A 72,089-nucleotide genomic window follows, 5' to 3' on the forward strand; every position below is an offset into this window, starting at 1 on the left:
ATTTGGCTGATGGGCACCACCTTGCAAAATGTGAGTCTGCCTTTTGTCCTCATAGTTGTGGAATAAAATTAATTACATTACCTCTGAGGGGGAGAACTAATAGGAAATCAAATGTAGAAGTCAAAAATTAGTGATCATAGTATTAAGTACTGGCAGATTTCCACATAACAGAGACTTGAGATCGGAGGGCTGTTTCTTTATTCAGCTGTGAAGACAAAGACTTATGGTCATCTTCCTGCCAATGCAATGATAGAAGTTGTGTTTGATCATAGCTGTCCTTTATTCGGTTGAATAACATGACGGTGTATTCCTGTACCAACTCTTATGTGATGTTTGTAATCCTTTACACTTGGAAATACTTGGATATCTTTGATGTAACAGACTCTAACTCAGGGTGTTCAGCTATGCCAGGGCAAATACAGCAAAGCACATCTCGGCTGTGGATGATAAAGTGAGTGGGAAACTGGCTGGAACATTGAGCTTAAAGGGCAATGAGCAGTGGAACGAATAATTATAGAAATGGAAAAATAAGTTTGATTTTGCTGGCCCAAAAATAATGGCATGTTTCACTTCAAGTGGAAGAAAATCACTGTTATCAGAACATGGCAAAGGACAGATGAACAGTCCTGGATCTAACCAGCCCACGGTTGGGTGCATATTTTGCAGAGCAGTCGTCTTGAGTCTCATGGTGCACACTTGCATTTTATGGATTCTGTAGAAATAAGGGGAAAAGATTAATTTAAAAAAGGGAAAGCTCCATTTTATATCTCATCTTGAAGGTCAATGTTGTCATATAAACATTATGATGACAAAAATGCAGCTTCTGAAACTCACAGATAAACTACGTCCAACTGAGTTGGGGCAAAAAAGGTGATATGAGAATTTTGGGTTCTCCCTGCACAACGCACCTCTGTCAGAGTGTGTTTTTGGTGGAATGACAGCTTATTTCTGTGGCTCATGGGATCATAAATATGTTGTCCTTATTGACCAAAGACAGCTAGCCTTAGTGGCTTCCAAATCTGTGAACAGGCTTTGTAAAGCAGAAGCCCATTGATCCAGATACGTGCCTTGTATGACCAGGTCCCTCAGCTCAACTCATCTTCAATATGATGTTTATTACATTTACTTTAATGGTTTGCTTAAAAAAAAAAAATATGTAAGTGTACTGGTGCCTTGCAGGGCTTTTATGTTTCTGATTTATTTTTTTTTTTATTATTATTATTTGGTGCATGTGTATGCCATGTAGGCAAACTGTGTTGTTTGGTATACGTCAACTAAATGGAGAGGAAAATCACCTGGGGAAACCTTGACAGATTCTGGCTATCGGCCAATTTCAAACATTTTATGACTGCAAATTTGTTGCAGAGAATCAAAGAAACAGTAGGCAGAGCATCCAGAGGCAGAATAAATTAACCTCTGTTAAATTCCATCAAGGGAGCCCATACAGCAAGGGAAAAGAAAAACCAGGAAAGTTTGCTTTTCCCTTGAAGCTTTTCTAGAGCATATCTTTAATGATGGGCAGCCACAACTTCTTTCCAGATGATAATGAATGTACAGACTCAAGGTTTTTAGGGTGGAGAAGATGGAGCTAAACAAAAATAAGCTCAGGGTACCACTTGCACTGACAGTTATCTGTAAATATTCCCCTGAGACATGAATTAAAGCACTGCTCCAGGTGAGTAACGATACAGCTAACATTTGAAAATAGAGGATTTGGGGGTGAGTGAGATGATGTTTTTCCTCCAGGTACTTTAATCTGGAGTGACTCTGGCAGTGGGAAATGCGGAATCCTCCCTTGCACATTGAGCTGGGAGGATTGAACTGCACAACAAAACCGGGCTCCAAATGTTTGCATGGATTCAGAGAGACAGGCACTTAGGTAAAAATATGCAAAAAAAATGAATAGCTTAGTAAAAGCTTCATTTTTGTCCCCCCTGTAGCAAATGTGCTTAGTAATAGGTTCATTTTGACTTCCAAAAGAATTTCTGTCAAATACAATTATCAGGGAAGACTACAACTGCGGAGGTATCAAAGCTGTGTTGGCAGAAATCAGGTTTCAGAGCACTTGTAGATGGAAGATTTTTGTCAAGTTTCTTTACATTTCATTTTATGTTTCTTTTCTTTATGAATCTTCCAGCTGTGGTACACGCTGTCAGTTTAAAGGCACAAATACTCCATCAGTTTTCTTTTTTAAAAAGTCTCTGGCAGCTGCACTGTACTTATTATTTATTTTGTTTTTTCTCTCTGTCTTGGGTTGAAAAGAAAGGCAGGAAAGTGAAACAAAGCACAGAAATGAAGCAGTCTGTCACACTGAAAACCTCCTAAACATAAAAAATAATCTTTATTGACTAAGTAATTCTCTTTGTTACTCTTGCTTTTCATATTTTTAACGGTTCTCACTTAAGACAATGTTGCCTCAATACAAGGAAATTGTTTGTCTTTATATTGTTAAACTGAAAGCAGCATTAGTTTCCCATCAACAGACAATCAGGTTTGAAAGCATGTCAAAAATATTTTGAATGCAGTTAGAGAAGAAAACGCATTTCTTCCAAGTGTCTGAAGATTAATTCATATTCAGGATGAGACCTGGATGGTATCAAGAAATGCATATTAATTGCTGCTTTTACTTTTTGCATGACATGTATATTATGTGTTGAAGGTATCATTTCTGTTCATGAACCTTTAAGGACTTTGGTGTAATAAGTAGATCAAATGTTGGTACCTACTCTATACATGAATTTATTCTTATCTCTGTGTACCCTATCACAACAATGACTCTTGGCTGATGAACTGAGCATTATTTTAGAGCACAGGGAGAAAAAAAGAGATGAAATTGATTTATTTCCCATTTTTGGACTGCTCAGTAACCCACAATTCAAACATGCACAGCATAATTTAGTGAGAATTAAATGTCGTTGTTTGAATGTAAGAGGAATGATCCACTGAATTCAAATTATGAGAAACCCTGAATTGCTTTCAGCTGTCCCTGCAGGTGGTTGCCATTCCTAACGAGGAGCCAAGTGCCCAGGTATGTTGGCAGAGTGTTAGCAGAGAAGGCGGATGGAAGGAAATCAGGTGTTGATTAACAGGGGTACTTGGTGTCTTCTGTCTTGGAGTCACAGCCAGAGTGTCTCTGTCACTGCTGTCCCAGGGAAAGGGCTGTTCAGATTGCTTCAGAGAAACCATGTCGTGTTTGCTTTAAGTGCTGGAATCAGGAGCTTTGAGCTTTTACCGTTATGTTTTAATGTAAATTTTCCTAGTGGAAATAGCAAGTGACGCTGCTATTGTATCCTAACCCAGTCCTGCTGTGCTGCTGGGGTGCTATCAGCCCCCCAGGTCCTTGTGTAGACACCAGCGGAATCTAGCCAGAGCTATGGACGTGCAGAAGAGGGGGATGGACCTCCCCAGCACAGGGTGATTCTCCATAACCAAAGAAGAGAGCACAAGATTTTTTCACAGGTAATTTCATACTGAATTAATTTAAGACTTGAACAGAACAGCTAAAAACCTGCTGCTCTATTCAATAGTTTATGAATTATATTCTTTTTCTTTGGGGAAAAAAAAAAAATGTCTAATATGGTCTCAAAATGCCTGCATGCATCACCTTGCACAGGCATCAAATCCTGTTCTCCTGTAGAATTCAAGCATGATTTGCTGAGGTTCAAAGCTGCGGCGGGATGACTCATTCCTCCACCGGGCAAAACCACCACCAGGTATTTTGTAGTGTCAGTACAGTGATGTAGGTGAAGAGGATACATGACAGAGCAAGAGGCAGGATCTATTGCTCATACTTCACGATGTAAATCAGTCAAAGATAACTTCAGGTAAGAAAGAAACCTCTTCTCTGTGTATTTAATGTCTAGCTATAAATTTATGAGGACTCTAACTCCCTCTCACGCAGCAATATTGACTAATGTGTTTTTCCCCATATACAAGTGTGCATTTATCAGTTTGTTCTGCCCACAGCACACACATTCACAATCTTGATCACAGATGAGGACTTCTCTTTCCTAAGACTTCTTTTTTTTTTTTTTCCCTCCCAAGTACAGATTGATTTTGAAAGTCTGCAGAGGATGCTGTGGTTGTTCAAACGGCTCTATCAAATGGCACACGTTCTTCACCATATTTTGAAAATTTATGAATATTTTGAAAAATTATTTAATTAGAAAAACATATTCAGATTGTGGAGTTTTCTATCTTCTTACAGGCTGTTAACACAGTAAGTGTGATGAGAAGGGCTGTTTATAGTTAGAGCTTAGTCCAGGTCACTTCATTTCCTAGGCAGTGCAACCACAAGCTTACAAACAGATCTCTCCTGCTTATGTTTTAGGCTTTGAAAGAACAGTGTTCTGGAGGATGTATGAGCTGCATGCAAAGCTTGCATGCCTCATGAAAGGAACTGCTGTTTTAAGAGGGTGAGAAACATTAGAAGGCTCTAATTACAGCAGTGCAAATTGTCAGTGATTTTATAGTAGGCTATATTAAAATGTAGTTTGTGTCGGTTCGCTTTCAAGCCAAGATAACAACCTCACAGGAAACTGAGCTTTTACATCAATTAATTTAAATTTGATACAGCTCCAGTGCAGCCCAGATAAGGAGGCACTTGGTGAAACCTGCCCTGGAAAGCTGAGCAAAGGCCAAGTATCAGTCATTGCTAATTCCCTGCTGTTGCTCCTGCAGGTAGCTTGTAAAGACGATACAAAGGCTGTTTAATTCCTGTGTCCCGTAACAGCTTTATAATAAGCTCTCTGCTTCTGTAATAATTTACTGTTTTAATTCTATTATGTTGTTCAGACTAAACAGATAAGAAATAAAAATCTGATAGGCACATTTCCCTGTAGTACTCAGCTCTTTTAAGGGTGAGGTGACAGGATAGGAGGGGCAGGCAAAAAAAAAATTGAACTAAATCTCATCGGCTTGAACCATAGCTGGGGAAGGAGGTGAACCCATGCACCCACTCAACATTCTGACACCATGCATAGCAGTAAAAATAACTTCCTTCCATGTGTGAAATTCCTACAGTACAAAGCGAAACAGTGGCGTGAATAATGGGTGGCAGGCTCTGGAAAGGGTCTTTACAGTTTTGTAGCTCTAGCCTGGTAAGCTGCAGCCTGCTCCTTCAGGTTCCTCAGACTGCAATGGGAGCAGGATGGCACTGTGCTAGGGATAAAGAGGGTTTTTTTTTCATGGAGATCTTGTGCCCACTTGTTTCCCCAGTTTGGTAATGGGTAGAGCTACCAACTGTACAGCCTGAGGTGATGCATTTTCTGCTGAAAGGCTCTGGCCCTTCTGGGATGCGGTGGCATTTCTGAAAGCTGCCATAACTGTTGTGCTGTGTATTGACAAGCCATAAACTGTGACTTCGTGATGGGCTGTTTATTCACAGTGCTGTGTAGCTGCAAGGAGAAAGTTTACAACGGAAGAAACTGCTACTTAGTTCATTAATACTGTAGATTTATTAAAAAAAATAAAAATAGTTGGCACACACTGCAGGATTTACTTATCAACATGTCAGTTCAATCCCAAATGTCTCGTACATCTCAAGAGTTATTTTTGTCCAGCTGCTTCCTGCATATCCAAATTGAACAGTTAGAAATAAAAGCAGTGTTCAGTGCATTAGCAGTGTGACGCTGGGACTTGCCTCTGACTTACTTATTCATGTAGGGAGCTTCTAAAGGCATGCAAACAGGGGTGGGGAGAACAATCAAAGTAGATATGGGGAGATACTCAATGTCTCGACTAAAGCTGAGAACACGCCTGCTTTATAAAAATAGAAAGATTATGTTAAAGATCCTTTATTTGTAACTGTGCAGTAAAATCTGTGTCTGGTTATGATATTCAAAAACTGCTTAACTCTACATTTAAGAACAGATAGGGCTTTTGCATATAAATATTTGACATCCTCATGTGCTCAAATGATTTCCCTGTGCTGGAGCCCCTCCAGGTGTATTTGAGCACAGGAATTGTTCCCTGTGTGAGATGCAACCACTCACAAAGAGGACAAACCCATCAGATGGAACTGAGTTTTGTTTGATGGTTGAATTAGGAAAGACAAAGGTGTGTGTTATTAAGTCATAGAAGTGTTCAGTACCACAATAAGAATCTTAAAGAAGAATGGAGAATTAAGGAAAGAGAGAGACTAGGATATTGAAAACTTTCAACCAACCAGGCCTTGTCTCTGAGGCTTTGCATTATTTACCTGTGATGTTGTCAGGTGAAGGAGAAGAGAGCCATTGGAGCTCGATCTTGTTCAGGAAATTTGGGGTTGACAGCTTCTTCTTGTGTCCTTTTCTTGGCTTATGCTGCTACCGCCCGTGCCAGCTGGGCTGGGGAGGTGTCAGGCGCAGGGTCCCTGTCCTCCTCGGCTCTGTCACGTGTACCTCCTTTCTTTCACTCAGTCCTCCCAAGTGCACTTGCTGGAGTGTCAAAGACTGAAATCCAAGCAAGAATCCAGCAAAATCACTCAAAAGATACCTGCTATCAGCAGGGAGTGCTTGATTACACTGTTAATGAGCATACTGCTCAGGGGGTTTTATCCATTCTGCTTTTGTTTTGCTCTTTCCTTGCTTAGAGCCCATCCACCATGGGCGTTATTAGGAGCTGGAGCACAAATACAGGAGTCTGTAATAAACCTAAGGCTCTGGCTCTGTTTCTGCTAGAGAGGAAACAACAAATGCTTATTTTCTTTTGAAGTAGCTCATCTGAGCTTTGAGCGACCGGAGAGAGATTTCTCTTGGCGAGCACAAAAAGGACTCTTGCTTTAAATCACAGCAGAGAGCTGGTCGTGCAGAGGCGGCCGCTGGTCAGCGGAGCCCCAGCTGCTGCTCGCCCGCAGACCCGCTTGATGAGCGAGGTGAGCACTGCTGGGCTGCTGCCTCCCCTCCCCACCCCGCCTCTTCCCAAAATCATTTCCCATCCCTCCCCTCCCGCTCAGGTACGCCAGCCGCTTTCTCCTCTCTGTTGGAAAACCCTTGTTTTGCAAGTTTCTGGAGCTTTTTTTCAAATTGGTTACCAGTCATGCCCTGAGTGGAGATATTTAAAAAGGAGTTTGCTGCCTCGAGAGCAGATTTCCATTACGGCAGCCTCGTCTGGGGCGAAGCTCATAGCAGCAGAAAGCCAAGGGTCAGTATATTAAAGCAGAATGCAATAATACATTCAGGCAGTAGGCTATCTTGATTTCCATATAAATGCAGAAAATTACATTCGACCATGCACCTTTCAGGCATGTGAAACACTAATGGTAAAGTAATTTTTATGTCTCCTACTTTATATTTTGCTTTAGTTATTTAATAAATGGAATTCTCTCTGGCATTCTTGCTGTTTTGTTTTGCTACCCCAATGTCTGAGCACGGATAATTTTAATTGGAATTAATAACTACCGACGGCACTTACACAGGTCCTTGGGTTTAAGTGTTAGCAAGCTGAATCCTGGAAACCTGAATTCCTAAAATCATCAGAGATGCAAATGCATCTAATTATCTCTGATGCAAACTAATATTAACACACAGGTCTTTGGTTTGAACTATGAAGGATGTATAAATTCTTTTCCGTATATTCTTAGCCTGGCCCACAGTTTTACCTTGTGCCACTAAACCTACTTTTACAAAAGCAATTTTTTTGGCAATAACGTGCTACCAGAGCCTGCTTTTTTTGTTTGGTTGGTTTTTTTAGCTGCTTTCTAGCCCTAGAAATGGCATGGTTTGTCCTAAACTCCAGTGGTACTTAGGGGTTGCTGGCAATCACAGGTGCCATCCTGGCTTTATTTCTGGCAAGCTTTATGATAAAGGTAATGATAAATTTCTCATTTTCCTTTAAATAATTCTTACATGTATTATTAATGAGTATGGAGTGACATCCTAGAAGATGGTATATTTACCATCTTACTGTATTCTTATTTCTTATAAACGAGAAAGAAGTGTAGATCACAGGTTACTATGCACAGAGAAATGAGCCACAACTTGGAAGGAAAAATCACAAATTCTTGCAACCTTGTCCTTTGCCAGAGCACTGCTGGGGTGTGGGGGTTGGAATGCTGCCCCACGGCAATGGGGCATGTGCCCATGGGGTACTTGTGCCTGGGTTGGTCTGCAGGCATAGCCCTTCTGGAGCTTGTCTGACCAGAAGGCTGCGATGGTAGCCAGGTCAGGACTGGTAGTAGTCGAACACTCTTAATTTCTTGTATGCAGTGTCTGCTGTGGTCTGTTTGTGAACCGTGGTGACAGGAGGCATCAGTGAGTGTACAGCTAGAACTTGTACTTGGAAAACAGCGGGTGATAACTTGCAGGACATGGGGCAGAAAGATCTATCTGTCAGGATGGGCGTTGTCTGCTATGTAAAGCAGTACCTCTCCCCGGCGACCAGGCTGGCAGGACAGGACTGCCAAGGTGGTTCTCAGCCTCAACAAATGATTTCCCCCTAACGGTTCTTATCTTGTATTAGTGGCTTTTTTTTATCCTGTAAGTGTTTCTCCTCCGTAACAGAAGCAAGCTGACTTTCCATAGATAACGCTGATGTGGGTAATGCATCTGCGGGTGGGAGGTGCCCGTTCTCTGAATGCTGAGCAGTGATTCCTGCTCTGGCAGAATGCAAGAGGATGTTTAATTGGGATGCTGCCTTGTACATTTTTCACTATGCAGAAGAGCAGTTAAAAAAGCAAGATTTCTAGCTAGTGGGGAGTTCTCAAAAAAAGAAGCAAACCTTGCCCTGCCCCCTGTTGCCAGAGCATCAAGGCTTCCAGGAGGTGTTTGCTTTGGGAGTTTCCAAAATGAAACATGCTCCCAAGGCTTCCGAGCCACAAAGCTTAGCTTGTTGCCAGCTTCTCTTCTTCTACTTTTCAAACGTGCTCTTAATTTCACCAGTCCGGGTTCAGTTTCTAGCATATAATCCAAAATAGTCTCATCAACAGTATAATAGAATCACTAAAATTCTTTTCCTACTGCTTCGTTCCCAGAAGATACTGCTGCTGTTGTGACAACTAAATACATAGAATCACCTTAGAGTTCAGATATTACTCATGGTTTGTTAACTTACTGGTATAATAAACCTAAAAGTGATAAAAGGAAAAGATATAGTTTGCTTTTTCAATATGACTTTTTCAGATTGTTTGAAGTTAAATAATGCAAATGGTGCATAATTATGATTTGGCTTATCAGAAAACTGCCTGTATAAAGGGATTCTAAAGTTTTTAACAAAACCAATCTATTTATTTTTTTTTTGTGAAGAGGGTCTTGCCATCAGCTTTTCTGTTTCCTTCTCCCCTAATATTTATTATTTATGAGTTTTGTATAATTGGGGAATTTTTAAGAGTCTAACAACTTTGATAGTTTCTAATTTACACAGAAATTCAGCTTGTGTTTTGGGAAAATGTTTTTATTTTATGAGATTAAAAAACATATAAAAGAGAATATGAAGTGTTTCTTTTTCTTGTAAAGAATACAAAGGGAGATATGGAGTGGCAAAAAGGACATGCTGAATTTGCAGAGAAAGTGATGGTAGTGTGCGCACCTGCCTTTACTGCTGTATCACCATCACAATGAAACCCTGACTCTAAGCAATGAAGGGAGTTTTCTTTAGTTTCTGGACTGTGGACTATTTTATAAAATGTTACTACACATGTGAAAATATCATATAGTGTGCCTCCTCCTGTGCTCATTACTTGCATAGATTTTTGTCACTGCTGGTCACTTGTCTGCTGGATGACTTTTTTTTTCCTAGGGATGTTTTCAATGCCTTTTCTTTTCTTTTTGCCATGTATCATTGTACAGAGCTTACAGTCAGTGCCTTCGCTTTCATCATTTCCAGCTCCAGAAGGCCCACTAGAAATGTATGAGAATCATTAGAAAGATCACTGAGGACTATTCAGACAGAAGGATAAATCACACTAGGTCTTCCAGTTCTCAACTCTCCTATCAAGCATCAGCATCCCTCCTTTAGTGCTCTTGTTAAGAGATACAGGCAGACTTGGCCTACTTGGCTCTGTTCTGCTCCTCTGGCTCATCTTTCCTGATATTTTCTTGAATCATGACTTGAATTGCAAGTAATAGGATTGCTTATATGAAAGGATACCTTTTTAAATGAGTAGTAGCCATGTGTTGGACTCCTTGAAAATGGCTCTGTGGCATTTAATATACTTTGTTCTCTGGCCAGGAGTTCAGGATGTTCCATTTCTAAATTTGATTTCCAGCTAAAATATAAATGTGTCTCACTGACTGATCACCCTTGGAAGTTTATATGCTTTTAGAGTTAAAGATGTGAATGATTAATGCTTCTGCTATGCTTGGCTATGAATCATTATATGATGCCCTGATTTTTCTTTCTAAATCTCTGTGGCTGTAGCAAATAAGGTGTTTAAGGGAGAGGGGGGAGGAAAAAGGGTAGAATATGACCTTGCTATTAGTTGCACTTCAGATGAAATAATATTCAAGCAAGGATGTGTTTCTGAGTTTCTACGTAGCTTTTGGACTGTGGCAAAGTACAGACCTATCAACTGTAGGCTTCTGTAAGTAAATCCAAACATAGAAATCTTTAAAGTTAAAGCAACAGACCAAGTTGTCAAGATTTAAGTTCTAATACAATCCTAATTAATTCTGTTATTATTTCTTCTCAAGTTAGATGTTTTGGGGATGTTGAAAATCAGATATTCCCCTGGGAAGCACATCTGTCCCATTCTGGTGGGCAATATTGTTTAAAGAACCCCTGAACCTCTATGTCTCCCTCAGGCTCTTGCTATTAGATCGTGCTTCCTGATCTTCTTTGGCTGTTGTTGAGGGATGAGGTCCCTGAGACAATGATCAAAAAAGTCATAAAATTAATAGCAGGTGCCACACTTGGTTCAGAGTTTTGTCTAGACCTTGAGAGCCGATGTTGTCTATCTTGCTTGCAAGTAACTAGTTGAAATTATTGATTTGAAAACAACGGGGTGTGACTCATCTAAGTGCAGGTATCTACACTTAAGATGAAATGCATTTTCCCAAACAGCCACCCACATTTCACTGATTCATCTGCTCCAGTGCTATTTCACCATCCCAGCAGTAGAAAGCACTACTTCTCCTTTGCCTGTTGACAGAGTATTTTTGCTCACTGATGAGCAAACTCAGGTATCCGATAGGGCAGATGCAGTCTGGGAGGGATAAGGTACCATGGGGGAGATGCTTCATCTCTGTTGTGATTCAAATCGGAGACCTAAAACCTCCCACAGGGCTTCCACGGTGGCAGGTTTGAGAAGGAATGAGGGATTAAAAGGGCTCTTCTGGGTCTGCTCTCATGAGGGCAGATGCCGTGCATTTCCCTGGCAGGCAGTACCCTGAACAGAGCGTTCTGTCCTAGAAGGCATGGAGCTAGTGGCCCTCGTGACACTCGTAAATTCCTTTTGCCATATTTCTTCAGTGATGGGGTGAGGAAGATTGACCATTTGTCATCTTCATCTGTTAAGGAAAAAGTGCGGTGTCTGATGCTGTTTTGGTCATAAATACTGAGAGCAAGCAGGACAGCACATTTTAATTAAGAAAAAACAAGCATAATTTTGGACAGTCTCTGCCATGATGAATCCTTTCTTTGCTGAGATGTTTGCAATGAAGCTTTCACATGGAAAAACTTTTAAAATAATCTGTAAGCTGGTGGCTGCCCACTGAAGAGGAGATAGCAGTAGTATTCAGGGGCATGAAAACATTCTATTCTGCTTCAATAATGTCTAACTTTATCATATTCTGTGCTATTATTCATCTGTTACTGTAGCAAAAGCGTCACCTTATGGCAGATGTCCACTTCTAGAGGAGACAGAAGACTCAAAGATGGGGAAGTAATTTCAAATTCCCTCAAATTGCCTTTCAGCTCCAGTCCTTTGGTTTTTCCCCCTCCCCAAAGTGATCGTTTGCCCTGTTCAACCTCTTTTAGACAGAACGATTTTCTTTCAGATGCAAGTCATGTTTCTGTAGCTTGGATCACCCGGGAACGCAGTCTCATGCTACTTTGGGGACTAATTGCACTGAGTAATTACTGAATCCTCAGACCTCACAATGATTGTTTTATAAATAATTCCCTGCTTTAAAAGTTGATCACACACATGCGTCCTGAAACAACTGTGCAGAGCAAATAATTCTCTGGAAATGTCACTATTTGTGTCACATGGCACAAGAAGAAAAAGTCATGGGGCTGTGGGAAGTGGTGGGTGGCAGGAAAGGTGGGCTGGCTCCATGACCCTGCCAAGGCAGCAGGTGCTGAAGGCAACTGGTTTAGGTGCAGTTGATTAACTCATTCTGTTTTAAAGCAGGAATGGTGGAGTGCCACTCTGTTACAGAGCTCTGATGCTCAGCAAAACCTACATCTAAAGGCTCGCTGTAGGTGGAGGGATGGAGCTGGGTTTCCAACAAAAGGCAAAGGAACTAATGTTGTGTGTGTGTGGCTCCATTAAAATCCTTGCCTTAGGCTTTTTCTTCCTGCTTCAGAAATTCAAATGGATACAGCAATTCGTGTGCTGTAAGGGGGACTATGTAGGTAACAGTATAAATGTGATGGAATGAGAATTTAAAATAGCGAATGTGCAGTGGTTGTGTAAATGACAGACTGCAGATTGGGCTTTGCTAAATATATTAGCATGATAGGTGAAGCAGGCTGACAGTGTTGTTAAAACCAACACTGGAGCATTTGTACAGGGCAATCAATATCCCTTCTGGCCGCAGTTCCCAGTGTCAGGTGAAGAAAATGTTTTAATAGAAATTCAGCTTATAAGTCTGAAGTAGAGGAGGTTATTTGTATTTCTTATGGTAACAAATGTGCTTTTCTCTTTGAAAGTATGTGTCAGGTGAATTTTTTCTTCTTCGTGGGCAATGGAAAGCCTCTTGTAAGAACTGAAACAACAGAAGTGGTGGAAGGGCACTGGCAAGGGGATCAAGCGTCAAGCATAGCTGACTAGCTAGGGCAGAGGAGTGTCTCAGGATGATTGCTTGCAAGCTGCAAACGAACGTGTGTATGTGTGCAGCCTGAATTAGGAGCAAATTGTTCTGAATAAGAGAAAGACAATATTTAGAACCCTATCCCAACAATTTATAACGTATCTGCCTTTTACTCCTTCAGTTAACGGGACCTGTTTGAATTCTGTAGCAGATGTACAGGTGAAAAGAGTACACAGTTAGAAAAAAGAAGCATTATTTCTCTCTCTTTCTTGCACTTTTCAGGAATGTGTCTCTGACAACGCAGTACAGGAATGTGGTGATAGCTTACCATTGCATTGCTGGAGACTTGAGGTGGCCATAAATAGCCTATATCTGTGTGTTGTCATCAATGAGGTATTTGATAGCTTGAGGGCTGTTCGTCACTCAGCCATTTCTGAAAGCTGTCAACTTCATTTCATGGTATTTGCATGACTTGGTTTTTGAGTGATGTGGCTCCCTGAATCTACTGTGGCATTGCTGATCTATGAAGGGCTTCCTGGTACTATTTCTTCTGGTTAGAAGTGGGATGGGAGAAGAGTTAATGGGTTTCCTTTAGATTTTGACAGTTATCAGCAGTTATAATTTATTTTGTATCCATCAGAAGTGGGTTAGGCTTCAAGTTTAATAGTGACAGTGATCTAACCACAAAGAAACAGATCTTTTCCCCATCCTAAAAATTAACGCAGTTTTATTTAGCCTCTTTTGTGTTTGCTTTACTTTTACCTTCTGAAGTGTTTTTAGGTAATCTAAAAAGGCTAGGAATCTGAAAGGCCAGATTAATTATGGAAAGCTCAAATCTGCTCATATTGTTTGTGTCTGTGAAGAAATAGAATGCCTCTGCTTGCAGACCAAGCTTTGTTTTACCAGCTTTGCCCATCAGCCCCTGGCATCAGGGGCACGGCCCTTCTCCAGAGAGCTCTGCAGGAAAAAGTCCAGAGTCAAGGCTCTTGCCTGAAGCTGCATCGATCCAATTCCACCAAGCACACGAGAGAAATTATGGCAAATTCCTTCCCCAGACAGAGCAATGCCATTTACTACAAGATGTGATCTTCAGAAATCAATCAATTTTGTACTTTTCAGTAAATTCAGGCTGCTCCAAATTAAATTGGAAAAGCTGACTGGCATGGAAGTAATTCTCCTAAGTAAATTTCTGCCTAGATGTTTGCAATAATATCAATGCAGATTTCATGAATATGTTTCATTAAAAGGATTTTCATTAGGAATGAGTTTCAAAATTTGCTAATATGTCAGACTCTGAGGACACCCATAATTATATCCACAGCCTTTCTAGATCTATCCTTTTGTTCCTTCTGTCTCTGTGCCTGTATTAACAAGCATTTCTAAACTGCCTGTTAGTGTACTAGTCTGGTACACTTTATAAATTACAAAAACAATTTTGTTTTCTTTTTATTTGTTCAGTCCCTTAATCTTCTCTTTCATTACTTTTAAGCATATTACTCTGCTGTTTTCTTAATAAAGAAGTTGTGAAGATGAAAGTCCAATCACAAATGATACCTGGATATTGGACCCTGGCCATGCCATCTCTTATATTTTTGAACACACCTTCAAATAAAAGCATGTGCCACGAGAAGAGAAGATGTCCAGATCTGCACATTGAAAGGACTCCCAAATTTCTGAAAGGCAATTTTCCAGCAAGGTATGGGGACCTTTAATGTGGTTGGTGGACAAATCTATTTAAGAGCAGGTTCCTGTTATTTAAGGATCCATCTATTTAAGAGAAGGATCCCACTTGTGGTGAGTTACTGCTGGAGACATCACTGTTCAGTGTCCAAGAAATTAAGGCCTCATGCTGCCTGGTGTTTCTCTTCCTGAACTCTGCTAACTTTGTGTGCTGCTGGGTTGCAAGCGCTCTCTTGACCACAAAATGAAGGGGCTGAGAAACAGAAAGAGAAATGAAGATGTGAAAGTTGTGGATGTTTGAACATTATTCTCCTGGTGAGTTATTCTCTCTGAAATTCATAGAGAACCTAACCTAAGGTTAATGAGTGTAACTTTTTTGCCTTTAGGGTACTGCTTATTTATTATTGGTCTTTGGCTCAAAACTGTGCACTAATGAACTAGAAAACATTCCAAGAAAAATCTTGTGTTTTGATAAAATGTTCCTTATTCTCTTTACTGTCTAATGCAATCGTTCTGTGGTTGGTTTTCCTGAACTTTATCAACTTATTTGCTTGAGATGATCTTGATTAAGCTGTTGCCACTGAAAATATCATCTTTGAAGTGACAGTAAATACGGTTCCCATTCTGAAAATGTATCTACTTAGCTTGAAACATTTGATTAACTTCCTGAAGTTATGTGCTCAAATTAGGCAAATATTTAACACTCTATTGGATTGAAGATTTTAGTATTTTCTATTGGTAGTTTCAGTACCTGCCCACAATTATTCAATAACAATAATGTTAGTGACATAAGTATATAGACAATCGGAACCTTCTAAACATGATGAGAAGTTTCCCAAACCATCACTGTCTTCTTTAGAAATGAACAGGTTAACCAATTGATTTTCCTCCTTAGTGTGGAAATGCCCTGGTTTTATCAACACATTTTAAGATAGATGCGCTGGTTAATTGGTTTATTTTTCCTTTCTGCTTTTTATTGAACTAATATTGATTCACTAATAATTTGGTAATAAAAACAGTAATAAAGGCAAACTGAGGCAATAAAATCTAGGTGAAAATACCATTAAATGATTGCATGCAAATAGTTTGCTTGTGAATGTGGGACCCACAGTTAGGCTCTCTAGTTTTCTGAATAAAGTCTTTCTAAGAGCCCTTTAAAATTAAGTGCAGAGTAGGTTTCAACATTGATAAATGCTAATTTTGGAGTTTACAAATGATATAACAGTGAGGACGCTGCTCCAGTGCTGAATATCTTTAGTTTAAGTTCTAAGGGGCAAAATACCACTGCAGGTTTTTATCTCCTGCTTAATAGCTATGGGCTAGAGAAGATGGACAGGGGATTATTTAGGCAAAATTATTACTTACAGAGGGTTTATTTTCTTTAATAGAAAGTATTTGTAAAGTAAAATATTTTTTATAAGTGTATGTTTAGAATTATTTTTGCAGATATAACAGTTTTCCCTTTGTAGTGAAAAGATGAGTACAAGATATAACAAGGGGTGGTTCAGGTTTTGTGACCTGGATAATCCAAGCATTCAAATGTTACCTCTAGGAGTGCTTGAACATCTTCACCCTTCCTAGAGGGGCTTGGTGCTCTTCCATTGAGATGACATCTCTATCTGCACGTTTTTACAATTAAGTACTTTCAAGCTCACTGAAAGCACAGGTTATTCTAATCAACAAAATTAAGCTTTCGCAGGTTGCATAGCTAAAACACAATTGCAATTCATGATATGTTCTTCTTCATGTCAAAATACTTTCTCTCAACATTCAGTTCAGCTCTTTGTAACAACCGAAGATCACAGTAAATTAGGATTTAAAAAAAAAATAGATATTTTCCTTGGTAGAAACAATGCGTTAACACTTGAGGCTGAGAGGAACTAAAATGAACAGCATGTTTCAGAATTAAGCATGCTAGTACGCTAGCAGTGGAAGTTTGCTATCCAGATGGTAGGACAAAATCTGCTTTATTTGCCATACCCCAAAGGAAAACAAATACCTGGTATCAGATGTGGAGGCAAAACTTCCCCTACTTGAAGTCAAGGCAGGCTGTTGGCTTTTCGCATAAAAACATGCCTTTGGTGAAGCCTGATTTCTGAGGTCCAGCATCACAAAAGCCAGTCAAAATCTTACACGCTCAGTACAACAAAACCACTCTCAGGACACAGCTTCAGCAGTACGCTTTCCTCCTCCTCATTTCATTTCCCTACTAAATTGCTGCAAATTCTTTCTGTCAGTCTTAGAAACAGAAAAAGGACCATTAATCATTGCCATTTGTAATGGCAGAGACCTACAAAGAAATGTTTAGGGAAGTCTCACATCATCTGAATCTCTGTCACACCCCTCAGTCACAGGGACCCTGCTTTCCTCCTCTCCCTTTGTACACCGCTGTGCCAAATCTGCAGAGGAGGAAGAGAAGGACTTAGTGCTACTTACAAATTTAATTTGCTGTCGGTGGGGAACACAGTGATGAGGGCTTTTGACTTTCACATGAATAGACTGGGATCTAAATATTTCTCATCAGGACATGTCACATCATTAAATTTTAAAACATCTTTAAAGAACACTAGGTCGCTGATTCTTGAATGCCAATCTCCAGCTTTGCAGAGGACGAGAGGCTAAACGTTGGGCTCAAGTGTCTAACAACTGGACATAACTGAAGTATTTTAGGAGTTGGGAGAGCAAGACAGTGTGTGTTATAGACATAACCATTGATGCAGGTTAGCTAGAAGGTAGTATAGGAAGAATCAGGGCAGCACAGTGGGAATTGAGACATTCATCAAAGCCTGCTGTGTGACATGATAGCGCAGAATTTTCTTTTCATTTAAAAAATAACAAGAAAAATCATGTTGTTATAATTCTACTGACTTTAACAGACCTGGCATCAGGCACCTGCTTTGTCAGCTCCTTTGCAAGCACCGTAGTGAAGCGGTGTGGCTTTCCAGGAAAGATTGAGGATTGATGTCCCAAACCTAAAGGAGAGTGGAGATCAAAGCGTGACTCTCCTGGAAATTCATGGTAATCTCCACTAATAGAGCAGAAAGAGAATAACTTGCTGAGATACTGAGAAAGAACTTGCCCCCCAGACAGTTGCCATTTAAGATACCCAGTGTTCAGGTTTCAAAGCTAGGTTTATTTGGAATTTATTTTTTCCTTAATCATAGTTTATTAAGTCTAAGTAAACTGCAAAGGACAACAGGCTTTGCCAGGCCTATACAGAAATTTGGGAAACAAAGTTAACATGCAACAAATTTCTCTGGCATCATGAACGGGATTACTTTTCAATTTAGGTCTTCTCTACTGTTCTAAGAATTATTTTTTCAAGATTATAACTTTCCAAGGTTAAAGTTTATAGAAAAGTTATATTAAAAATGAGAACTAAAGAAAAGTCTGTAAGGAGCAACTGAGAAACATTACTTCTGCTTAGTATTAGTTGTTTAAAAATGACCCCTGTTTCACTTGTGTTATGCCTTTCTTTGGATCAGACTTAGCAACAATAACGAATTTCAGTGCTACAATAAGGCAAATTTACCCACACTTTAATTACACAAAACCATTATAATTAAATGCATTTCAAATGGTATCTAAACAATGAAATAAATTCCTCTGTATAGTAACATTAAATAAATAGGCAATATTCTTCTCTCTTCTTAGGACCAGACAACAATGAACCAATTGTTCTTTACTGCTTTCCAAGAGGGCTTCTCATTGTACAGAGAGGCTTAACATCTGGATCAATGCTTGCATGTTTTTTAATGAAGTCCTTTAGCTCTTAGAAATTACTGAAAAAGCATCTCCTGTGGAAAACAAAGATTAGTTTAGCTGGATGTCGTGCTGAGCAACGGATGTTTTTCTTGGCTGGCTCGCCACAAAACTGCTTCCATTCTCTGTATCAAGTAAGGATCTCCAGGCTTTAGTCCAGTAAACAAAGATTATTTTCTTGTAATTCAGTACACAGTGTAGCTTCTTGGTTTTCTTTAATTGGGCCAAATTCTGGCTGTTATTGTTGCTTCTTTGTGTTGCACTATTTCAATAAGGAGACTCAAAGGGACTCCTGAAGAATTCTATACATATGACACAGCCCTAACTAAGGAATCCTACATCTCTTTCCTGTAAATCCCTATGCATTAAGATTTGCCAGGATAAGGATTAAGCTGTGTGAAAGGGCTGCCGGCAAAGCACTGAAAGTATGTGCAGAAGTGCAAAGAACAGCAGTGAGAGACTGCCCAAAGGTACTAGCCTTCAGTATTTTTCCAAAATTACTGCTAGGTATGCATTCAGCCCAGATTTAAAAGGAAGAAAACAGTTTAAAATGTTTGCAACGTTTTCATGTGTTTTTTACCCTGTTCCTCTTAGGCTGCCCTCCTGGTTGAGGGTACTCTGTGAAGAGCATTGGTGCTTGCCCTCTGAGGGAAAGGCTGGGCTCAGGCCCCTGGCACATAGCCCCAGGAGTGTCATGTGCGGGAGGGTCCCCACAGCCTCTGCTGGCAGAATCAGCTGCCTTGTGTTTGCTCTTACTCAAAAAAATGTACCATACAGGGCTTCGAATAACCCTGTCGTAGCAGTCACGCATACACCTGGAAGAGCAATATTTTGCTCCTCAGTGTAAGGCACACGAGCAGCCCAATGGGACTGTGAGCCAATCCTTTCCTTGGATCCCAGTTTTTATTCCTAAATCACTTAAGCAGTTTTCTTAAACTCTTTGGCAAGTCATTTCAGTTCTCTGTGCCTTCATCTATCCAGTGGCTTTACCACGGGGGCCTCTATCTATACGAAGGCTTTCTGTAATATTGCTAGCTGGCTCCAGGAGTGGTCAGGCTTGATAAATCTCAGTTGGTGAATAACTTTGATTTTTAGTTAAAGGGATAAACGACATGAGAAAAGCAATCATGGCAAAGTATTGTTCTGGAAAAGTGAATCAATGCACACTTAAAAATGTCCCATTCTGGGACCTGTGTTTAATGGGATGACCAGAGTATGCTGCAAGAGCTACGCAATGAAATCCTTGCTTTCCTTCTGAATATGAGGAAGAGTTCTACATCTGAATGATTATTTTTTTAATACTCTCTTTTTAAATTAAAACACACAAGGAGAGATACACTGAAAAAGGGACTTTGGCTAAAGGCTTTCAAGCAGCTATACTCTCACTGATGAACAGCATGGCTCTGTGCTTTCCAGCGGAGAAACTGGAGAAGTGAAATTACATCTGACAGGTTCATTTCTACATTACCACAATTTTTGGCTAAGGGCAAAATTGATTAAAAAGAGAAAAGACTTAGGATGTTAGGAGTCGTAGCTGTGTTTCTATGCTGGAGTCCTTGCATTAATCTAGACTTGGTGGCACTGGTTACAGCAAAAGACAATTCTGTACCAATTTCAATCTGTGTTTGTAAATAAAAGCACTGATGTAATAGAATTTTTTTTAATGCATGGGGTTTATGAATTCGTATGTCGAGACAAGTGCAGCTGGGAAATGATGGAAGAAACACATTTAGTAAGAAGCACCTCAGAACAGTATGCTTAAGGTAAAGCGTTGGAATAAATACAGGCACTACAGAGAAAAATTACTGTGCTAGTGAAATATTAAAGTGTGATTATTATCTATAGAACCATAAACACTTTTTACAGGTCAGTGTACATATAGAGAGACAGATGTGCATACAAGGATATAAGCATCCACCTTGTACAAATGAGCAACTTTAGAAGTGTTGTGGAAAAATACTGCAAGCGATAAAGGACAGATTCTGCTTTACTTCTTGTGTCAATCCTGTTAGTCTGGTTTTGTTCAGTTCTTTCCATAAATAGTACTGAGGTTATGACATGGCTCTGTTTTTTGTTAATTAGCTGAATTGACAAAGGAAGGATATTGATCAATTAAGACACTGGTTAGAACTTGCAGTGTGAATACAGTTTCTATTACTTTTAGTATAATATTAAAAGGCAGGGGATTCTGTCTTTTCCTGTTTGGGGCATAAATGAACTCAATACAAACCTCTTCACGCACAGAATTCTAATAACAAGTTAAAAGATTCTGTAAAAAGATAAATTATTAAAATTTGGAAAAAGGATGAAGCCGCAGAAACAACAAGATGAAGGATTCACCAGAACTAATAATCCAAATGTTTTTGCATCTCTCAACCTGAGGCCAGTCAACCTTTCAAATTACCTTTTTGTGATTTTTTTGAAGTTGAGGTCCTATAACAAGTACCTAAATGAAACATTTTAATATTTCATGGATTGCACATCTTTTCATCTGTTCTTTATTTCATTTTTATGAAAATTACCCTTCAAATTAGTTTTCTTTATCCCAGGAAGACCCATATCTTAGGCATTATAATTTTTTAATTATCTTGATTTGTGTACAGCTATAACTAGAGAAAATTCCAGCTTAAATTTCCAAAATAACTAGTGTAACATACATGGCATCTAAATGATGTTCCACTTCCCTCTCAGAAGAGCATTTTGGATGGTCTTTTGAAATGTTTTCACTGACTGACATGAAGATGATTATTTCGGTTTTGCATTGCTTTCCTCAAATTTGCTTAATTCTGTAGTAATTCTGGTTTCAAACAGTTGAGATATTAATTGCCATGAGTGTCCCTGCCTCCAGCCTTTCCTAGCATCTTCCTTAAGAGGTGGTGTTCTGCCTGGGGAAACTGTAAGTGAGAAACAAGGTGCACGGCAGTGACGTGTGGTGGGAAGTGGTGGAGATTAAAATTCCTTTACTAAACATATTTAACTAGTTCTAATTGCTGAAAGTTTTATCCCTACAAAGTTTTGACACCCAGTGATGTGTTTGGGCTTGGAGGGCCAGCACAAGGCACTCCAGACCTGGCAGTATTTTCTTACTGTTTGTGTTAACTCCAACTGCTTTTTAATGTTAGGGGTTGGGAAAGGAGATAAAGCTTCTCTGATGTTATACTCTCATGACTCTTATTCTCAGGGAACTGGAGGATACCCGTGATAGCTGAGATACTCTGATAGAGTGAGAAACCAGGCAAACCTCCAAACTTCAAGCAGGTGCTTGTTTGGCAAGGAGTTTGTGATAATCTAAATTATAACAGCTGAAAAAGAAAGCACTAATCAAACAGGTTAGTCGGGTGACAGTATCAAGACTCTGATGCTGTACTTCTGTCTCCAATGGCTTCATTTTTCATGTTCTTTCATCTCCAAGGTCAAGACAGCCACTGTCAAGATGTCTTTGATGAGAAAAGCCAGGAGCAAAATGTGGGTCTTCACTCTTCCCCAATCTATGCTGTCATGGTTCTTATATACCCTTTTCTGTCAGAGAAAACCAATCTGGTCTGAGGGCTTAAACCCTCTTTTCTCACAGGTCAGGACCAGTCTGCTCCAGCTCATCTAGACAGGTATTACCTCTTACACAGGTCTCCTCTGGCGTGTTCAGGCAAGCATGACCTGCTGGGTGCTGGTCATCTGATGCCTTCTAATAGCTGCAGTCTGGAACAGCCAGCAGAATTAAATACCTACATTTTTTAAATGCAACTGTGCTAAACAAGTACATGTAACAAAGCATTTCACTTTCTATCTTGAATTGAGCAGGTTGGTGGTTATGCCTGCGGGGCAAGGCAAGCAGGCTGCACTTCACAGGGAGCTACAGTGGTCATCCAGCCACTCTCCTGCCTGGGACTTTAAAGAGGTCTCCTGATTAAGTCTATCAAATAGAAAAGATTGTATGCAAAGAGTTTTAAAATTCAATTACCCAGAGGGATGAAATCTGAAGCAAGCGTGAACCCTCGTACAGACCTGAGGACATCTAAGGTAAGGGGTAGGGGTCTGGTCCCCAAAGGATGGAAAGCAAAAGCACGAGACAGCTGAAGGTGGGCACCCGAGGGATGCAGGCTGAGACGCGTGCTCACTAACAGCACCCACTGTAGCTGTTTTCAGCAGCTTTTGTCATGCTTTGTACTGTAGCTTTTGTCCAAACATTTTTGGGCAACGGTTTGTTTTGGGGCAAGGGTTTTTATACCTCCTCTAGCATAATGTGGTATGTGTTTTATTAGTCATATCTCTAGTTGATTTAGACAATACTTTCCCCTGACTGCTCTTGCTTCTGCTGGTTCACTTAGATGCTTCATCTCCCACACAGTGGCTCTAAATTATTTGAATTTTTTGAGTCTGCCCTAGAAACCTTGCTAAATCAGAATCTTTCAGATCAGGCATTCAGTTCCACCCAGAAGCTGGAAATACTTGACAACTTTCAGTGGTTTTTTTTTTCCCCTTCTATCAGCAACTCAGAAATACAGAACCCCGTGAAAATGAATGAAAAGCCCTGCTTATGTAAAGCTGGTAGAGCTTTGCTGCACATTCAGATCGTATTTGAACCAAAGATTAACATGAAGATGAGGTTTTATTATTCTTCATCCCTCCTGCTCTTCCTTGTTTCCCCGTAATGGATTTTGATTTATTTGATGATGGGATCAGACTTCTCTTTATCATCAGGAACATGTTTTCCACTAAGGAATGGGAGGGGATGGTAAGATTTGCATTATGTTTAATTGTGATTTTCTTTCCAGTGCAACTGAGATTTGAGAATTCCTGATAAGGAGAAACTTCTGTGGTTTTTTTCCTAGATCAAGGCCTATAAACAATGAGAATATATAAATATGTATATATTTACAGATATAAGAATTTTTTAAGACATTATGTTAGTAGCTGTATCAAAAGTAGTTCAAGGTATAGCAAATTATTTTCTCTGTAAGAATATAAATACATTAGGCGAAATTTTCCTAGCTGAGAAAGTTTCTATTGTGGTTTTTTTTGTCACTGTGTCATTCTTGTCAGAGAAAAAACTGCCAAGAATCTTAATGTTCCCAGAATTCATTAGTAGTCAGTAATGAATCTATGATTCTACAAAATGCCTGCTGAACAACCATAATCACTGTATACATTTGTCTATTTTAATAGTCTTTCTATAGCTATCCTTGGTCAAATATGTATTCATCACACACCTGTCTTTACTTGCTGACAAACTAAGCTAATAATATATGTATCAGTCTGTGCTGAAGTTTAGATGTCTGCAAATTTGTGCATGTGTTTCCTATTAAAAAGGGAAAAACACTTAAGCTTACAATAGGTGTCTCTCTATTTAGCTTACTTATTTTTATTTTGCACATATATCATTATTATTTAGAAGCTTTTATCAATGTTACCATAGAAATGGAGAATGCTAATTCTCATTTTCTATCCTGCTTGCTTAGTTGCTCCGATGCAAACACTGTTTGCGGTCTGTCGGAGCAGCTACATTATTTGGCCAGGGTTTTTTTGGGTGCAGTATCCTTGCATTTGAGTCCTACACTTCACATATTTTTTTGGAAATTACTCCTGTGAAAACATGCTGAATTTTAAAGGCAAAAGCTTCAATGAATTTTCGGAGTGGGAAAAAACCCAAATCCATAAACTAGAAGAAAAGGAAAGACAGAGGCCTAAACTTACCTTCACACAGTGATTAGTTCTTTTCTTTTTAAAAGCCTTTTTGTACTAATTCATATGCTGTGTTTCTTCAAACTGGTACATATATGTTTTAATAGAACTCAGTGACCGTTAGGCATAAAGCATGTGCTGAGACACTTTTTAATGTTTCTCCTGAGAGCTCAGACTGTCAGTAGAACTCAAAGGTGCTGCAGCTGTAGCAGCTACAGCCCTCTAGAACCTAGCTGAGTCATCTTACCATAACACTACAATTTATTTCATTTTGAAATACTAATTAAATCAGGAGGGGAGGGAGATTCTAGAACCATCTAATAACTACATTTGCAATGCAGCGATTAGTTAGAAAATTAACTCTCCTAAAATAACATCTCAGTATTCCATAATTAATATAGTTAGAGGACTCCAGTATGAATCTTAAGAGTTTGGAAAAAAATAATTTAAAAATATTCCCCTATTGTAACAATTGAAAAAATTAACATGTTCTTTCTGCTTTATTCAGCAGCAGCTACTCCAAATTGCAAATGTCCTAGAATCAGAACTTACCAGCCAATTCTGTCAACGTAGCAGAAGGTGGAAAAGAGTACAATTTAGTCTTCCATAGAAATATTGACTCTGTTGTGCTCACAACACTGCTCATGCTTTATGGTACTGTATAATCGGAAAGAGACAGACAAATCAAAGATGTACAGCAGAAAAAGGTATGTATTTTTTTATATAGCTACCCTCTTGATTATTCTCCCCCCAACACATACATTATAGCCAGGAATAAAAAGAGAGAAGGGGAAGAAAGGAAGAAATCGTTACTTAAGTGCAGGATTCTAAATCTTTCTGGTATTGTGACTAAGAGGATTGAATGTACGTAGCACTTGGTGATCCCTCGAGTCTGTGTTTACAGATTTGTTTGCCTATTTTATATCATTTGCATATTTCCTTAAAGACCGTTGAATTCAGAAGTGATACTCTAGTCTTTTGGCATTGGATAGTCCTTTTGCTTCCTTGTATGGTCCATGCTGTAAACAGCAGCAGCACCTGAGTGTTTAGGTAGTAAATAACTTCTTCAGCTCTTACAATGAACTTCACAACTGACAAGTTTCTCCAAGAGATAACTAAATCCTGCCTTTTCACATAAACAGAATGCAAAATTCAATTTGTAACAGCACCATCTGGAGACACAGAAATGTTACAGCCTCTAAATCTGCACCCACACATTTAAGCATTCAACTGGTGTATTTCATTATCCAACTATGGATCTGGAGTGGTTCTCTATGGCTGTGTCCAGGTATTTGCACAGAGATGGCATACGCAAAACTATCCCTAATGTCTTTAATCACTTCTACTTCAGAACCCCATATGCACCTCTCATTGTATTAACCTTTTTAAAAAACTATCCACCCTACAAAAAATTATTGCAGTGACCATTAATCTTTAGACAGTAAGATTTGGACTTTTCACATACTTCTAGTTTGTCAAATCATTTTTGCATTGCAACCTGTGGGTTTCTGTCTGTCTCTGTCTCTACGCAAGCAAACTAGCAATGACTGCTTCAATCAGCCCTGGTACGAGTGCTGCTGACCCTTCTCCTGCTGCAAGCAGGAAGATCTTGCATAAGTACAGAGTGCCTGAGCCAGCAATCTGCACGGTAACCAACCTTCAGCTCCAGTGAACAGGTACTGCTTTTATACTCGAGATTTTTCAACTGTGGTTTCTCTCTCCACTTGAAATTATTTTGATCAAGAATGCCTGTTTAAAAAAAAACACAAACATTCCCACTATTCAGCACATGTATTATTATTAAATCTATTAAATCTTCATCTCTATTCATGTTGTCTTTTCATTATGTCCTCCTTTAAATTAGAAAATGGACAACTCAACCCAAAGCTTCCAATTAAAGCAAAATTTTCGATGCTTGTAAAACTGCAGTAAGATTATTTTAATGTATAATACTAATATTTTTCATGTCCTAGCTATGTTTGCACCATTCAAAAAAATGTTTAGAAAAATGAGTATCAGCGCATATCAGTTATCAAAGATTTATGATGTTTCCCATAGATTTGAGTGTCTTTATAGCGTTGCTTGTAAAATTCTCACTCACCTGAACAACGTGTGCTGTAGTAACAGCACTGTTTAGTAAGAGCACGTTTGCACACTGTGCAGCATTAAGCAGAAATCTGCTTTCCCCTGGCATGTTCTGTAACACCTGTGAAAGATAACAGCAGAAAGGTGGAAGATTTAGCACTCTTTGCCATGTTTGTCCGTGCGATGATAGCTGGTGTCCGGTGCTTGTCTTTGAACTCTCTTTCTAAGAAGAATGGGGTGGGCTAAAGATCTCTGTGTCACTGACTCTTCTTGATTAATCTCACTTCACTGTGCCCGGTCTATATGTCAATGCCAGATAGCTGTTTCCTGCTGAAGGCAGCCCCATCCTCAGGTTTTTCACTCCTGTGCCATTGGTAGCAAGTAACCCTGGCTCTCCTCCCTCCCTCAGTGTATGTTTATTGTTGCTTTTTCTCTCCTGCCTATCTGCAGAACAGCATATTCTCTTACTTAACTGACCTCCCACCAGACTCTGAGAAGCACAAGTCTGACTGGTCCCTGCAGCTCTGTTCTTGCAGAATAAAATATGAAATGGGTTCTGCTGGGAAAACCTACCCGTGCTCCTGCAGGACGCGTAGGAAGGCAAGCTGGGGGCTCTATAAAGGGATGATAAATTTTGGTACACCTAGGGAGGGGGAAAGTGTTAATTGCTTTCTCTGCAGAAATGGACCATGTGGATCAGGAGACCTTCAAGTTTTATTTTTTTTTCCACACTAATGCCAATTTTTAATCTCTATCTTTAGTGCTGTCTATGAAGTATTACCCTCTTTCAAGAGTGTGCATTTACTGGAATAATCACACTTTCTCTTCCCCTCTGTCAGCTATTAATAGTGATAAATTTTAATTGCATATGTAAATAAAAACACTGTGTACTCATTAGTTTAAATATGTTTTTCATTAGGCAAATGAAATGCTTGTTGCATATGATGCAAAGCTAAAAGGAGAATGTTAACAGCACTGAGCAGTTTGGGAAGTATATTGACTTGATTTTTAAAAATTATTAATAGGATAAAAATAAACATTGTTTTAAGGGATTATCATGGGCAGATTTTCCAGTACAGGCATCTTGGTTTTGGAAATGGAAAACTCAAAGTTAAGTGACAGAAACATGGGTATGGTGTCAAGGCTAATGCATTTAAAACTTCTACTAAAAGGGAGATAGCTCATAAACTTGTATTACTATTTATAACACTGGCTATTTTGGAGATGGTGACTGCAAGGTGGGTAGCATTTTTCAGTTTCTATTTAGAAAAATCCTGACATGTCTCACATCTTGATAACTTGAAACATGTTGGTACCAAATTACATCACTTCATCATTAATTTTCAAACTTTTGGAACCCAACACTCCAAATACACTTTTTGCTATTTTTAAGGGCTATGCAATTATAGTCAGGAAGATATAATTTTTCAGTTCAGTAATCCATACTTTCAAGCTTGGAATATATTTATCTACCTACTAGGTAATAATTTTTTTCCTTTCTGCTAACAAAATACCCAGAAATTCATAACCAATTTACTTGTAAACTGTCTTTACCATTTCCATCCACTGTTCTGCTCACTGGGAAATGATAAAAATCTTATCATAGAGACATTTAGTAAATCAGTATAATTTTATACAAAAGCTTGGCCTCTTAACACATCAGTCTTCATGAAAAGATGCTCTGTGGGTGTGACTTTTTAAAGTTGTTATCGCCCAGAACAGATTTACAATCTCTCTTTTGGCATTGGAAAAGATTCCATTGCTTGTGTGGTTATTCACTGAGGTCAGTCACTTGTCATGTTTGGCTATTACGGTATATACCTGCTTTCTAATATGTTTCCTGATTAATATGAGAATATAAAATATCTTTTCCTTCAAAACTTAGAGCTACAAATACACTTTCTTCTCAATTGCTTTAGTAAGAGAGCAAAGAAACAAATAATTTTTATTTTATAAAGATAAGCTTGAATATCCTTGTCTCATCTATGCTTCCGCAGTTCAACTTCTATCAAATTTTTATACTGGAGCACAGTAAAATATTTATATGCAAGATGGAATGAAAAAATGCAAAGCCTGGCTAGAGGGCAGTCTCTTGGAATTAACACAGAGCCTCAGCAGGCAGTCCAAAAAAAAAAAAAAGAAAAAAGTACTATGTCAGTCAGAGATTCTTCATTTGCCAAACTTAATTTTAGGTGGCTGGATCCATTGCCAAGAGAATAAAGGCAAAGAGAGATTCCATTTTGTATGAAGAGCACTTGACGTGGTTGAGAACAGATTTATAGATTTTAAGAACAAAAGGGACTACTATGATATCAAATCAGACTTTCTACATAGAGAAACCAGAGAGTTTCAGCTGTCAGTGTCCTGATCAAGTTCACGAATTCTGGCTGAGCTGGAGCAAAGTTCTGGGGATGATATTCAATCTGGTCTTGGTTGAAAGAGTTCCAGAACCGAAGATTCTGTTTTGTATCTTATTGCAGCAAATGGTTAACTGCTGTCATGTTTAAAAAGTGGTGCTCTGTGTTTGTTTTTTCACTTGTCTGGACCAATCTTCCAGTTGTTGCACCGTGTTTTATCCTGCCAGTGGGTCATCTGAGGAGAATGGAGACTATAGACTTGAGGGAGAAAAGATACAGGATTTGTCAAACAAGACAGTTTACTTTGGGTTCTTCATTTTAAGAGATTAAAGGAGGCTGTGATTTAATACATGATGAGATCCTTTAATACATAATAGGTCATGATCTCACTTATGACCTTGATGCCCTTAAAATTCTGTTTTTCTAGTCTGCTGTATTAAAAACAATAAGCAGTGTAATGTATAAGTAATGTTCCCTGGATGTGCGTGCTTACATATATACATACGTGTTTTGGCAGAGCAATGTGCTGAAACATTAGCTCTGGAACCATGTTCTAATGAATCCATGGACTCATTTTCAAAGAATTTGTGCATACCAGCCCCATATACCAATTGTTTCCAGGCTAAGGTGAAACAGAAACAAGCATGTCCTGACCTTCATTATTGCTCTAGATATTGTCTTTGCTATTCAGAACAGAAGTTCTTGTTCATCTATAATCCAGGCAGCATTTCTCCAAAGTTGTCAGTATTCACAGAAAGTGGGTAGCTTTTAGAAATGATTGCACTGAGCTCCAGACTGACTCCTTTGATTCTCATCCATCATCAGATCCTCTTTAATGATTTCTCATGAGGTTCCCCTCCCTCTTGCCACAGAATTTCTCTAGGCGGGAGAAGATGTACTTCAAAGATGCATTAAATCTTGTACACAGATATCTGCACGTACTGATACAACTCACTGTACCATTGACATCTCCTTCAGGTTCCTCAAGAAGCTTCCGGCAGAGGTGAGACATTTGAGGCTATATAACACTTTAATCCATAGTAAGCTCTCAAATATTTAAATTGCAGATACACTCAGACTGGGTGTGTTTAATGGTAAGATGGTACTTTTATGCAAGTAGATGAGGAAACATGATTTCTGTATATCTCATCTAAAACTAACTTATCACATTTTATCCGCCTTGAAATTTCTTGTCTGAAACTTGGCTCAGTAGAAAATGGTAACATGCCAAGGAGCCCATTAGCAGTATCTCACTCCCCCTTTTTCTTCTCTTTAATTTCTGTGCTTTCATGGGAGCTACTGCCAGTTCTGCTCTTAGTCACAGTGAGAGCATTGATTGACTTCTGGTGTAGATCTGAATTGCTGGTATCTTGAATGCTACTGGGACCTCTGAATTTGGATGAGATATGAACCTCCCCACAGTGGAAAACTCATTCACCAGTGTGCAATAAGGATCTGAATGGCTACTTCTTTGTCCAGTTTGGATTACTTTATGCAAACTGGGAATCTTTCTAAATCAGAATGTTATTGAATGGTCTATTTCGTACAGTGTACAACATCAACAGGAAAGTCATTGTGAAGGACAGTCAGCTTCCCAAATCCAAATTTACAATGAGGCAACCGGAGCGCTTTATATTAGGTAGAGTTAGAAACATAATTGTAAACTGCATTAGACACTAAGGAATACAAATAGGAGGGGTGAGGGAGGTCTGTGATCCATACATTTGCATATTAAGAAAACTACCAGTTATAATAAAAGTAGACACTCAAACTTCAGTACGTTGAGCAGCGGAATTTTACCTTATTTCTCCCAATGGCAACCATAATATCCTTGCAAGGCAATACCAGAAAGGAGTGCCCATAAAGTGGTTCTTAGGTAGGCAATGCAAAATGTAAACTGTACATTAATTTTTAAAATGAATTGCCTTTCAGCAAAACCAGCAGTGACTCTGCTTTGGATTTGGTTTTATCTTTTCCAAGATTCCCAGTTACAATATGAGTGTATCACAAATGTGCTGAGATGGAAAAGGTTTTCACCTCTGTTGTTCCAGGATAAATCAAACAATTTCAGGATAATTTGTCAGCCTCCATTTTCTTTTCAAGCAAGTGATTACCTGTCATGCAACTGTTAGTATAAATTTCAAGTTATGAAGGGTCATTCAGCAATAAATATAGAGAGTTGCGGGAGATAGAACAGGAAAAGAGAGTAAGCTGCTGTCTGCCACCTGTTCCCTTCGTGCAGTCCAAGACAAGCAAATAAAGATATGATGTGATTTAGGATCTGTTTGGTGTTACATAGTTAAAAACAGTATCTTGCCACTATATTTGTTCTACTGGCTTGTATCACTTTTGACTTACTGTTTATCTATATTTCAATACCCCACAGCAGGAGCAGTTGTAGTTCAAGTCCAAATGTACTCAATCAATTCTCTGTGAAGCATTTATTTACCACCTATGGGTAACTAAGGAGCACAGAAATGAGAATAGAGAACTAACTTGAAGTTGGTACCACCCACTGCAGGGGCTAATCTTTAAAAAAAAAACCCCAGAAAGTCCATTATGGATCACTTTTCACTCTACTCCTTGTGCTTCTCCCCTGCTCGTAACAGATAGAGGGGCTTGCCATGCAAATCAGTGTGGAAGACAGGATTCCCCAGAGAGAGGAGCAACATCTTTTTGAGATGAATATCCTTAATGTTTTGGGAGCTACTGTTGCCTTGACGGAAGGCTATCCATATGGACATAAAACATGCCCTCCCAGATGAGTCCAGTTATCTATCTAGCCTAACATATATAGTCACTAGGGATGTGAATATAAATCTATGTGAAAATATGAACAAGAAATTACTAAGCAACTTGTGCAAGATGGGTAGTGATCTGATGTCAGTTTTATGAATTCAATCTCAGGATGATTTGAACCCCATCTGGGATGAGCTCAGCAGATGTATGTAAGCCTTGATTCCAAGCATATGGAAAATGGCATGCAGATCATGATAATGAATTTTTGAAGAAACGCTCTATGCTGTGCCTGACTGGGAGTGCACCGTGGCACTGGTGAGATCTGACAAACCACTTAAGTGCTTTGCTGTGCCCTTGTGTTCAGGCCTTGGCAAGTCCAAGCAGTGCAGTGGCACTGACAGCCTTCCCCAGTGCTGTTGAATGCAGATTCACACAAAATGAGATGCAATGAAATGACTCCCCACAATTGTTACAGGGTTGCAATATGTTGTTTTACAAGCCTCTCATTGCTTGTAGATATTTTCACTTGGGAGGTAAAGGAGCACCCTAAACCACCTATGGATTGTATTTAAAAAAAAAAAAAAGTAATTAGCAAAAGAAAAATATCTTGCCACAGCTGCAGAATACAAGTAAGACAAAAGTTGGTACAAACAGAGTAAGTATCAAATCAAGAAGGACTCACTTGACTCCATCAGTTCTAACTCTGGTCATTAACTCATGAACACAGTGTGATAATCTACTTCAATTGTCAATGCCTTTGCAGATGAAGGTAAGTTATGGAAATATGCATCTATACAGCTCGTGATCTCCATTTCAGTGTATTTAACTGCAAACTCTAATTTAAAGCAATGGATCTTGATTTGCAGAATGTCTGTTCAAATACTGAAATTCATGGTACTTAAAGGCAGATTACAAAGTTAGGATATACAGTTTTAGGTACCAAACCAAATATTTACCATATCAGCCAGGGAACTCTATTTAAAAGACCATCTCTAAGCAAATTAATTGCTGTGAAAACAAACTTCCTCTGCATCATTGCCCTTTTAGTGCCACAATTTCTCACTCACTCAGACTCAGCAAAGCTCTTAAGCACCTGGTAATGCCTATTCCTAGTCATTAATTATTGATATTTGGTGATGCTTTGACTTCTGTGAGACCATTTTTTAATGTTAAAATTGTTCTTAAACACTTGACAACTAAGGTTCTGCTCCAAAGACCTTAGTGGGAAGAGTTGCAGATGTGAGGAATCCTGAACTATGGATATCACACTAAATGATAGCCAGGCATTTTTATTTTAAGAAGTTACAGTTTGCAGCCCAATGCTTCCAAAGAATGCCTGCCTCCTTAGTAAAGTATTCAAGCATGTTCTTAACTCCTATTGAATTTTATGATCTTGAAGCATGTGTCTGAACTGACGCATTTTGAATAGGGAGGGGTATACAGCACAGACCTGGTAAGTGTCATTCTGCGTCTGTGCCCAAAGCATTTCATGAATCATAAATGTTTCTATTCCCTCTGGAATACTTTATTTTCTAAATAGGTTGCAAGATCACATAAAAGAGAAACTTGCTAGCAAGCCTCATATATATTACCTATTCATAATTAAACTTAAAGAGCAGAAAAATTTTTGCAGTGCAGATACTGCACATCCATTGATGGATAAGGAGTGTGAAGACTACTGCAATAACGTCCCAGCTTACTTCCTTGGCTCATTTTGAGGGCAGGAGCATGCTAGAATTACATTGTGTGTATGTATGTAGAATAAAAACTCTCTACTTTGAATGCTGTTCACCTAGTTGCTATAATCCTATCACGTTAAACAGTCAAGAGCTACTTTTACGGATACTAAATTTAAGAGCAAATCTTCTGGGGCAAAAACCCCCACGTTCTGCTTCTCTGCATGCTTTCCTGAACTGGCTTGTTTGCATTTTGTTAAACTTCTAACTTCAGCTTTTCTAAACTTAGTTGTCTCAGGTGCAATACTTCAGGACTTGTCCTTAAACCTACAGAATATGAAATCAGGATGAGCTTTTATCCTAACCAATGGTATTTTATGACCTCACCTACACTGCATTACTTAATGTCACTAGATAGCTTCTGTTGTTAAAAAACCTCTGAAATCTGATGAACAGGAGCTTTTAACAATTACTTTTACTAATTAATGCACAACAACCCTGTCTTAAATCCCTCCTTATTAAACAGAGGAAATAACGTGGTGCATGATTTTATCGATTGTTATAGTTGTTCAATAGGTATCTCTAGAGAATTGTTGTCACTGAAAAAAGACTTCTAAGGTGAAGTTGATGTGCTTTTTTTTTTAATCTAGTATTAGTGTAAGAAAGAATTGATTAGTGTTTAGAGTATTGAAGGGTAGAGAACTAATGTATGATTATTTTTTTTTCCCTAAAACATTTTGAGGCTTATAAAAATGCTGATTTCTGTTTGCACAGAACAGAGTTGGGGATCTTTTTTAGCGTATGGATTTCTATTTCTGACTTTTTAACAATTACCTTTGCAATACGGCTATCTGAAGTTCTTGTGGTGATGTCCAGTTTGTGAATTTGACTCCTCAGAGCTCGTCAGTTTAGCAGTGACAGGGCTCAGGACTCAGCCTGCCTTAGCCAAATCTTTCAAGTTTCAGTTTTCAAGGATGTCTTAGACTTTGTAGGAAGAGGTCTCGTTTTGGACAAACATATGTCTTTGAAAAGTGTGCTTCTCTGTTCCTGTGATTGGGACAGAAAATACAGAAGCATAAACATACGTTTGACTCATCATACAGTATAAAATGAAGTTAGGCAGAGGGCTTTGGGGAATTTGCTTATCTTCAATGGACTATTTGTCTTTCCCTATCTGTTTCTCTTTAAAGTGCCACCCAGCCGCTTCTTAAGAGTTCATCAAATTTAGTGGAGAAGTAACATCTTCTAGTAAATTAATTCATACATGTGGCAAAACAAACAGTATTTTGGGCTCAGCCTCCCCTGCTCACCTCTTATTTTCCTTATATCCTTAGACTGTGCCACTGTTATGACTACAGGAACAGATTTATTTTTTTTAAATCAGATACTTTCTGCCCGCATGAGCTACACTATCAAATCAAAAGATAAAACCAGGCTTCACAAAATAAATGAACTAGTGCACAGACTCAGAGATATTCTTCTTTTTCCAATAGCAGACATGTAAAACAGCCTTGCCAACCCAGGAGCAATACGTGGGGGTATGTATGTAGAGAAAATCTGAGCTCTTACAATTAATGAAAATTAGTAAAGCTGTAACTCAAAAACACTGGTGAAAATGCCATAATATAATGAAATAATTATTTATAATAACTAATTGTGGGCATTAGTCAAGTGAAAATAGTAAATCATATTATTAAATACTAAGAACACACTGAATAATTTAAAAAAAAAATTGCTCTCAACTATCTTCTTATAAGATATGTGCAGTCCTGAAAAAGTTCATAAAGAAATTAGAATATTTCTATAATTTCTTTCTTTAGCATTTAGGGAACAGAACTTGAAATTTATTGAATAACTGCTTTTAATACAAATGTGCTTAAGGTGGGTGTAGGTTTAATAGTAGATCTGAGTCTCTGAAGAAAAGTGTAATTATGGAGATTTAAGATATGTGTCAACTATAAGCATTGTGATATTCCATTGCATCTTTCAGTGCCTTGTCCCTTTTTTTTTTTTTTTACACTGGATGTGAACTTATTTCAGTGGTCAGCGTAGAGCAGAGGACAAATCCAAACCAAGTATTTAATGTGACTTAATGAAGCAAAACAATTAAGTATTTTTTATCAGAAAGACCAAGACCTTTACAGTGGACATCATGACGATTATAGACTCTGCCTTCCTGTGAATGTGATACAAATGCTGGACCCCACAAGTTACACCACATATCACAAAATAGGACAATATTAAAAGCATAATGAAAAATCAGCTACCTTTGTATGTAATATTGAACATTAACCATGTCGGTGTGTGTTTTGGGTAATAACAAGTAAATTAGCGGTCTAGTCTAGAAATTAATACAGAGCTTTGTTAATGATTAAATATTATTTGGGGATTTGAGAAGTTCAGAACTTCTCCCTGGGGGAGAGGGGGGAAAGAGAAACTCCATACTCACAACCACCCCTTGAGACAGAATCCACAGTCTAAGCTGAAAGGGACCCTTAAGATCACAGAGTCCAACCATCAACCTTATACTGCCAAAGCCATCACCAAACCCTGTCCCTCAGCACCATGTCTATCCATCTTTTAAACACCTCCAGGGATGGTGATTCAATTACTTTGCTGGGCAGCCTGTTCCAGTGTTTGACAACAAATAATTTATTTACTGCAACTTTCATGTCTAATAACTATAAACACTTTCCTTGGTAAAATGAAAATGTGCTTTCACAAATATCAGAGGAAATTAGCTGTGCATTTGTCTAAAATTGACTATTTTACTTGAAGATACAAAGTAGATCTTAACTGAGCATTTTGCCTTTCAGCACCAAGCTCCAGCCTTAGGACACCTGGACTCTAGCAGCTGGTTTCTTTTGTAACTGCCTCCAGCCACACCTTTTGAAAGCACGCTCTTTTTTCTGCCTGCTACAGAAAAACCACAGCACATTTCTGCAAGAAATCAAAGGTATAGCTTTTTCTCCTTAGGTTCAGAGTGTAATTCATAGAGGTTTAAGATGTCTCCTCTCCAGACAGAAGCAATGAATGTACAAAATTGTTTCATTTCCAAACACACACCTAAGGTTTACAATCCTACTCTCTCTTTCTCCTCTATTTCTCTACCACTCACATCATCCAAGAAACAAAGACGTGTGCCAGGCAGACATTATAACTATCTTTGCTAACATCTGTTACAGGCCAATTTCAATGCTATTGCTACTTCCCTTCTCATTCCGTATGTATGAGCTGGTATTAATATCTCCAAGGAAAGTAAATGCATGAATCAATGTGTCTGAATTAAATAGGGCTGAACGAATGAAGCATATGTATGAAAGCGGATGTGTTGTGTTTGTACATTCAGGTACTGTGCTGAGCATTGCAGGTGGTGTGGGATAGAGTGTGGAGGCCACATCCAGCTTGACAGAGAAAGGCAGACTGTCCAGAGGAAGAGTTGGGGAGACCCTTCGTGCGAGGTGTCGGAGCCTTCATTGAAAACAAGGTGGAGGGGCTGTGATGTTTGTCTGCTCTGCTGCCACACAGGTCTCAAGGAGAGGACTGGCAAACAGCTGCCCTATCAAGCCAGAGGCCCACACGAGCAAAGCAGAAGGAGGGAGGAGATGAAGGACAGAGCATCAGAGGGCATCAGGAGCAGGAAGTGAAAGCCCTGAAGACATGGTGGCCGTGAGGTCAGTGCCTAGGGTAAGGAACTGTTCCCAAAGTGAGATTGTCTTTGGAAAATGCACTGTGTCCATCCTGGGAAGAAAACTGGGTGGGAGGGGTAGGCACTTTCAGAAGCTGTTTCTGAAAACTGCTGCTGAATAGACATTGTGTATGTTGTAACTGCCTTTCCAGCTGGTCACCTTTGTCTTGCGAGCAGCCCTTGCAGAAGCTGCGTAAGGGAGTGATGGTTGTTCCAGAGCTGCTGAGAGTAGGTGGGCAGTTACTCACCTGCCAGCTGACGTGTGGTCAGTCTGCTCTGAGCAGCCTCCAGCCCTATGTCTGCTGGAGCACGTCTGCACCCACTGAGGGGATGCTGCTTTTACTCTCTAGCCCCCCTAGCCCAGTTCATCCCCCAGTCAATAAGGCAGCCTGCTGGTAGTCAGTGAGTAATAGCCACAGCCAGCCCAGCATCGACACTGCCCCCAGCCCTGGTGGCTCTCCCTCCTCCTCTCATCCATCTTCCCTGTAATGCAAGTCAGAGTTTCACAGTCAGCCACCTCCAGCTGTCCCATCCTACCAGTCCGTTAGGAGAATTTTAGCAAAAGAGGAGATAGAAACCAGCAGCTGGATTGTAAGAGAGAAAGTTGGTTTGGCTGGAAGGTGTGTGGGTGATAGATACCTTTTTGTACTGTCCAAATTTGCACCGTGCACTATAGAGTATAGTGGTGGCTGAAAACTCTGTCTATTCATTCTTCCATTCCATATGACCGTCCTGTCCTACTCTGAGTGCAAATGGTGTATGGTCCAGGAGCTGAGTCTACTTCAGGCTATATACTGTTCTGAAGACTGGCGTCACTGCTATTTTGCTTTATAGGATAGCAATAGGCATTTTTGCAAGAGAAAAATATGTACAGGAAGCTCTCCAAGGTCAATATAACAGTGTAAATAGCCAGATGCTATTTCCCTATGAATTACAAGGTTGAGCAGCCAAACATCTCTTAGTCATGTAAATTATGAAAATTCTGAGAACTGCAGTGCAGACAAGAAATCTAAGGCTGCTGAATCATTCTCTCTGGTTCAAAAATGACCACATCTTATCCTTTTGTTCTAGGTTTTATTTGCATTCTATGATTGTGTTTCTTCCTGTCAGATATATGGATGGAGTTAACATCTTTGCTTTAGGATATTGTTCTTTCATTATCAGAAGAGGCAATCAGCAGACTTGCAGAGATTCTTTTCAAGATGTGGGAAAAATAATACAAAACTAGGATTGAGCTATTTCTCTTAAGCTATCTGCAGTTAAAGTGATTATTAAACCCCAGGACAGGTTTAAGGGTAATCCAGACGAATATTGTTTTCATCAAAGCAATAGTGAAGTCATCTGCTTTCTCCCTGTTGCCTTAGGATCAACTTTAGAAAAGGCATACCATCGAGTGAAATTGGAATTATTTTGCTCCAGTTCCTTTAAAGTTCAATGTTTATCAGTTACTGCTTGTAGTTATCTGATGTAAGAAAGACTACTTGCTTTCTGAATAGTGCCACTGATAGGTGGGGGTTTTTTCCCCACTTTCATTTGGGAAGTTAGAAATGTACTGTCTTTATAGTAAAAAAACAGCACAAGATGAAAACACACTCATTTTTCTAGTACAATAAATAAATAAGAGCTGTGCACAAAACAAGTGGGATTGATTTGAAAGATGGATAACCAAAATACTGTGAATACAGAACAGATATGAGAATAGCAGCATGTGTTAATGCTACAGACTTCAGTCTTGTCTAAGAAATATGGATAAATGCTTGTCCTTTGTGGCTCCTTCTGGCCATGCCCAGGAGAGATAACAGAAAATCCAGGCACCTACAGTGACTCCTGAGAAAACAATCAACAGAAACAACTAAAAAGATAAGTAGAAACCTGAACGTGCATGGAGCATACTGATTAACAGCAGCTCACGGAGGCTGTACACGCAGGGTAAGGGCGTTCTGCACGGCACGTTCTCCTGCAGCGCCCTCGGTAACGCTTGAAGTCTCTAAAGGAAACAAAACGCTGCCATGAGCCTCTCAGAGATTTCCAGCCCAAGGACAATCTCAACGCACCGGATTAGATGTAACCTCTACGGCTCAGATTTATGCATTTGAGGATTAAAGCTAGTTGGTAGGAAAAACACCGAGAATGGGCGCCTGGGCACAATTTAAGCTTTGAGAATATGACAATTATTTTTAATTACATCAGAAGAACTTTCACTTCAGTAGCTCTGCTTCATCAAAGATAAAGTCACATAACAACAGGTAAAGTGGCAGAGGAAAATATAGGGCACAACATTTCACAAAATGATTTATACTTTCAGGATTGTCCATGCCAGGACAAAGTGAGTGGAAAATGCACCTAAATTAGAATAATTAGGGTTAATATACCCTTTGCACTGGCATGAATAATTATTTAATCCACAGATCAGAATTTGGATTCCTCTGATATTTTTATATTTAATAGAATGTAAGAGGGTAATAGCAGAAAGAAACAGCACTGCATCTGGAAGAGGTTTGTAGTCCATATAAACTTAATCGTTTAAGCTAATTCTACTCCATTCACTGTTTCTGCAGCTTGATCAGTCTATCTGCTTTCCTAGTGGAAACAGCATTCTTTTTTCCCCCCCTACTTTTTCTGTTAATAATCTTTCTCACTCTCACATGGCTTCTCTCAGTGATGCTGTCAGCAAGATGATGCCTAGTCCCAATTAGAAATTCAATCAATATTCACATAATGAGAGTTCTAGAAAAACCATGTCATTTAGTTCAAAGACATGGATATATTACTGTAGCTATTCAGGTTTCAAGTAATTTAGGGCACCTCAGTGAAAAAAGATAAAATAAAGCTGAAAGGCTTAGAGGTAGTTAATTGTTACTATGGCAACTTCCTAAATAAGCTTTAGATTCTAGTCATTATTCAGTTTATTTGGAGGCTGAACAGAATCATTAAAGGTGAAACTTAGTTAAAGCTCAGAACAGTTCTGGGATCTTTTAGTTTCCTGCTGGTTCTTATAGAGTTACTTAAAGTTTGTCCATTTCAGCTTTGAACTGTGTCCAAGAGCAAGATGCAGCCTGCATAGATTAAAAAATGGCAGCATGTTACATAGCAACGATCTAATTTTAATAACTTTGGCAATTGCATTTTTACATTTTTATATCCCAGTAGAACTCTTTTAAATGTATTGTGTGGGAAAGAAGTGGTCCTCAGTGAATAATGCTCTCATCTGCCCATAAAATGAAGTTATTAAGATCTGATTTTCAAAAACGGGCTCTGACTGTGAGTGTGCCTTTGTCATCTCCCAATGTGGGGTGCAGTCCCCTCAAACCTTTTGGGAGCTCAGCCCCTATCAAACACTGGCTCTCAACATTGCTGATGAAATTAATAAATGGCTCTGCAGAGTGCTATTAAGCTAATCCTGGAATTCTTCCTTCCATGAAACCCCCACGTGCAGAAGTGTAGGGATACATTTCAGCCTGGTCCCTAGCCAGTACTGTAACAAAGTTGATAATTAGGAACTGGGAGAAAGTTTGTCTTATCAAAATCTTGCCACACTGATCATGTCCATTTGTGATCTTAATGCAACAGGAGTGAATATATTCTGCCTCTGTGGAGGGGATTTAGAAAGCCTGACTTCTATAGGTAGCAATGGAGACAGCAAACAGAGGAAACAGGGTTGAGTAGCTCTCAGCCACTACACCTTAATTAGCTGAAGATCCTTAGCAGCCTAAAGTTTTTGTGTTTTCTCAGCAGCTGTAGCTCCCTTCCTTAACTCCTCTGTAGCACACGATAAATCAGTGGAGACGACGAAACAAAATCGTGTCTCAGTAGGAGACACACCATGGCTTCTCACAGAAGTGACTTTCTAGCTCAGACCAGCTTTCCCTCTTCTGTAGGCTGGAAATCTCTGAAGTCACTGACTCATAACTGCAAAGTTGTTAGAGAATGATGCTTTCAGTGTGAAGATACTTAGAAGAAACCCCCAGAGGTGAATGCATAAGTAACGGGTTCTTCTAAAAAAAAAAATTAAAAAAAAAAAAGAAGGCAGGACAAGTTAGCTAGCTGTGAGCTCACTGCTTTTAAGGGTGAATGGCAGCTGCTACATAGGCATCTTTAAAATGCCCTCAAGTAGCTTAACTGTGCAAGATGGGAAACTGTGATGTGTAGATGTCTCTCAAAAGGGGGTAAAACAGGACCGCAGGACAAGTTAGCTAGCTGTGAGCTCACTGCTTTTAAGGGTGAATGGCAGCTGCTACATAGGCATCTTTAAAATGCCCTCAAGTAGCTTAACTGTGCAAGATGGGAAACTGTGATGTGTAGATGTCTCTCAAAAGGGGGTAAAACTGTCCCAGAAAAGTTTTGTATGTGGCCAGGAGTCAATATGACATTGGGGAGTCACCCAGCCCAGGGCACACCTTGCTGTGTTTGGCAGCCTCGGAGTGGCTCTAGACCTCCTCCATAGTCAGGGCAGGGAAACGGGCACTGCCAGGGCATGGCTCATTCAGCCCCAGGTACTAAACTGTAAAAGAGAGCAGGGAAATAGCCTGTTTCTCTTCCCACATCTTGAATTATGAAACAAAATATGAGACAAAAATAAGTTGTCTTTTCATTCTTTTTCCAAATGAAATTGTTCTGTTTGTTTTTCTTCAAAAAACACCTTTGTTTTGAAATATAAGTTGGACATCAAAACTTCTTGACATAAAACAGTCATAATGGAAGTAAACTGTTTCAGACTGGCTCCAGAATGCTCCAGCAGATTTAATTCTGTTGATCTTTCTCCTTTTTTTTTTTTTTGTCCTCAGAGAACTCCTCCAGACTGTGCCTTTTTCTTTTTTCTTTTTTTTTTTTTTCAGATTTATCAAGCAAAAATGCTCTTCAAAATTTCATGTGATGAAAAAGGAATGTGCATCCAGCTGCAATAGAAACTGTTTTTCTCTCCTGTCTGAAAAATTTGCAGGAATTCTGCATGCCTATTGCTTGCACCAAACCTTTTCCATGGAAATCCAGTCTCTAGAGTTATAATTTGGGGACCTATAGTAAGGATTAACTTTGTTTAATTTATAAGAGGGGGGAAAAAAAAAACTGCTGAGGAAAAAACCAAAGGAAAATATGGTCTGATCCCAAACAGTGCTGTTAAAGCAGTCTGAGCATTATTTATTGGCTTTTTATTTTCTTCACTGTTATACAACCACAGCACCCGGCTGTTTGCTGTGTTGCAAGGGTAGTGTTTTCAAGGTTAGCACAGAAGTAATCAAACACTCAATGGTGGTATGAATATTCATATCAAGACACATTATGAGAAAGTAGATAGAGGCAAATATGCAATTTAAATATAGATTACAGCAGGAAATGGGACATGAAACAGTAATTAGATAGTGAAAATTACATGTTATTTACATAGGTAAATACACTGCGGGGGTTGTGCATGTGATCTTTTCTATTAGCATTTGTTTGTTTGTGATTTAACCCTGATTTAAAAAGAGAGTTTTTTTAAAAAATAAAAATGGGAAGAAAGGAACACTTTCATTGTACTAGAAAATCTGCATTGCTTGCAGGATTACTGACTTGGGCTATAAGCCAGGCTTGACAGCTGATGTGGATCAGAATAGGTCTGTGCTGCTGAAACCAGTGGTGTCAGTTCTCTAGAAGCAGGCTTTCTCCCCAGCCTTCCTTATGCAACTCACTCCTGTCTGGGCTACTGGAAGCCTGTGGGTGCCGGTAACGAATGCCTGAGCTCCTACTGCCCAGACTAGATGGAAATTTTACTGCACTACTGAATTTCTTATGGGAAGAGAAACTGTTAGGAGACAAAAGCATTGTTTTCTGTTTTTCAGGGAACATCTAATCTAGATTAAGTTTCCTGCTTTTCCTTTCAGAAGCAGAAATGTGGCTTTAGCCTAGTTAGATTAGTACCAGCGTGCGTCGTGAGTCAACACAGCCATCATACCAAAGGCAGCAATGTTCATTTCCAGTTCTACTCTGAACCTGCTGGATTCCCTTCCTATGTCTGCTCTTTTTCCTTTATCATTTAATTGTGCCCTTCTTCTTTAGCGAAGAGGAAGGTGAAAGAAAAGGCTTGACTAATGTATCTCCTTTCCTCTCTTCAGCCAGCAGTATTCTTCCCTTAATGTGATCAGCTGCCAGGAACATGGAGCTAGTTGACAGTTCGGGCTTCCCAGAGAACATGGACAGTGGGGAATTAATGAGGGGAAGAGGAATGGATCCAGGTGTCCCTTGTGCAAAGGCTCACTTATTCATTAGCCTTTTGCCTCTGGGTTGCTTTTGGTTGGGTACCTCTACTGTGCTTGGGTCTACAAGCAAGAAAACCAGCTTCAGAGTACTTAACATATATTTGCATGCAGTGGGTAGCTAGGACTGCCATGCTACACAGCCATGCAAATATTCTTGTGACTCTGGATGGGTCTCTGCTGAAGAAGCAGTCATCGGTCAGGCAAGGAAGGGTCTGCCTCTAGCTCCTTGGTGTAGGCTGATCTTTGATATTGCTGATTTGCTGTCTTCCTGTTCTTTCTCCAGGATTTTACAGCTTTTCATGTCAGTATTTCCCTCTTGAATCCCTGAGCTTTAAGTAACCTCCTCTCAGCAAATACTGTTGAGTCTATTGTTTTGACTTCCTTATCCTGCATGGTTTTAACTCATGGGCTTTCTCACACCTTAGAGTTTTATAGAAGAATGCTGTTATCACGGTGACAGTTGTGTTGTGCAAAAGTAGGCTGTGGGTCACAGACAGCTGAAGCCCCCAGCCACAGGCTATGAAGGTTTATATCCCCCAAGCCAATTCACATTAGCTGCCCCAATGACATAAAGAATTGCAGCATAAAACTCAAAAAAAAATTTGTGAGACAAGTGCATGACACTGCAGTGCAGTAGCTTTGTCAGGAAATTGTGAGCTGGCACTTAGCAAATGCCCGGAGTCCAGAGAGGACACTGCCCTTGCTGGAGGTCCTGTGCCCCTTCATACAGAGAAACCAAGACATTTGACAGTGACTGGGTTCTTTCCCAATGGGCAAGCGTCTCAAACTTGGTGTTCTGGGCAAATTCCAAGCTGGTCAGTCCCACTTTATTTTTAAAGTTCACCTGACATTGCAAAATATGGCTTACTCTCTGTTCTTTTTAAAATCCAATTAAGACTTCAGTTACGAAATCAGGATAATGCAACCTTTGTTGTTTCTTATCTTTCATTTCCCATTTACTCTTCATCAGCAGACAAGTGCTTGTGGGCACAAGGCAAAACCCTGAGAACTCTCCCTATTTTTTATGCTTCAATAGGCAAAGGCTCTGTGTGTGAGTGTGTATCTGTCCTCTGCAGAGTAGCTGTGTATTGCTAAGGATTTGCCACTTCTCCTTGTGGAGGTGGCAGCACGTTGGTCCTTATTCTTTATAGAAAGTTTATTACTTTTTGTGAAGTACCTTGAGACTTTGTGGAATAAAAGAGTGTGTTGAGATAAAGGTTATTTATTATTCATCACTCCAAATACATTTGTTCATACATTTTAAAGCTGGGAACAGTGTGTGATAAGAGACAGCTGCATAGCTAGGACTCTTACTGCAAGCATGCAAATTATTTTTCAGATCTGAAAAGAGGGGGTGAGCCCAAGCAAGCAGCTTTTTATTTTCCAGCCATATTGGATGGCCGAATGAAACCTATTAATTCTCCCCATAAAACATAACACAGCAAGATCCCCAAAATGAACTAAAACTGTTGAAGGCAATCACACTGTAGCACATGCAAGCACACACATGAAAAAGGATGTAAAAATGTCGTAAAATGTCATAAAGTCACCTAATCTGTGATTTGAATCTTTGTATGAGGAAGGCGTCCTGCAAACAGGGACCATTAAATATCCCTTATGCTCGTGTGCCCAGCTTCTCCAACAAAAATTGCTTAAGGCAGCAAGAGGCAATTCAGCTGAAGAAATAAAAGCAAAACCAGTCTTCCTGCAGAAACTAGACATTTTGTAAAACCAAATGGAGCAGAGAGAAGAGTGGATGTCCGTGACTGAAACAACCATGACAAGACAATCTCTCCATATGTCAGATGGATAAAATAACAACAGATTTCTCTGTGGAAATCTGACTGAAACTCACTCATATCAGGCCTCTGGGTTTTCTCAGAGAATGGAAATTAAGATTGCAGTAACTTTTCTCCACCTGCTCAAATGCGTTCCAGTTCTCCATTTTTCCTCACTAAGGAGACAGGGAGTACTGAACATCACCTGGTGCTTTTGGATCCACTTTGGAATTGCTGAATATTTCACAGGAAGCAGTTTTTAGGGGGAGAATGCCTCTAACTTGGTCTGAAATTATATGACCACCTGTGGTATTTCAGACCCAAAGAAGGCTGGAGTGCCTTATTTATTGCAGATCTTTCTAGAGGCTTTGAAACAAAAATGTTTTATTCTATCTTATTGTTTGGCAGCTCAGAGGAGCCTACGGGGAAGGGAAAAGCTAAGTTCTCTTTTTCCTGCTAACAGATTTGTAGTCAGTTCCATTTGGGATGAATCCCAACGATTGTTTTCCAGCTTTTTACACTATTGAGGATGGGGAAGTGTTATAATCGTTGACTAGAAGGGCTTATTTTTATACCAAGCATAACCACAAATTTCAGCAGTGGTTTGTCTCTGAAAACTGCAGGTGACTTTTTGAATCACAGACATAAATGAGACAAAAAAGATCCTGTTCTGTACCTTGCTGTGCTCAGCACCATGCAGTAGTTTGGTGGAGTCCATTTTCAATGAATGACTCTTACGGAAAAATAAAACCTGAAGTGTCCTGTGAAGAAGACGCTGCTAAATTTCGGATTCTTCTGAACTGAGGAGCAGACGCTGTCATATACATTGTGTGTGACTATGAAATTTTCTCCAAATAACAGCAATAAACCCTTTTCAGAGTAAACAGGCATCAAAAAACATCCAGAGTCAACTAACTGCCTCACGCCAATGAAAATTAGCAATTTGTAAATGCCTTGGCCACTAGCTTAATTTTCAAGCATCCACATACCTTTCAAAAAATATCCCCTTTAGTCCTTTTCTGACTCAACAGGTCACAGGAGAGAGTTTAATCCCAGGTGAGAAATTTAAGTACTATTGTAATTCATTATTTCTTGTCTCATTTTCTTTCACTTAAGATATTCCATTGTCTTTCTTTTCTGATTTTTAGCTCTCAAGACTGACCAGCTATTTTTTATGGTATTAACTTTTTTCCAGCTTAGATTCCCTAAATGCAGAGGATTTTGCTCTGCAAGACATACTCACAGAGTAGACACTTTGGCATAAAATCTTAAAATCCTTGGTGTGGGGACAGATTTTGCCATTTCTCTACATGCTGTCCAGGACAGGGGCAGTGACTGTCTTCAGCTCCTGAATGCTGTTTCAAATAATTAATTCATGCCTCACACTCAGGAACACACAAAATATCATGATGAACTTTTGCATACAGGAAAACAATATCTCTAGGTATTTGTATTCAGGATTTGATTTATATAGATGACATTTTGCATGTAAATATACAGCCAGCCATTTCACTGCCTGCCAAGAGGCATTTGAGCTAAACACAATGACACTCCTCTTAATCTAAAATGCCATGTTCTCATGTGCACCTACTACAAAGGTTATCAGGCACATCAGAAAGTAAACAAATTATTTGTCAAATAATTAGCCTCACCAAATTTGTGCCTCTTTCTTTCTGGTTAAAATAACTTCTATCAAGAAATACAACTCCCAGATAAGCACCCATCAATTTGGGTTGGTACAAGAGAGGTACATGTAAATGACTTAAGATGGTATGAAAATAATAATTGCCTTCCATTTACCCCAAGAATGGAGCTGAGTCCCAGCCCCAGGGGGGATTGAACAGATGTGCTCTGAAAATGCCAAACTCTGGGCTAAAGTCTTCCAGGCAGTCCTACCCAAAAAGCTTCCTTGGGGTTTTATGAATAACCAAGGCTTCACTTTCTGTCTTTCCCAAATCTAGAATTGCACTCAAAGCCCTACACAGACAGACCATTTATAACAGGATATCACTCTGGCTAAATGTGTGTTGAGATCTGTGTTTCTTCCAAAAAGCATGAGAGACACACATTGCAGAGTATCTCTTCTTTTTTCCTTTGGAGTTCAAAATGATTTCAGGTGTTCTACAACTGGAAGATCTGATCCTGGATACATACTGGATATGTATGTAATACTGGAATATGTATTTACCAAGTATCTCTGATGTGGCCATTTTACACACTACAACCACTGCAGTGTGACTTTGCCAGGCCTCGGGATCTTTCCCCAGCCTGCAGCAGTAGTACCTCAGGCACTCCTGATGGTACTCATTGCCTGTATCTACCTGTTGATTTGGCATGTTATAGGTAGGTCTGGGAGAATATGAATCCCAAGCTCTGATGGACAAATTTGAGTCATGACAACTGCATGAGCTTCAACCTCCTTTTGCAGAAGGCTACTGGACAAACTTCTCTCCTGTTCTGCTATAGGATATATAGATGCAGGCAATTCTCCAAGCTTCAGTTAGCTTTATCAACTTTTTTTTTTTTCTTATTTTCTTTTTAAGTAATCAAAGTCTGTGTTATTGATCCCTCCTGTAGCGAAACAATCCTGCGGTCTGTATTTTGTCACAGGTGTAGTTAAGCTACTGTCATGCACAGCTATCCCACAATGTGACATTGCCTACAGCTCAGAAGCCGCCTTGTTTCCCATCCGAGATTGCTGAATGGGAAGCCCAAGTGAGGCATCATTTTAGTCTCTCTAATGCCAGACACAACGTGTACAAATTTTGTTTTGCCACGTGAAAAATGAAAAAATTTGCAGCTTTCCAATGATATGCCCAAATTTTCAGCTGAGAGATCTCAGACAAGAATTCTTTTTCCTTTACACATACATGCACTATACACAATAAAGCAAAGAAACAGAGGACCGTAGTTTGTCTGAGGAAACTTAATTTATTTCACTTTAAAACCTAGCAGGATAAAAGGACTAAAATAAAGGTCTTGTTTCTTTTCTTTATTCACTTTCCTGCATGTTGAACCTTTTATTAAAAAAAAAAAATCATAACAAAGAAGATATAAAAGAAACATAAAAAGGAAATGTTCTTTCACTTTCAATCACAACAGAATTGATGGTACATTTTACTGAAAGTGCTAAATTCCTCCTAGTTCAGACTGAAGAAAATTTTTCCAAAACCAAACGCCACATATATCCACCATAAATTAGGAGAGCCTATAGAGGTTGCTATTGTTCAAATGGTGTTACTTTATTTTTCCATTGAGATGCCTAAGCATCATTCTTCTGCCGACCTTCAGTCCTGCCTGTGAGCTAAGTACCAACAACAGTACTTTATTTTCCCTCAGATATTTTTCACTAAGGCAAGCTCCCGGTGCTATGAGCAGCAGCCTGTTTGAGTCACAACCAAATGAAAACAGCCTTGAGATTTGAGCATACGGGAACGTAAACTGTAGTCTAATTGCTTAAAAGGCTGAAGGCTTGCTCCAAACCTCACAGGAGTACAAGGACTACACATGGGTCCAGTGAAGTGCCCAAAAAGGTCTGAGTGTCCTGCATTGTAAGGGAGGTTCCACAGGCATAGGCAAAAAATGGTGGCAGCTTGCAAACTATAGGGAATCAGCTATTTTAACCTGACAAGTTGCCCCCACCTCTAACCTGCTCCTACAATGGATGATGATGAGGTTGCCAGGTCTCACAGGTGGTGAGACCAGTAGCAGCAGGAGTCCTCTGATAGTTTGACCTAAACCAACTTCCTTCTTCCCCTTGTGAACACCAGCCAAGAGACATTTGAGAATGAGGGAAGCACAGCTGCAGGGGACACACGGTTGCTTGGGACAGGAAGGGCGAGGAGGGGTGGTTTGTAACAGAAGTTCTGTCAAATGTTAAGGCAGAGGAAGAATCACAGTCAGCTGCCTGTACCAATGGTCCTTTAAACAAAGCCCTATTTTAAATCTGAATTTTCCTCCCTTCCAGCCCTTGCTTCCGTTCTCTCCCATTCCACCTCCACTGCAAAACTGAGAAATCTGGAATCAGCTCAGCTCTGTGGCTGTACCTGGAAGTTCAAGTTAGTCTCCAGAAGACGAAACAGAAGAAGAGAAAGAGTGCAAAGCTTCAACAGATATTACTGTCCTGCAGTTGTAAGTTAGGGCTGCCCTTTTCAAGGGCAGGAAAAGTACTGCTTCTTGTGCAAGAGCCAGCATCCCAGGAAGAGCTCCGTCTGAGCCAAATCATCACTTGGGTTTGTTACTTACCCTGTGCATGGTAACCTCTGGCTTAAAACCAAGTTTGCGGCACTTCACTGTAGAAGTGATGATGGGCTAAATTGCTTCCTGAGTGGCACCCACAAATAAATATTAGAGCTGATCAAACAAAACACAAGGCTCTGAAGTAACAGCAAAAACAGCAATTAGTTTAAATTTGTCATTGAAAACATAATTTTTTGGAAGCTGAAAATAGTTCAGTTACAGCATTTTGCTGAAAGCCAAAAGAGAGTATGTGAGCTCTTTTCCAAGATTCAGCAAGGGAAAAGAAGATAAAACAGAGGAGACCATGGAACCAACATTGCAACCATTTCCACTCCAGGTCTGTGATTTCATTCTGGGTCCCATATACCGTCAGGATAGTGATAGCACTTCAGCCTCCTGACTGACACGGTATGAAAGAGCTGGTGAGGGGCTGTGATGCTATACAGACATCAAACTCCCACCTAGAGGGACCCTCTCATTAGTTTCATCTTCATGCTATGGCACCTGTCCTACCACAAGAACTGGAAACAGGGAGCAAGACTGCACTTGCAGACCATTTTGATCACCTCCACTAGGAAAGTAGGGATGTCTTTTTCTGTAGGAAATGCTGTGCTAAGTGAAACTTAGAAGTCTGAACATATATGACAAAAACACAGAACACTCTCTAGCAGTAATCATAGAATCATAGAACGGTTTGGGTTGGAAGGAACCTTAAAAATTGAGTTCCAACCCCCCTGCTCTGGGCAAGGACGCTTCCCACTAGACCAGGTTGCTCAAAGCCCCATCCAGCCTGGTCTTGAACACTTCCAGGAATGGGGAATCCACAGCTTCTCTGGGCAACCTATTTCAGTGTCTCATCACCCTCACAGTAAAGAACTTCTTCCCCTCTTTCAGTTTAAAACTCCTACCCCTCGTCCTATTGCTATAGTCACCCATAAAGAGTCCCCCCCCATCTCTCCTGTAGACACCCTTTCGGTACTGGAAGGCTGCTATAAGGTCTCCCCGGAGCCTTCTCTTCTCCAGGCTGAACAACCCCAACTCTCCCAGTCTTCTACAAGCATGCTGTAAGTTATGAGCCCACTCATCTTTAAGCTCCCATCTGCAATGAGAACTAGAATTAACTTTTTCATAACGTTATTGAGATAATGCGTAAGAATTTGACATTCTTGTGCTAAAATCCACGTTTGGTTTTATGCACTTTCAGGCATGTCATATGCTTATAAGGTTGGCCATGGACTGGATTTTAAGTTCAGGCCCTTTAAATTGCTACCTGTTGCCAGGTCTTCTGAACTACTGCTTTCCAGTTCTTTTCTTGGATTTGTAACTTTTCCAAAATTATCCAGGGGAGATTCAGAAGAGAAGGCTGCCTTCTCTTTTAAGGACTGCTATACAGTTGTCCACGTGTCTTTAAGGGAATACCAATGCAAACCCACTGCCTGCCACTGCTTTCCAATACCCCAAACCTTGGAATTAAACTTTTGCAATATTCAGTTATATTGCATCAAATAACATGTACAGAATCCATTTTCACAAGTGAAACTTTCTCAGAATCATCTAGTAAGTCATGCTACCTTTTATTTTAACAGCATAGTTAGTGGTTTTCATGTAATGTTTAGGTGTGAAATCATTACTGTGAATAATTCAAACGTGGTTTTCTGTCTTGGTTGGCTTTTTTATTCACACTCTCCATTAACAAAGAAAACCTGGTGAGTGGAGTGCTGCAAGAACACTAAATGCATGAGTTGATAAAATAAAATATACATATTGAAGCGTTTCTAAGAGTGATTTATTATTCCTGAAGTACAATATAATTACAGCATTTGTTGATTCTAATGTTGTTATTATACTTACTTTGACCTATTTCTTAAAAACCATTTGCAGCTAGTGTGTTTCTTGTACAAAATTCATCAGAAAATAGCACTGCTGATATTATTATGATAGAGCAAAGAAAATAATATAAAATGAATTTGCTAACAAATCAGGGACTATCAAAATTATCACTGCATCCACTTAATTCACCATTTAAATCAATTTGCTTTATTCTTCCAACAGATTCCTGCCACATTCCCTGCTCTTGGCTCATGACCTCTTTCCTCACGCCCTACCCTCACTCTGTGGCTAGCTATTTAACATAATTTTTTACATCCTTCTCATTCATTGTGTGGCCTCAGTGCCTTATTTACTGCACCACTCTGATTCCCTTTGGATGGAACATTCACTAATGCCCTCAGAGGCTTTTATTTGTGGTTTTTTTCCTATGGAATTTGAGCACTTAACATAAACGGATGTCTTTATCTTCACAACACACCTGTGAGACATTCTTCCCATTTTACATATGAGGAACTGAAGGATAGGACAAAGGTGCAGAGATAGGTTGGTTTGTTTGTTTGATATCCAATTTACAAGACATACCTTAACCGTTTATACTAATGAATTCATTCAGTGGACAGTTCTGATTAGCTACTTTTCAAGTACTCCTGCAAACCAGACCCATATGCAAACAATTAAACACATTTTAATAAGCACCTGCTGAAAAGCATTGGTTTTCATTAGTTGCCCAACAATACACACTTGGTAATTTTTTGGCAGAGTTAAAATGTAGTTCTTCAGAGCAGCTTGTATGCTTCTAAACCATAACCATTTTTAAACCTTGCCTCACTTTAATTCTAATTTTCTGCTTAATTAATGGGAGTAACCACTTATTGGGGAAAGGGACATTCAGCTGTTGACTAAAGAAAAAAATCATTTTGAAACTGATAAAATCAAGGGAGATAGTAGCTCTTCTTCTTTCAGGGGGTTAAGTGTGTAGGAGCATGGCATCAACTATGTTTAGGGCAAATGTTTTGTTCTTTGAAGAGGAAAAAACCAGGAAAATTCGTAAGTCAACCTTGGTTATGATCTTGTCTGGGTTTTTAGTATTTGATAACTATTGTCCTTAAAACATTCAAGGCTGGGGGTCCATAGAGAGCCAGTCACCACCTGGCAGGGTGGGCAGGTTTGTTAACGTATTTTGTTTCATGGACCCTTTGCTAAGCATAACACAAGTCTATTGTATGCTATTCATTGCCTTGCTTCAACAAATAAAGCACTTTAACTGTTGTTTCATGATTGTGCTGGGAAGGAATATGTCTGGTCTTTTTTTAACAGCTTTGTGTCAGAGAGAGAGGTGTCTTCTTTTCAAAGCTTTTCAAAGTAGAGGAGACCTTAAAAATGTATTTCGCTTTATCAGCTCACAGTGCTCACGTAAACAGAAATGAGACAGGGAAGAACAGGAAGGTCAAACTTGCATAAACACACTGTTGCACATGTTAACTGCCAGGAGAAAGAGCAACATGCATCTGAATGGAATGCATTATGCAAAGAAGAGAGAAGATGCTATTCTGGCAAAGTCAAATTTCTCTGTCATGCAAGCTCCCATGTGCTAAAGTTTAGAAGTACTATTTCCTTTTAGTAATGTAAGGACCATAAATTAAAATGGATTATTATGAATCTGACGTGATGCTTTTAACAACAGACAGGAGGTGCTTTAAAATTTCTTAGAGACAGCAAACATATTTTTCTGCTTCTATCAGAAAAAAATCTAAATTTCCTAGCACTATCATTCTAATAAAGCACTACTTCTTTTCAGGAATTCCACCTGCTGCTACTGAGAGAAAATCCACCAGAAGTTGACCTTTTTATCTTAAATTTCATATGTAGCAAGTATCTAAATCTGACATGAAATTATTTTAGAAATGAAATTCAAAGTCAACAGTTTTCTTTGAAAACAGCTATTTGAAACCTTTGAGGGACAAATATTTTTAATGGGGCAAATATAGAAGCATAATTTTAAACTCTCTTTCAGCCTTAAATAATTTGGATGCATTTCAATAAATCCAGTGTTTGCTATGCATGGAAGATCTCCTTCTCTCTTACGATGAGCCCTGGGCACTTTGGACTGCTCTTTTCTTCTGCTGCTTCCTATATTTGTGCTCCCTTATTCTGCTCATGTAATTCACTCAGATTTGTTTTTACGTTCAAGAAAATGCCTCTTCAGTTATTCAGACTAAGCCTGCTGTAACTGTGGGAGAACTGCCTGGCTTTCCCCATGATGCAGTGAAGCAGGACCCCGCAGTCCACCTCAGGCCAGGCTGGTGACGTGCAATCTCAGCTTTGCTGGTCGGCCACCTCTGTCTCTCCACTGACAATATTCAAGGACTGTTGGAGAAGTTATGCTGTCTGGCACTATCTCTATTGGAAAGGAGCATTTGTATTTGTAACGCAAAGCAGACTTGATTTTAGAACCTGATCTCTTTGACATCAAAGGCTGCAGAAGATTAGAAATGCTTAGATTTGCAGTACATTAAAAAAATGTATTTCCCCCTCTAAAAGAATTGGTTTTCTCAACTCATTTGCCTTGCTTCTCTCTTGAGTGTATATTTCCATTTGTGCCTTAGTGTATTCTGGTAGTTCTATGAACTGTGTATTATTTTTTTTTTCCTTTTTTCTTCAATTAGTTCCTCTGGGACTGTTTTATTAAAGTTTTGGCATTTAAAATATGTAGATGATATCATTAATCTGATTACAGTGTAGGTACAAGTTGATAATATGAAATGTGAAAAAGCTGTGCAAGATACAATTACTAATATAATTATTTTCATTATAAATACAATTGCATTGTCAGTTGTTGCTCGCTTAACCTTTTCAAGGTTTTCCCATCTCTGAGACAAATAAGCTTTTTCATTAGCGCCAATCTGCTGTCATGAGAGGCAGTTTTCTGCTTTAGGAGGTATGACCTACTGATGACTGAGGTGGACAGAATTATTAGCAGAGGGATACAAGCCTTTTATCTCTCTGTGAGTGGTCTGAACTCAAACAAGGGAAGACAGCTCAGCTAGTAGAACTGTTCATTCTCCTCTAGGGATAAGCAACTGAAGTCTCGGTTTATTTTCTAGTGGACAATGGTTTTACTGTAAAATCATGACAATCTATAGACTTGTAGGTAATGCCAGAAAAGAGCCATGAAATACCATTTCATCTCTAGAAGTGTCCCAGGAATTATCTGAAAGACCCACTCTATTCTGCTTCACTGGCAGGCTACCACAAATGACATTTTATGACTACACTAGAGTGGCTCTTGCATCTGGGCATGATGGCAGCAAAATAAGCTGATGCCATTGCAAAGCACAAATGGTGACAATAATGATGAGGAAGTGACTCAGGATAAGAATTCAGGGTGAAGAAAAGAGGCTTAATTTTGATGGGAAAGAGAGCAAGCTCCTGTGGTTTACATAGGCTAATTTTAGTGTGATACAGTTCTCCAGGGGAGCTATTGTGTTTTGAACTGAAATTGGTCTGTGTCTGATCCCACTTCTTCTCTTCGTGTCTATTCTAAGGGAACGATTGTGGAGAGACTGTGAGCTGGTGGAGACTGAATTGAAGGAAAATGCTGGTTTTGAAGCCCGCTAGTCCACATGAGTTCCTTACCTACACTACAGCTGGGACTAATCAGTAGATGATGCTTTTTCTCTGGGTCTTGCATGCTCTCCAGACAGCACTGACTTGAACTAACGCTAGCAGATACTTCCAAACCTAAATCTAGATCCCTCAGGGCAGTAATTCAAAGATTAACTTGTTGATGTAAATCAAGGAAGACTTAATTCAAAAGGCTTGCATCTGTACAATTATTCATAAACAGCTAATCCAGGGTTTTCTTGATCTCTTTGTTAGAGGAGGGGGCCGGGAGACTAGAATTCTGTTCTTGCTAATGCTGTCTCAGTACAATGTGTGCTGTGAGATCATTTTTTTCCTGTGTATTTGGTTTGCTCACCTATCAAATAAGTCCATAATAATAATTTAAATTTCCAGATGTACTTTTTTTTAACTTTAGTTATTAGGGTCTATAAAATCCTTTAAAGCTTCCATATGTGTTTGTTTGCACGTAGGTGTCTCCTTCTCTTACTCTGGTAAAGTGTCTTCTAATTGCATGGGGCTGAAGTTAGTGAAATGCTGAGGGGAGAGGGTGTTACATATCAGTTGAAATTAGGGTGACTTGAGCACATATTTTTCTCATAGATTTGATCTCAGTGTAAAGGAATAAAAAAAATAATTGTGCAGGCTCTCCTAATGAGAAGCAAGTGAATGAAAAATCAGAACTGCTCTTAATCTGTATGACACCTTAAAGAAGCGCACAGGAATCAGTTCTGTCTTTCAGCCACAATTAAGGGTTGTAAAGCTACCCCAAAATCCCAGTGAAGAAAACCCAGTATGCAGCTGCCATTCAAAAGCTCAGCCCTACAGGCTGCCTGGTTGAAAGGCTGAGGTACAACGTAGACTAGAGAAGCAATGTGGAAGAACATAGCAAACAAGATCTGCAGGTGAGGGCTTACAGAAGGTTGTGTTTGGTTTTTTTTCTAAACAAGCAGCAAAACTCCATTAAGTATTAAAAAAGATGACCATACAGAATAGCAGATTAATGTACAGCTCTGAAAAATGACTCCTGATGCAGATTCAGTGCTTAGCATATATGCTGGATAAAACCTCAGAGCCTGATTTTTGCTAAGATTATTAAAGATTGTATTAATTCTTCTAATGCCTAGGAAGCAACAGTGACTGAGCCCTCCTGTGCAAGGCACTTATCCCAGAATAGTTGGCAGGATCTAAAGTTGAACCCCGAGAAGACTAGAGTTAGAGCACAATTGGGAGTTTTAATACCTTTTCTGGCACACAGGTCGGTCCCTGGTCTCTGCTACTGTGTGGGCTTCTTTGCATACTCTCAGTGCCATGCCCCTTGATTCTCTCCTTCTGAGCAAAAAGAGCATCTGCCAAGATACACACACGCTTTCTGTGTGGGGTCTGAAAGCCCCTTTAGCTTGTCCTAAGTACTGCACAGACTGCATGGAGTGGCCATGGCTGTAATGCATCCAGAGTGAATTATGAGACACTGGTAAACATCACTTTAGTTCTGTAACTTCAGAAAGGTGTGAGGTGAAAGATGTTTAATTAGGAAGACAAACAAAAAATAGAAGAAAGAATGAAGAGATAACAATAATGAGGCAGGGGAGGAAAAAAGAAGCACGTGTTTAGTGACTCCACGAAGAATAGAAACATATGAAAGCAACTATTCAGAAACAGGCAAACTCTAATTGAGCCTGTTTTCACCGCCGCTGTGCTATTGTAAACAGCTGAAGGGAAGGCTTTCTGAAAGAAACAAGCATGGATTACAAGAGAAGAGGAAGCAATATTCATGAAGCATTTAATGAAAAAAATGATCAACAGGCTTCCTAATGCAATGCCTCATCCCAAACATTAGAAATGCTTTGAAGTCTGATGGCTGTTCTCTCTCTTCTTCCTCTCCAAAAATGTGGTTGTCTAAAGATAGCGCGTTATCCAATAGAAGTATACTTCAAAAATTTTCAAATGTTGCCAGAGAGAGTTTGTTTTCTTTTAAGTTATGTCAATTAGTTTTGCTTTTGTAATTCTTTTAAAATGGGCCTATAGGTCCAAAATCAGGTATTAGGAGTTTGTTGTGGTTCACAATAAGCAGTCCCTCAAACATGGAGGAGCAAGGAACAGAAATTTATGTGAGATGACACTGGATATCAATCATCCTCTAGGAATACCAGAGAATTACAAGGAAGTAATCTCTGACTAATGGTTGCACAGTAAAACATCTGCTGAACAATCTCATGTAACACACTGATTCATTCAGATGTCAGCCTGGTGACAGGCTGACACCTAGTAATTCCTGATTAGTAAAAGCTGTAGTAGCTGAATGTCTTTGTTCTAAATACACTGACCAAGCCCAAGCTCAGTACACCATAGCTTGAACACAAAGCTTCTGGAAGAAAACACTGTTTCTAGATAAAGAAATTTTAAGAACTTCCAGCATAAATAGTGATAAACTCCGTTTATATTGTATAGGAATATTTAAAAAACTCCTGAAACAGCAGCCCTTCTTCTAGCTGAGAAATGTATGCCAAATAATAAGTTTACCAGGGAAAAGCTGTCACCCCAGGCATTCAAGTCTACCTTCCTGGATGCTTTCCTAAGCTGTGGCCAATCAAACCAGTAGAACAACAAATGGTTTGGCTAGGAGCACTCTCAGTGTTCAGCAAACTTCATAAGCTTCGTGCTTCTGTAAGGCACACAACTGCTGGGATGGGAGCCTGGGACATCGTTTGATGGGCCTGATACTTTGTATTTACAGAGATTACCCCTGTATGATTAAATGCTGGCATTCATATCCAGCAGATGCATAAAATTAAAGAGCCAATTTAGAAGATTCAGGTGTGGAAAGGACACAAACATTGCCCTCTTCAAGAAAATCTCTGTCACCTGTAAGGTGACTGTCTCGGTAATGTTTAGTTTTTCTGCTGTACTTGCATGTCTGCAGAACTATTGTAGAAGGCTCAATCACACAGTTTATTTGAACTGTGTTTATACCGTGTTAATCTCAGACCTCCAGCTTTCTTCGGATGTACTCGTGGGAGATCAGGAAGAAATTTTTTTTATTTTGATATACTGTTTGGCTTTGGGGTATTATTTCTACTAACCTCTGCAGCATTGGGGTTTGGCTCCAGCTACAGGTAGAAATTTGGCAAGGTACACACAGAAATCTGCACTCGATGTATTATGTTTTTCACACAAGAGAAAATCTGAATTCTGTGGAGAACATGTTAGTAAGCTGACAGAAAGAGCAAAGAGCATGAAATTCAGATGTGTTTGGTTGGTGTTTTGCTAATCCACTTAGCATAAAGCCAAGCACAGATATGGAGCCAGATGGGAATTTTCTCTGCATCAGATCATGAGCAGGTATTAAGGTTTGTTTTCTACTCTTCCCTCCAGAGTGAGTCATGATCTTACACCAGGCTCACCTGGGAGCTTTATTTAGCAAAGCCACTGCTCTTATAGGGATGTTATTAGCCCCATGACTCTATTATTACTGCTCCATCTGTGTGAAATTGCAGCACGTTTGAGTAGGCCTCTGAATGGGCACAAGGAAGTATTGTGTCACCTCGGCTGTGAGACGGTGGTGGGATTTGTCTGTAAGAGACGTTGCTGGCATTTTTAATGAATGGCATTGGAGCTATGGCCCTGTGGGTTGGGAAGTCCCTTTTAACTCTGTGCTCCCGAGCCACTGCAGTCCGTGTGCTGCTGAATCCATCCAGCAAATGCAACGGGCAGGCACTCGCCTCTCTTGAGCGCTGGTGGAGCTTTTAAGTGAAACCTAGACACTAGGCAGGTCTATGCTGTCACAGCACTGATGGCTGAGTGCATGAAGAGCAGCAAAACCTAAGAGCCTCTGCAATTTTACATGTGGAAACTTAAGCATCAACGAGTTTAGATAGTGGGTTTTGTGACTGAGAGTGATGCCCAAATATTGGAAAAAAGCCATAAAGGGGAGGTCCTCTTGCACGCAGCCCTAAGTCTCGCCCTTTTAATACCTAGAAAATGCCGTACGTTTCCATGGTGAGTCATTTTTACTTCAAGGGAAAACATATGGCAAGAAAAGAGTAAAAAGGTAAATGTCAAGGGAGGACCATCTTGTTGGCAGCTTTGCTTTTGAGCCGCAGGGAATGCAGTACCCCCGCCGGTGGCAGGCTGCGAGGTGCAAGGGGGCAGAGCAGGGAAGAGAAAGTGAGCTCTGTACTTTGGCGTTTCCTATTTTACAACATAAAATTTTATAGCCAGATGCTTATTCATAACAATTTCTGTTTTCATGATCTACTTAATCTTTGGGTTAGGCTTGTCAGTGAGACCCTCTAACTTCAGGAAGTTTTTCTTGGAGTGGCTCTGGTTCCTGTCTTTTGTGTGTATTTTCCATCGTTCAGCCAGACTTTTGCACACACCTTTATCTTTTAACAAAACTAACTTGGCTTTTAAATACATTCAAATGCCATGCAGTTCATCTTGCTCGCGTAACCCCAGAGAAAGCACACCACGATCTCCTCACGAAACACAAAAGTTTCACCACCTAACACAATGAAACCAGAACTCTGCTGCGAGCACGTATTAAGACCCATGGAAGATCAAAGAGCTGCATTTCTGACCACACCAGGAATATAAACATGTTCAGTTTAAAACTTGCAGTCTTTTCAGCGTTTGTTGCCACTCAGTAAGAAAAAAAACGTTAGAGGCCCTCGGGTACTGTCCTCCTAGGCCTGCTCAGGAGAGGCCCGGCGCCTGAGGTGAAGGCCAGCGGTGCGCGAGGGGCCGCTGGGAAGCCAGCCGTTAACGGTCGCCCTGGCCGCGTGACGCCGGCGGGCTATTTAAAGGCCCCTGAGGTAACGTTCGCCTCTTCCCTCCCTCAGGGCCGGCTCGAGGAGAGGGCGGAGCGGGAGGGGCCCCCACCCCGGCTGCTCCTCCCACACGCTGTCGGTGAGTGCCGTGTTCCCAGCTGCGCGGCGGGCGGTGCTTGCCAGGCTCATGCCTTAACTAAGCCGAACAAGCCGCTAATAGAGATAGCAATGTGAACTTTTGGATAAGGGTGATTCCGTCAGCATGGCTTTGGGCTGACTGAAAGCTTATAATGCCTTGGTAATGTTTGAGGTGTTGTCTGGGCATTGTCCTGGGTATATGGTTTGAAGTCTGGCTGGCCCCGTTGAGCCAGGGCATGGGTGAGGGCAAGTGAAGGAAGAGCAGGGGATCTGAGGAGCCAGGTGGTCCCTTGTAATCTTCTGTTTACTCGGGGCAATACTTTCTGCAGTACCAGCAATACTTTCGGATGCTCTGGCAGACAAGTCTTCTATACCACATAATTTCATTGTACATGTTGCCTAGCACAATTGCAAATAGGAACTTTTTGTTTTGTCAGGTGGTGGAAGATTTTTTTTCTTTTTTTTTTTCTTCTTGTTTTATTTCGTAAGCTTTTATCCTAGTGTGTGGCTACTTCAAAAAAAAGTCTCCAAATTTTGAATATGAAAGTAACATCTGGTTTATTTTCAATACTGTTTTGAGCAGCAAATGCAAATAGAGTTTTGTATTTTAACAAAGCACTCGTGGATTGTCATTCTAATGAAAGTTTCCTACATCCCAATTATCCTAGTGTCAGGGATTTGCTGGATCTTGCTTCAGCTGAAAAAGAAACAAAGTTGCTAAACACTTCTGTACAAAACATCCCTCAGGATGACTTCCCTTTTTAATAGCACTAGCTAATCTGCAGTTTGCAGTTTCAACTATTTATCATATTTTAAAGTCTCCAGGCAATATATAAAATCTAGGTCTCCAGTGCAGATTGTATCGGGGTGGACTATTATTGATGAATTGATGCTCAGGTCTTTACACATATACAAGACCGCTTTAAGTAAAAGCATTATGGAAAGGAAATGCTGACCTAGAAGGGTTAGTATCTTCAGCATTTCATTGGAGTGTGTATGTGACTTGAGGGAGGCTCTTTTGAGGCCCGCATAATCATCTGAACATTTCTTGTTAGCCTTGCTTCTTGGATTTAATTTGTATGCCTGTTGTGATTTGGTGGTGACTCTTTTGTTTGGGTTTTTTTTTAAGTCTTTGATCTTGTATTGTTTGATTCATGACTAAAAGTAAATAATGAAGTCTTTCCCCAACTGTTCTGTTTCACTGTGCTAAACTTGGTTCAGTGTCAGTGTGAAAATGATGAATGAAGCATTGTGGAATTTTTTTTTTTTTTATGTCCCTTTATTGTAACTTTGGCAAATAATAGTAAGGAATTGATAGAGTTAAGTTCCTTTCTTTCTTGCCCTCATATTAAGCTGTTTCTTCTGTTGAACTCAACGAGTTTGACTTAGAAATTGCTTCCTAAGTGCTATGTAGAAATTAGTTGTAGAACACTAGTTTTGTGGGAAGAGATGCAATTTTCTGAAGCAATTATAGAACTTCATAGAAGGTATTTACTTACTGTGTTGCCATATGGATAGCTTTTTCCACCGCTTTTAACAAAAATCTAAAATAAATACCTTAACAGATAGGATAAGGTGTCTTTCACACATAAGAGATAATAAAATACAAAATATTTGGGTTCTGAGTGGGTAAACTGAAAAGCAAAACAATAGAGTATGACAGCAGGGTCAAAGAAAGCTCTTGCTTTAAAAGTTGAGGTTTGCAGTTTGGTTGAAAGTGTTAACTAGAGCTGTTCAAAGCTTCATTTGTAAGGGTTTTCTTGAAAGTTCTATGTTCTTCTATTTTGTTTTATGAAAGTGTGTAACTGTCATGTAGATTATCTGACTGGAAAAAAAAAAACAACCAACCAACAAACCTGCCTGTATTGTAAAGTTTTCATCTGTGTGTATATCTGTGTGTATGAAACATTTTGAATCCTCTGGGGAAGGATGGTAAAGAAAGATATGAGGAGGGTAATGGAATTGCCATAAATCAGTCAGAGGGGGTGTTATAGATATGCATCAACTTACTGTTTCTTTTGAATGCTCACGTACCTGGCATTGTCTCATTTATGATGAAATGAGACACATTTATGATCAATGATGGTGATTTCTCTTCCCTGAACGAGTAATTCTCCAAAACAACTTACAAAGAACTGTGAAAAGTGGCTCCACTGAAAAACCTTGAAGGGAAGTACTTATGGGGTGTAGCTGGTAAACAAGCTGGGGGGATGATCAGTTTGATGTATTATTGGTGAATGCTTTCTAGCCTTCTCTTTCCATATAATTCTCTCCTCTGCTCACACAAATTGATTAATATTTAATTTCTGTATCAGTTTCCCCTCTACATATGAAGTTTCATATGATATGGTCACTGAACTGGAGCACAAGCAACTGTTTAAATTATGAAAAGCTTTCCAGGTCACTTCAGAAACCAAAATGTTGGGGTCAAAATCAAGTTGACCTGGTACTTCTGGCTATTGTTAAAGCTTGTTATCAGCTGGTTGCTGGCTCTGTCCTTTGACCTACTTCCATTCCACTACTCTACACTGATGATATTTTAGGCAGATTAAGTGCAGCTGTTATTTAGCTGAGGGAGAAAAATATTCCAGTAGTCATTAATAAACCCAAATCCACCTCACTGTGTAATGCCTGTGGTTGACTCTATCTGATACTGGCATTTTAAATTAATTTTAATTTTCAGGTCTGTTTTGTTTGGTTTGTTAATTTGGATCCAGGATTTTATTCCCAATACTCCAAAGTGTCCTCTATTGTGGAGCATATTTATGTAATGAAATATTTTTCAGGATGAACATCTTTGCAGTTCTACAGCTGCATTTATATTTATAAATTAAGATTTGTTTTATAACGGTTCTTTTCAAATGAGCTATGATTTTTGTGTAGCATCTCTCATTTCATTTCATTGACATAAACATTAGTAATGCAGTTGCCCAGTCATGCAATATTTGGATATAGATCATATAACTGAAATCTTGTTAGAGTACAGTTTACTTCACTGTAGAGAGGACACAAGTGCTGTCATTATGCAAAAGGCATCCCAAAGGCTTGATTATTGTTCTCAGACTCTGCTGCCTGACATGTAGCTACTTCAGCCAGACTTCAAGCAAGGAGTAGAAGAACAATGGATGTACCCTTGTGCCCAAGCTCCACAAAGCCTTTAAATAGAGCTAGCTATTTTCAGTACGATTCTAATCTTACAGTCCCCTTGCTCCACACAGCTGCATTGTAAGTATCTGTATGGACACTTAAGGACAGTTAAAAGTCTGTCCAGCAGCGCACTTACTGCGTAAAGAACATAGTTTACATCGCATTTCGCTAATTTAGCTGGAACTGTTGTCTTTTAACGATGTGCGGGGTAAAGTAGTAAAAGATAACTTGACCTAAACTATACAGAGCTTGTAGTTGCTTTCTTATCTAGTAAACCAACACTACAATTTATTTGTTTTAAGAGGACTTACCTAGAGAAATGCCTGTCATTGCTAACAGGTGTTTGGTAGAAGTTTGTGTCGTTTCCCAGCTCCTTTTTTCTTGCACTTTTCCTAGTGCTGTTAGACTAGCCAGAAGCATTCTTATTAATATTTTAAGTTTCAAAAGCCTGTTTCTTTTTATTTCATGTTGTGTCAATGGGTAATGAGATGGGCAACCCTCTCTTTTGCTGAATAATCAGGAAAATGGTTGTCCCGCTGCATTTCAATCTGAAGAAGAAAGGTTTGGAGATGGGCTGTGTAGCACCATCAAACGCTCATCTAGTGTATTTAATTTCTTCCTGAACACTCCATTCCTGCATTTTTTCCAGATTAAAGGGTAATCCTGTGTCCTTTCAGTGTAGTTGTGTTCAGATGCATGTCATAGGAGATGGGGAATGTGAATAGGATGGATAACAGTTCATGCAGCATAGCTGTGTTGGAGACAGGCACATTTAACTGCTTGGATGAGAGCACAGTAGTTCAAAGCTCTATGAAAATCACAGAATCTTCATGTTTGGAAAGGACCTCTGAGATCACCCGGTCCAACCACTCAATGCTGCTAACTGCTGGTTGTAGAAGTTCAGAGAGAGAATAATGTTCCCAGTCAGGTGCGTCATCTAAAATTTGAAGTTGTTTTTGTAATTCATGGCCATAAGTTGAACTTTTTGCTGGAGGAGAATAGCCTCTACCGTCACACCCCAAATTCAATAACTTGGAATTGGCAGACAGCATCAAAACAGGAGTGCTGTGCTCTTACTGAAAGCAAACTGCTGACCTATGGGACAGTTGTCTAGCTGTTTTCAAGGAAACAACAGAATTTCGGGTATGGAGTGGAATGACAGATGTCAGTGAGGTTTTCTTTAATTTAAAACAAAATATAACTTTACCACCTGCATAGTGGTCTCTGGAGACTTGGTCTGCGAAGGCTCTAGATTGATTTAGCTTTTGTGTGCTCACAGAGTAAACTGAGCAAGTTTGAAATGTATCCTTAAGAAGCTGTGGAAAAACTGACAGTATTTGGCCTTCACCTAGCCTAAGTTACAAAATGCCTAGGATTGTTCTGTGAATCCTCATTCTTGTTTCCTGAACTGTCCTTTTATCTTTTCTCCTTTTGTTCAACAGCTTAATGGCAACACAGTTCACCAGGAATGATCATTATCTTTGTTTAGCCCCCTACCTTCATAGGGTATTTTCTTCTTTCTTATGGTAAATAACTTACATCGAGAACAATCTAAGCCCTCTAGTCAGCCTCCTTTGTTTACTATGGTACACTGAACAGATCTTGCTAAGACAGCCTGCTATCTTTTACGTTTCAATATGAGTCTGCTTAATGTATTGCATGCATTCTCTATATCTTTTTTTTAAAATTACATTTACCTATACACAGAATCAGACTTTGAAATCTGTCTAAAGATGCACCTCAAGAACACAAAATTCCTTAATTGAGAATTGCTTTTTAAAGACTGTAAGATTTATGTTAGATTCTGCATACCACTGATGAGCCAAAGTTGTCTGTTTCAGGTTTTGTGTTGTCCATTGAAATTTACTTGAATTTGTCCTCAGCTTCTTTCTGTTCCTGTAAGCAATGAAGACTGAATTCCTCGTCTTCTGTTACAGAAAAACAAGGTACTAATGATCACAGCCAGTAATGGAGATTGCTGGAGTTGAGTTAGTGATTATGGAAGCCTGAATATGTGACAAGAGTATCAAGCTCAAAGTCCTTTTTGGTGACTTGAGATTCACCGGTAGTAGAGCTTGACTTTAAAGCATGGTTTATAACAATGGGATCAGAGAGGAAAAAAAGACACCAAAAAACCAAACAAACCCCCAACATCCTAGATTGTAAACTTTGTTTTAGTTGACTTGACTGTGGAGCTCCATCTGCAAATGAAGCAGGTGGGAAACTTGCAACCCTGAACCAAGAAACTGTATCAAGTTAACCATTTTTCTATGGTATAGAAATACTGAAGCATCTGTCAAATATTTGGCATGTATGAAACCAAACTTTGTTCACTCTGGCACTGCTGGAAGAGCATCGGGTAAAAAAAGAGCAGAATCTGGAACGACTTCAAACAAAGCTTTGCTACTGGAAAGGTATTGCTATGGTAACTAAGTTATCTTAGCCTCACTCAGATCAATGTTCCTGTTCCCCTTAGACTAGCCAAAAACCATCAAAATGTCTTTCAGGTAATACAGATTCACAGAGCAAGTTTAGTATTCGTAGTAGTGAAAATATTTTGGTATTCTTATTCATGTAGCTTATGAATCCTTATATTCTGAGAAATTAGGACTCTAATATTAGAACAACAAAGGAGCAAAGCTGAAAACTAAATGCAGTGTGGTGGTTTCCATGGAACTTGTTACTTCAGGAGTGAATATTGTAATGAATACTTGGGAAATCTTGGTGATTTATTTCTGCTGTGTAATAGGCCGAAACATAGCCCAAGGTTTCCATCATGATGTGAAATTATGAAATGCTGAGCTAATCAATCTGTTAATCTTCTGTTTTATTTTTCTTGCAAATTATGTGTCTTTTAACATAGTTGTATTATAAATCTTACCTTGAAAGCTTTGTGTTTTATTGGCAGAAGATGAAAACATGAGTGTACTGTCATATTTGTGACTTTCTGAGGTCTAATCTTGCTTCTAAATGATGTTTCATGGGAGTACCATTTAGCTTCAAGTCTATAGCTTTCCAGTCTTTAAAAAAGAGATAAAATTTGTTTGTCACATAAAGTTGTTTTGAGAATTAATTGCTTAATGTGTGCACTGCTTTGAAAATTACGGCATATAGGTGATGAATATTATTACCAGGTAGTTATTATTAATATAGTGAGTTCTAATTAAAACAGCTATTGGGAGATGAAGAAGGTAGTGTCTGATTCTCCATTTTGATGTCAAGAATGCTACGCAGTCGTAAACCTGACATTATGTGGTGAGGAAGCAGCTCTGGGAATAGCTGCTACTTTTATGCAATCCCTTTCATCACTACAACCTAATGGTAAAACGAGTACATTTTAGCATTTACTCTACTAAGGGAGTTATAACTACTGCCAGACAGGCAGTGTTTAGCATAAAGAGAAATGAAGTGAGGGTCCTGCATGTCGCTGAACAGGTGATCTCAGGCAGCATCTTGAGTTGTCTTTTACAGAAGTAAATGGTGCCGAGTTGTGTAGCATTGCTGTCGCAAACAGTTTAACATAGATATTAAACTAAGGGAATTTATTAAAAAGAAACATTTTGGCAACTGTATATGAATGTGAACAGGGCATTGTGTTAGGGTAGGAAAAGCTCTGACTGCTGATCAAATATTAAGAGTTTAGTATCCAGGCTGGGGATGAAGGCTATGATTTATGAAAGTGGATTTTGTAGGACTAAATGTCTGTGAGATCTAAGGAGTTCTGTGCACGCACTGTCTCAAAATTACAGTATTGGAATTGCATAGTTAAAAATTATTTGCTATAGACTGGGTGATTATTTAGTAATGTACAACAGTGCAATTTCACGTCAGACCATGAATTAAGAGCTCCTTCAACTTCAGTAGTGCTGCAGTTAAGAAAAAACATTAGCCAGTAAATTCATCTCTGAGTATCTTACCTTGTATGTACCTACCAACACAACAGCTACTAAAGAAAATTTGTTAAATCCATATCTATGTTTTTTGGGGAATGTAATAAAATCCAAAACCCACAAGATGGAGGATTTGATGAGTTGATTCATTAAGCCTTGTTATTCACATCCAAAGCCACCCTGTAATTCTGATAGATGTCAGGATGCTAAAAAGGAAGTGATTAAGTGTTTATTTCCACTTTGCCTTGCACAAAAATCTGCAACTGAAGGTGGCAATTAAGTAGCAATCTTAAAAGAACTGAATGTCTGTGATGTCTTGCTGCTGCAGAAAAGGATTGTGAAATACTGTCCAATGTTGCACGATAGCTCTAATTCATTGTTGATGATGTGTCATTATTTTGATGGTAATTTTGTTAGGCTTTAATTCCTAGATCCGAAATATTCTGTGAGCCAGTGGGGTAATGAATATTGTTAAATATTAATTTATTGTGCTAATTCTTGAATGAGCTCTTAAGCGATCATGCTAACATAACAAAGTGATTAGGTTTTTTTGGTAGGTTTTTTGTGTTAGGGAATTTATTTTGATGCATAAAGCTTAATAAAGGCGCTCATTTCACAGGCACACAATTGTACTTAATCACATGATACATGCTAGTTTTTTCCTTTGAGGAGTAGTAGTAGTTCTTTTCTTACATCTTGCAGCTGTTTATAAAGGTCTAACATTAAGTACAATATTTGCAAAATTGTTCTTTAGAATAACATTTATATGAAATTTATTCATAGAGTGAAGCTATTTCGGCTGATTTCCATCTGGATCGTTATCATACAAGTCACTTTTCTGTGCTCATTTGCAAAATTCTTTTTTAACAGAAGCATTTAAATTCAGTTCAATTTTCATTTTTTTATTTGACATTTTCTGCAGTATTTAATTTTTTGCCAATGTATTCTTTGGTCATTGGCAATAGACAACTGTGTCTTAGCCTAGACAGCAGCCTAAGAAATTGGAGTTTGGATATCAGTTATCAAAAATTTATCACATATTTTTGAGACATTTTTCTCTATTTCTGTGTGGCAGATTAGAAAATGGTTTGGAGACCTTAATTTTTATTTACTTTTTCTAGCTTCTGATGCCAAGGACTTAACCGGTTTATGGAATGGCTTGTATTTCTAGATCCATCTCGTATAAGAATGACTCCCAAACAATCCTTGGTCTTACTGAGATCTATCATAGGCTTCATCTCATTGTTCTCTCTGATTGTGGTAACATTTGGAATATAGGCATACCTCAAAGGGCGATGATTCAAAAACTCCTTCATCTAGTTCAGTACAGTGCAAATATTGAAATGTGTACTGTACATACTAAAGGTAGTACAGAGTTAAGAGCCATGTTAAATAGCAGTCCTTGGTTAAATTGTCTGCGATCAATGCATCTGAAGAAACTGGAGGCAGAAAAATCTAACAAAAAATATGCGTTAACTTTTTGCTGTGAAGCTGTGTCAGGTCTGATACAGATTTTAAATATAACAGGCTAAGAGAGAAGTTCTTCCTTTTGCTTTTCATCTTATTTTCTAGGGATCTAGTTTGATAATGGATTTCAATTAAAATAAAATACCCACAGGGAGACAAAAAGGGAGTATCCAGCTTTGACATTTCTGAGCGTTTTCATTACTTACCACTTACTACACTTGGTAATAAATCTCGGAAGGAGAATTTGAGGTTTACTGATGTTTGAAGACTTATTTCATACTGACATTCTTGGCATAAGTCTCTGCTCTTTTACTCTTCTTGCATGTTTCTTTTCTACAGTTTTATGTCTTTTATTCATTACTGCATACAAGCTTCAAAGAAAGAAATAATCTTTAATCTTCTGATTCTACAGTGTGTTGTTTAGGAAAGAATCAAAACTGCTTTGTAGATTGAATAAAAATTACAAATTTCCTTACAGCTGCCTGGAGAGGTCCCAAACAAGATACAGCATCTTACTGTAGCAAGTTTTGTATAAATAAATAGGATCTGGTGCCTAATATTCTTCTCATCCAAATAGGCATTATGACTATATGTGCAGTGATGGGGAAACTTGTTAACATGTTGATGGGTGGACAGTTATAGCCAGTAGAGGATGAATAGCAATACTTTAGTAGAACTTCACTCCCTTTCTGTGCTGTCCTCTTAAATTGAATCATAGAAGAAACAAAAAAGAATGTGGAAAAAATCGTTTCTAGCTACCAGAGACCTTCCCAAAATCTTAAGAGTTGAAAGTGACACATTCTTTTCTATGGAGAGGTGACTGAGGTAATGCATAATTAATTACATATGTATGATGAGGTCTGCATGTCTCAAAAGAAATTCAGTATATTTTTTCATGGATAAGGCAGCTTTGAAATATTTCTTTCCATGTTACATGGGTTAAACAATCCCAAGAAGACAAGTGCAGAGTGAGTAAATGATTTGCTGAAGATCCTTCATAAGTAAAATAAACTGCAGAGAATATAATAGGACCAAGACCCAGTTTCAGTTTGGAGGTTTTGACCAGAAGAGAACTCCCCTCATGGGTAGTTTGTTCTGAAAATAGCTTGGAATAATGAGGACACTGTGAAAGTTTTAGTTAAAAAAGAAATAAGAAATTTTAAGTTAAGCTTCTATACTTTCTCGTATTTTTGGTGCAAGTCAAGCAATCAGGACTTAATTACTGTTAGACAAGAAAAGCATTTGATCAGTGTATCCTATCTAGAACACTGATAGAAAAAAAAATTCCAATTAGTCTGTGGTTGTGTCAGTCATCTACAAAGTTGACACTTGCAGTGGTGTTAAAGGAGCTGGCAGGATGAGAGAGGACAGATTTATCATGAATATCATGCAGATTGTGGGACATAAATTTTACTGATTCACTGGTTCTGTTTTTAATGGCAAACTGCCCAAAGCCAAAAATGTAGGAATAAAAAAGTTTCCCTCTAATTCACTGAAAAATCAGCAGCCTGACGACATACTGATTTATAGTGCATGCTTCTGTTCCTGGTTAGTGCCATCTGCCAATAAGGCTTCATGTCTCTGTAATGCTAGTCCTTTAAAATGCCTGTGTCATGGTGGACTCTAAAGCAGATCCAGACCTGATAATTTTGTAAACTGTACTGAAGATGAGGCATATAACTGGAACAAAAAGCAATTGTTCTTGCTTTTAGGATATGCTTAAACTTTTTTTTTTTTATTTACTTTGTGAAGTTTTATGGCTCTCTCAAATGGGTATTTTAATTTTAATTATGTAGCTGCTGAAGGAGACTATCAAAATTACTTACTACTAGCTTCATATTCTTTAAATATCTTGGTTTATCCTAGATAGTACTGATAATACATTATTATACCACTTAAAACTGATGGAACAGTGTTGATATCTTGCATGGGCCTGCTATCCAAAAGGGCCTTATTACATGACACGTGCTAATTCTGAAGTGTAAAACATGTAAATTCAGATAAGTGTGCACACTTAGTTTGTTGGTGCCTGTTCTCACAAGTATCTTCTGTAGGTTTCCTTGAACTCTGGCTGTTCTTGGTCATTGGATAAATATTTGTTATAAGAGGATGTTGTTATGAAATATTATGTGTAGTAGAAATACTTGCATAGAAAATATAGGGCTGTTACTGTAATCCTAAAAAAAAATAATCTGGGTAGTAAGTAGTTACTGTTGTTTGTTATGAGAACTCTAATGCCTGCATTCTGAATCAAATGCCAAAGGGATAATATAGGAGCTTGGCTGCAATGGAGCTTCAAAAGTAGCATGTCAATGTAGCCAAAAAAAACCAATAAAAAACAATAAAAAAACAAACAAAAAAAAACCAAAACCAAAAAACCAACTCAAGTGAAAATGATTCAGCTTGGAGAATATACTGTTATTGGAAAGAAGAGCTCGATGTGAACAAATGACAGGTTATATATGATGAAGATTCAATGGATTTTTACTAATTTGGCTTCTGTTAACCTGTACAGTGATGTTTTCCCAACTGTATTTGTGTAGATAATGCTGAAAATGCATGATGGAAACAAAAATGCCATAATAATGGTGCTTTTTATCCACTAGTAAATGCTTTCCAAAGCCCCCTTTCTAAGGCTGAAAAAGGCATAGCATAGTAGTCTTTGACTTCTGGAATGTAAAAGTACTTCTACACAAAGAATGCCTCAGAAGATATCTACAGAGGCAATAAATTAGAATGTCTTTGGTAATATTGCTGTAGGGTCATTCCAATATTTAATTGTATCATAAGCCTTTTGGGCTTATACATTAGAAAACAAAGAATTCGCTGGTTTTATTAAGAAACATATTGTTGGAATCTAAAACGCATCAGGCGGGGTCAATTGAATTATTCTATTTTCACTAATTCTCTGGAAAGAACGCTGACATTTAGAAACACTGGCTATTTAATATGTTTTGAGGGAGATGCTCTTTAGAATAGCTTATAAACAGCCATATATTGTGATTAGGTTGTGATATTTGGCTTTCATGATTTGAATAATACTTTGTTTCGTAAAATAACTTATATGTTTTTTTAGTACTCTAATTGGATACACAGTTAAACAGAAATGATTTGGTCTAACTAAACTGCAAAGAACCCCTTTAAGAGAAAAGGTAGAGTAATAGTGGATATTTTATCTAAAACTTTCTAAACAGAAACATCTCTTCATGGAATAAAAACAATCAAAAAAACCATAGAAACTATGAAGTCAAGTAGAACATGATTCTGAGGACAAGCTTACAAACGTTTTATTCATCTCAGTTCTTTAATCTAACTTTAACTGAAAATTTGTCTATACTTTATGTAGGAACAATATTTGTTTTCCTTTAACTGAAAATTTGTGTATACTTTATGTAGGAACAATATTTGTTTTCATAATGTAGTCTCTTACCCTGTAGGTTACATGACCTAGAAGTTACTGCAAGATGAAGTGCAAGCACTTTTCTGATTGGTATGCAGCAGCAGTACCTGGCAGTTTCAAAATGAAAGACATCAGAACCCAAATCAAAGTTAGTCTCTGGATCTCAGCTTCAGAACTCTGATGTGCTTGTAAATGCATTTGATCTGTTGAAATTTAAGTAGGAACAAGTAAAAGGTTTTGCTACAACATCTGTCATGAATGCAGAGAATAAATTCTAGCATTGCTGTTTTATCCTTCAAAACTTAAAAGAAAGATTTCCCCAAATTCTATGTTCCTTACAACTTCAGTGTGTCTATATATATATTAATTATATAAATTTCGTACCAATAGTCTAAGGCCTCTGTTATGATAGTTATTGTATCTGTCAATTCTGTGCTTCTTGGACAAATTAAGATGATGAGGCAGAACTGTTCTGGTTTGTCACTACCCTCTAAGACCGAGCTGGGGATTGCTGCCCAAACACATCTATGCTAACACAGTGCTGTCCTGGAGAAAAGGATAGGTGGCAAAGATAGTGTCCTTCCCCTATGAGGTTCTCTTTCAAATGCTGCTGGCAAATCAAAGGAGTGCACCAAGCTCTGAAATGGTTGGTCAGGTCAGCTACATACAGACACAGCGAGAGTTCTTGGAATACTCATTTTTACCTGAGCATAGGATAATGGATTGAGGACCTGAACTTGCTCATTTTTCTCATTCTGAATTTGGTCCTTATTGGTGCTGAGGAGACAAGCTGGCAGAACTTCTACATCTCATAATAAAGCAATAGTAAACTGTCCTGAAAAAAGTGATTGTCAATAAAAAGGTGATTATCTGTTCTAAAGACTTGATTTCATAAAGTTATAGTTATTCATAAGTAACCATGTGTAATCTCAATTTTCAATCACTTGGAACATATTTGCATTCCAGTAGCCATAAAGCCTTTACAAGCTTCACAGTTTGAACTAAGTTGTCCAGAGACAGT

At 39.0% G+C, this 72,089-nt stretch overlaps 1 long non-coding RNA gene across 2 annotated transcripts; it reads left to right on the forward strand.

Moving 5' to 3' along the window:
• Window positions 1-22,757: 22,757 nt before the first annotated feature.
• Window positions 22,758-49,564, forward strand: LOC106887057. 2 transcript variants are annotated; one of them, XR_001411787.1, is made up of 6 exons: window positions 22,758-23,064; window positions 24,520-24,718; window positions 25,545-25,687; window positions 35,685-35,824; window positions 36,397-36,542; window positions 48,535-49,564. It is a non-coding gene; the product is annotated as an uncharacterized LOC106887057 (long non-coding RNA). The 2 variants fall into 2 exon arrangements; XR_001411788.1 differs by having other exon boundaries at window positions 24,523-24,718.
• Window positions 49,565-72,089: the final 22,525 nt, after the last annotated feature.

Source organism: Calidris pugnax, unplaced genomic scaffold (genome assembly GCF_001431845.1).
Source record: "Calidris pugnax isolate Ruff unplaced genomic scaffold, ASM143184v1 scaffold39, whole genome shotgun sequence".
NCBI classification, from domain to species: Eukaryota; Metazoa; Chordata; class Aves; order Charadriiformes; family Scolopacidae; genus Calidris; species Calidris pugnax.